Raw genomic sequence first — 72089 nt, forward strand, 5'->3', positions numbered from 1 at the left:
TGGCTGTGAATTATGGGTGACTTACCAATACCAGAAAAGGCAGTTTAATGACTTCAGTTTTCACTGTTTGTGGTACATTATGGATATTGCCTCACAGGATGGAATTATGAATGCAGGAGCTCTCTCAAAGGCAAAGCTCCCAACTGTGCTGGTGCTAATCAAACATAGATGCCCTTGTCAGCTAGGGTATATCAGCAAATTGGAAGACGGTCCCATACCCAAAGATCTTCTCCATTGCTGCAGTCAGATGACAAGAGTAATGCCTAAGGTTCTGCTTCAAGTATGCTGGCAGGCATGATATGAAAGCCCTAAATATTGACTATTGCAATTAGAGTCATTAGTCAGTGAATGAAGGAAATGTTGACACCTCCTGCTAGCTGCTGGAATGTCCTACTGACATGAGCAATGGGGATTGCAGCTTGGCAACTCATGACAATGAAAGTAATGACTTACAACATCACTTGGACAGGCATATTTGAAAAGTATATTTATCATCCTTACATAGCTACATATCATCACAGTTAACACATGTTCTGCCCAGGACACTTGGCTATACTCAGAAACATTGAAATCAGAAAATAAATGATAATTCATACAGATATACTTCTTCCATATGCTTGTGCTAAAAGGAAGTTACTGACAGGATGCAGTAGTAATTATAGAGTTTTGCTAATATTTTACAAATGAAATGAGATTCCATTAGTGCTTCAATGATCACTCATATCATGTTCATTCAACAAGTGGGCTCATTGAAGTTTAGAAGAATAAGAGAATAATTTAGTTGCAATATATAAATTTCTGAAGGGGCTTGACAAGATAAATTATGGAAGGATATTTTGCCTCTTACGGAAACCTAGAAGTAGGGGGCAAAGTTTAAAAATAAGAGACTCTCATTGAAAACACAGTTGAGGAGGAATTTATTCCCTTCAAGGATCATTAATCATTGGAACTCTCCTCAACAGAAAGTAGGAGAATCTGGGCCATTGAGCATCTGTAAGACTGATTTGGATAAAACTGATTTACAAAGTTATGGGAAGCAGGCAAAAATGTGGAGTTAAGGCCACAATCAGATCAGTTATGATGCTATTGAGTGCCAGAATAGGTTCAAGGTCCCAAATGATCTACTCCTACTTCATGATTGTATCTCATTTACCAACAGAAACCAACACAACTCCAAAAATATTGAATTTTCTGCATCAAATCATTACACAAGTAAATAAACTAATTAAGGATGGCCCTAATTAAGGAAGTCCTGTTTTGCTACTAAATCTATGAATCTCAAAAGACCATTCTTCTCTATTCCAAGATGTTTAAATTTTCCTCATTAAAAAAAAATACCCTTCCCCCTAGGAATCAGCCTAGAGAACATTCTCTGAAATGTTTCCAATTTCCAACAGGAATATCCCTCCACCTACATGGAAACCAAACTACAAAATGAGGTGTTGTCTCACCAATATCTACATCTAGCAGTTGTAGCAAGACTTCCCTAAATTTTTATTCTACCTCCCTTGTAAGAAAAACAAAAATTCCATTTGCCTTCCTATTTATCTGCTGTATCCAAATGCTAGGGTTCAGAAAAGATTTACAAGGATGTTGCCAGGGTTGATGGATTTGAGCTATAGGAAGAGGCTGAACAGGCTGGGGCTGTTTTCCCTGGAGCGTTGGAGGCTGAGGGGTGACCTGTTAGAGGTTTACAAAATTATGAGGGACATGGATAGGGTAAATAGGCAAAGTCTTTTCCCTGGGGTTGGGGAGTCCAGAACTTGAGGGCATAGGTTTAGGGTGAGGAAGACATAAAAAAGACCTACGGGGCAACTTTTTCATACAGAGGGTGGTACGTGTATGGAATGAGCTGCCAGAGGAAGTGGTGGAGGCTGGTACAATTGCAACATTTAAGAGGCATTGGGATGGATATATGAATAGGAAGGGTTTGGAGGGATATGGGCCGGGTGCTGGCAGGTGGAACTAGATTGGGTTGGAACATCTGGTCAACATGGACATGTTGGACTGAAGGGTCTGTTTTCATGCTGTCCATCTCTATGACTCTATAACTTTTCATGATTCACATATCAGGACTGCTGGATTCATACAAAGTTGATCAGCTTTTACAATAATAAGTCATACTGGATTTGAAGCTGTTTCTTTGCTGACAGATGCTGCTGGACCTGCTGAGTTTCTTCCACACATTTTGTTTGATTGAGTCTCACTGCACTTCCAATACATGTGGAACATTATCTGACCCAGAGGCAAGAATGACATTTGCTACATTCTACAACAACATCCAAGTCACCCTTTAATCTCCTGTAATAGAAGCAACTGTTCAGTGGTTATGTGTACTTTGTAACCAGGTTTACAACTCTAGTGGTCCCCAAGACTGGAAAGTCAATTGTCTATCTTCTCAAACTAATCAACCTCACTGAATATGATAATTGGAGGACAGTGCCTGTTTTGTCGATATTAGCAAAACTCAACTGCCAAATTATCCTTAACCATATTCAGGGCATAATGAATGGTGAATTTCAAGAAAACCAGACAGACTTCTGATGAAAATCTTCTTGTGTGAGCAGATTTTTACACTATGATGCATCATCTAGAATTATCAAATGCATCACATCCACCTTTATTAATTCAGCAAGATCTTTGATAACCTTACTCTGGAAAATTCTCTCTTTGTACTGTTTACATTGCATCTGATGTTATTACTAGTCAAGCCAGATCACAGACTGAAATCCGGTTTGATTGATCATGTTTTTTAAAATTGTTTTAACAAGGTATTATCTCACAGAAATATAAACACAAATCCTGCAGATTTGAATTTAACAACAAAACAGCATTTATTATGTAGAAAAAATGGAGATAAAATTTTTATAAATTATTTATGACATACATTTAAGTATTTCAAAACACAAGGTACAAATATAATTCCATTAATCCCCAAATCACCCCTTTATAGCACTCATACTAGAAAGAATTCCCCTCCTTATTACTTTTATAGGATTTGATTTAATTCTGGCTTCAAATCCCAGTCTTGCGAATCAGATGGCCTCTTCTTATAGCTTTCAAACAACTGAGCCTAGACATTCTCAGCTTTAAATAACCCTGTTATAGAGTTTTAAATAAACATTTCCAGTCTGGAACCTTTACTAAACTCATACACTATGGTAGTCTACTTTAAACAATTCAAAATTATGTAGTCCTTTTCTAAGAAGCAAAAAAGTTTCATTGCTGCTCAAACTGAAACAAACAAAAGAAAATTCTTCTAATCCAAAAAAAACTGGAGCTTAATGCATAATGTTTAACTTGTTTGCTAGTAGAATTCTAAATAAAAACATATTGTGTGCCAAGAAGTCTCTCTCTCTCACTATTTTTAAAAAGACATTTACCACAGCTACATAAATATTTGAAAGTTAATCATTAGCCCCTTCAGATGTACTGAAAATCCATATACCACTACTTCAAATCTAAACATTCAAACTTAATAATAAATCATATTAAAATATATATAAGTTGCACACCTTATGTCGTAGTATGTCATCTCAGCAAGTATTAGTTCAGTCACTGACCAGGTCTATGAGAATTCTGGATGCTATATCGAACAAAGGATTATCATAACAACTGGTTCTATATACTAAAAAATTTTAGGGAAGGCTGCATCCTTCCTCATCTTCAGGTTGTTATCACAATTGATTGATATTAATGAACTCAACCAAGGACAATCTTAATATGAACTGAATCAGTGATGGACAACATACTGATTTCGACTTACTGATTACTGTCTTAGGCAGGGGTTCTTTACTGCTTTCTATCATACCCTATCTTCACTGCTCAGAAAACACATTGGTCTTACTGGCAACCTTGTAAGTTAGGCCTGCGTCAACAACTTATCATCCAAACTTGACACTGACATAGGATTAAAAATACACAACACCAGGTTAAAATCCAACAGGTTTATTTGGAAACACTAGCTTTCAGAGCACTGCTCCTTCATCAAGTGGTTGTGGAGTAAAAGATCGTAAGACACAGAATCTACAGCAAATGTTTGCAGTGTGATGTGACTATACATTGAAAAAGACCTGGATTGTTTGTTGTCTCTCATCTTTTAGAATGAACAAAAACATTTTTAACATGACATTATAAATCAAATGGGGTGGCACGATGGAACAGTGGTTAGTACTGCTGCCTCAGAGCACCAGGGACCCGGGTTTGATTCCAGCCTTGGGTGAGAGACTTAGCAAACAATCCAGATCTTTTTCAATATATAATTTCAGTTACATCACACTGTAAACTTTTGCCATAAATTCTGTGTCTTACAATCTTATTCTCTACAACCACCTGATAAAGGAGCAGTGCTCCGAAAGCTAGGGCTTCCAAATAACCCTGTTGGTCTATAACGTGGTATTGTGTGATTTTTAACTTTGTACACCCCAGTCCAACACTGGCATCTCCAAATCACTGAAATAGGGGACATCAAAGCAATCCTGTAGTATAATATCAACCCTGATTAGATCAATTCTCACAGTACACCAAACAAACATATGAAAGCCCGTGAGGTGATCAGTTTTTGTCCTAAAAAGTGCTAAGTCTACCTTGAATTAAAAAGGGAAGGATATCTCAAAGATTTGAAACCAGATGATTCAAGCTGCCACTATGCACTGAAAATAGAAATGTTGTTCTCCACTAACAGAATGTTAGTTAACAGACAGATTTGTTACTGTCACGCCAAAAAAAAACATTTTGCCTTTCATACAAATAAGTATTGCAGTATGTGAATTACACTGTCAGTGTCATGCCAATTATATAGGCTGTAAGTTCCAAAGACTGGTGGATTGTGTGAAACAACATGTCCCTTTGTCTGTTCACAATAAACACATTTTATCATACTGCTTTGTGCTTGCAAATCTCGTAACATAGTGTCCAATAATACTTGTGGTTTGCAACTGGAGAACATTTGCTGGGTCATCCTGAATGTGCAAGAAATTGTAGTGATAACCCATTAATGATTGTAAGTCAGGCTCACACTGCATGCAAGCTAGATTTATTAACACATAGGACCCTGTTCTTTACAGACTTAAAGAAATTTTAAACACATTATGTCTGTTTTAACTCAACAAAATAGGTGATTGCTATTCATTGGTTCAACTCTCAGGGTAAAGCCTAAGTAATCAGAGTCAAACTGGTTGATTTACAAATTTAAAAATGTCTGGTTGTAAACAGTCAATTAGAATTAATGGGCGCATTTTGTGTGACTACACCTCTACCAATGTTCACTTATCAACCAAAGAGCAGTCTCACGTCATGCAATATAAATATTGTTTTCTCCTTAAATTGGTACTCTTACAGATTGTCCTGATGAGTACAAGATGAAAAGCTTCAACATAATGTGCCTTTTTTTCTAGTGATATTTACTTCCAGTTGATTGACTGATGATGGCCACTGCTATACAGTTCCCATTAACTAGGCTCCTGAGGTAGCATGAAGTTTCAAAGCTTAAGTTAGTGTCTCCTTGATGATCTAAATTACAGTTAAAGGAAAACTTATCAGAGAGATCCCCACCCACATCAAATTTTCAAGATAGCACTTATATTTCCTTGCATTCATTCTATGCTCTCATACATGCTTGTTGAATAATTCATACTTCAAATGAAAGGGCTACTTTTATTGAGGATTGATTTGATTAATTATCACGTGTACCTCAGCATAGTGAAAAGCTTTGTTTGTGAGCTTTACAGGCAGATCATAGTAATCAAGGACGTACAGATCATAGGGTGAAAAAATCTTGGACAGAGTAAGGCATACAGGTTACACCGCATAGGACATGCTCGAGGCAAGAACAACATTAAAAGATCAACATTATTTGAAGTTAGACAGTCCATTCATCAGTCTAATAATGGCAGGGAAGAAGCTGTTCTTGAATCTGCTGGTGCATACCTGTTCAAAGTATGGCTTGTGTCCTGATTACATAAATCTGGCACTCTGTAGCAACGCAGCCATAATGAAGATGCATAACTGTTCAAAATGGCATCTGGTCTGATCAGGCAATGTTCCTGATATTTGGACGACATCAAAAGACACAGGAATATGACTCATGTTGAACTGCGAGTGTATTGTGGTCTCCTGCACACTGCAAGACAAACACCAAAAGAGGCATATAACTGTCATGTGCAATATGCCAAGGTCTGAGCATTTTGTTATATTGACCTCTTTGCTGCCCTCTCTGTTGGGAAGATGTAAATAGAGTTAGTTCAGTAATGGCTACAAGCTGTGAAACCATATGGTGATTTCTTTTCTCTCTCAGTACACTACACAAGAGAAACAGCAGTCAAACACAGCATAGGAAGATGCTGTAGAAATCGATGACAACTTCTGCAGGAAATTATTAAAACCAAGCACATAACAATTGGCATCCCTACAGTGTGGAAGCAAGCCATTTGGCCCATCAAGGCCACACTGCCCTTCCAGATCCATATTCCGATCCTATCCCCTCTATTTCCCACAGCTAATCCACCTAGCCTGCACTTCCCTGGACACTATAGGCAATTTAACATGGCTAATCCACCTAACCTATGCATCTTTGAACTGAGGGAGGAAACCTGGGCACCCCTGCAGGCACAGCGAGAACATGTAAACTCCACACAGTCACCCAAAGGTGGAATTGAATCTAGGTCCCTGATGCTGTGAGGCAGCAGCGCTAACCACTGAACTAGCATGACACTCAAGATTAAACAAGACTTTAAAAAATAACCATTGCTTACCTGTTAACTGCTTTAATAAATTTGCAAAATGTAGCAGTTTCAGGCTGATTACAAGTGAGCTTAACTCACGACAAAATATGTGCTTGGCTGTGGCCAGTAAGACAACAATGTGACATATGCAGGTACTGTATGAGGCATCCTTGATCTCGTAGAATTCAATCAATTTCCTTATGTAACAATGGAGAAATGTTCCAAACATCTTTCACAATTTACTGTCAGTTTGGTTCCTCAGGTGTTAATCATTAAGAATTTCTTCTGCATTTCACCCAATTGCCTTGCCATTACTTGAGTAGACCTTCACTTACATAGTTAATTCTGTTGATGTTCTACTTACTGTGGTGGCCGTTTGGGAGGATCACAATGAAATTCCTGATGAATACATTCGAGCGGGCTAGTTGTTAGAAATATAGAAATGTCTAAATTAAGACTACTTAAAAATATTAGTTATCTGTTCAAAACATTAAAATATTATGTTTCCTTTATTAGTCATAAGAGGCCTTGACTATCACTGATACTTAGATTGAAACATAATTTGGCAAAAACAAAACAAAACTTTTGGTTGGTCTTGTGGTCCTCAGGTGGTCAAGTGTGTGTAAACAAAGGCATTCTGTACTGGTGGCAAGTCAGTCGATTTGGAAACCTGAGTGCCAGCTCCTTCTGGCTATTGCTGTTGCAGGAGAAATTGACATATATCAATGCCCATAGCAGCCAATCTAGCCATGGCTTGTCTTTTACATTTCTGGTCAGCCAACCGAGACAACCTTGAGATATCTCCTGTGAAGCACTAGAAGCAGCCAGAGGCCAAGAAATTGACAAGAGATGTGGAAAAAGCATGACATGGTCAACTCAGATGAGGAGCAACTCTTTTAAAGGAGGGTTTGTTTCCATTTACAATAAATGCAAGCCTGCAGTAGTAAGAATTAAGACTTTATTGGAAATGGACAAAATTAACTACCGATGGCATACCATTCAATCTTCTCTGTTTAATTTAGGTGTTTACAGAGTCCCAGGTAATCTGCACTGGAGGAGTTTATTTCCAATCCTTGTTAAAATCTTTGGAACATTGAATCATTACCACATGCTAATGACTGGAATGCTTGTGCTCATGGTCAACCTATCTCTGTCAAGCAGATTATTTTCCCATAGGAAACACCCTCCCTCATATATGCTGAATGGGGAAGTGGTTTGTGGTTGAATTGCAATTTCAAGTTTTATTTACCATTGCTCCCCAGCCTATTTTTTTAAGTGAACAGATTACATGCTTCCTCAAAGTAAAGTGAAATTTGTGATGATTGTCCATCTGGTAACCTTCAGTCAGGTATAACAATGTAATTCACCTAATTCTTGGTCAAATGTGGATGATTTGTTCACCAGTCTGTCTTCAGAGCAGATTTTTTTGAAAGTCAGGTCTAATAACTGCCTAAGAGTGACTTGAGGTAAACAATGAGTCTGAGTCACAACTATCAATAACCTAATGCCATTTCTAGTTACATCAGCTGGCCCTGGAATTTTTAATAGAGCAATGATTCCAATTTTACAAAGAATTCAGAGAGTAGGGTATTGACTGATTTATTTGAGCTCCAAACAGGCATACCCACAATGCCCAGCTGAAAAATGTGTTCCAATATTTCATAAAGCATGGAGTTTAGATGAAAGAATACAAGTATGAAATGTTTCAAAGCTCTGTTGAGGAATTGAGTTTCAGGATAGACAAAGATGGGTTATATCTTATTGAGATTAAGCTTCAAGCAATTAAAAATGTACCATACCCTCAGAACAGTACAAAGCTGAAATCTTTTTTAGGTTAAGTCAATTACTATAATAGCAACTATTGCATTCATTGAAGAAGGCTATTCCATGGAATTGGATGGAATGTGACAAAGCATTGAATTGTTATAAAAATCAGCCAATGAAATGAGGCATACAATCCTTGTATTTTTAGGTAGCATGTGTTGTTTATCCCAAAGGAATAGATGCTGTCATCTCTCATGTTGGATAATGGTGATGGTATTTGACCTTTTGCACATTTGTTGCTAATGAGTGAAATTATACTTAGATCAAATGGGAAGCATTGTCCATGACTTTTGGAGCAAGATGATTTTGTTAATATTTGTCTGGTTGTAGTTTCTGAAATGACCCCAAGCCATTGACAATTATTCTAAATCCAAAGTTTTCATAATACTTACTTACTGCAGAGATGAGCTTTGATTTTTGTCAGTTTATAAATTACAGATGATTGAAATGTAATGCATGTGAAATGTTTAGGTTACTACATGCAGAGATAGGGTACAAAAAACAAGAACTGTTTTTCTTTCTAAACATTGATGAGTTGCAGTCTCAACAGATGACATTGGTAAAACAACTCTTAGGGACTCAACAAAGAAATGAAAGAACTGCAAATGCTGGAAATCAGAAACAAAAATAGAATTTGCTGGAGAAACTCAGCAGAGGTCACATTTTGAGTCCACTGACCCTTCTTCAGAACTAATTGGAGCTAGAAAAAGATTGGTATATAAATGCTGAGATGGAATGGGGGAGTAGGGGAAGAGGGGAAAAGGGGAGGAGTAAATGATAGGTGGAGATGGAGCCCATTGACAGAACAATAGTTGGACAGACAAATGACTGGGAGAATGAATAGCTTTAATTAGTGGCTGCTGGAGGTGGTGGACAAGGAGAGAAAAAAACAAATCAAGTTGAGGTAGGTATTTCCAAATATGGGGGCTCCCGCTGCTTCCTCTTCACCATGGAGGTGCCATACCTTTACACAGCCATCCCCCATTAGGATGCTCTCAGGGCTCTCCGATTCTTCCTGGACAAAAGGCCTGAACCAACCCCATTCACCACCACCCTCCGCATGGCCAAGCTTGTCCTCACTTTGAAGAACGTCTCTTTTAACTCCTCTCATTTTCTTCCAGTCAAGCCTGAGGCTATGAATACCCACTTGAGCCCCAGTTATGTCTGTATCTTTGAGAATCACTGGAACTTTGCTTGCTCCTGTCTTACTCCAGTTCCCATTCACAACTCTTTCTCCGGTACATCGGTGACATTATTGGTGCTGCTTCCCCCTGTCATCCAGAACTGGAAAAGTTTATCAATTTTGCTTACAATTTCCACCTCACTCTCACCTTCACTTTGTCCATCTCTGACTCCTCTCTTCTCTTTCTCGACATCTCTGTTTCCATTTCTGGGGATAGGCTGGCCACTGATATCCATTACAAACTCTGACACCCACAGTTTCCTTGACCTCACATCCTCACACCCTGCTTTCTGTTAAGACTCTATTCAATTCTCCCATTCTCTCCTTCTCTGTTGCATTTGTTCCATAGGTGCCAACTTCTACTGAGTGCTGGCCGAAATGTCCACCTTCTCTTCCTCCACACGGTGGAACAGTGGTTAACACTGCTGCCTCACAGTGCTAGGGACCTGAATTCAATTCCACCCTCGGGTTACTGGAATCTGCACGTTCTCCCTGCGTCTACATGGGTTTCCTCCAGGTGCACTGGTTTCCTCACACAGTCCAAAGTTGTGCAAGTTAGGTGGATTGGCCATGCCGAAATTGTCTGTAGTGTTCAATGTAGGCTAGGTGAGTTAGCCATGGTAAATGTGGTGTTAAGGATAAAGTAGGGGATTTGGTCTAGGTGGGATGCTTTTCAAAGAGATGGTACAATCTTGATGGGGATGACTGACTTGCTTCCTCACTGTAGGACATCTTTGGTTGTCTGGAGGATTCCCCAGCACAGTGGTTGGTAGGGCCCTCAATCATGTCTAACTGATTGTTCGCACTTCAGTCCTCACCTCCTCTCTTCCCTCCCACAACAGTGATAGGGTCGTCCACAATTACCACCTCACCGGCACCCACATCCAAAGGATCATTAGCCCCCATTTTCACTATCTCCAAAGGGATGCTACTACCAGACACGGTGGCACAGTGGTTAGCACTGCTGCCTCACAGCGCCAGAGACCCGGGTTCAATTCCCGCCTCAGGCGACTGACTGTGTGGAATTTGCACGTTCTCCCCGTGTCTGCGTGGGTTTCCACCGTATGCTCCGGTTTCCTCCCACAGTCCAAAGATGTGCAGGTCAGGTGAATTGGCCATGCTAAATTGCCTGTAGTGTTAGGTAAAGGGTAAATGTAGGGGGTATGGGTGGGTTGCGCTTCGGCGGGGCGGTGTGGACTTGTTGGGCCGAAGGGCCTGTTTCCACACTGTAAGTAATCTAAACACATAGATCTAATCTAATCTAATATTTCCCTTCTATCCATGGCCAGCCTTCCACAATGACCATTCCCTACACAATACCCTGGTCCACTCCTTCTCCACTCCCAACATCTCCCTCCATCCATACAATATCTTCCCCTGCATCCACAGATGGTGTAACACCTGCCCATTTACTTCCACCCTTAGACACACCTCCAGGTGAAGCAACATTTTACCTGCATTTTACTCAATCTGGTCTACCACATTCACTGTTGACAATGTGCTCTCCTCTTCAATGGGAGATAAACAGCAGACTGGGTGATCGCTTTACAGAACATCTATGTTCTGTCTGCAAAAAAACCTTAAGCTTCCTGTTACCTGCCACTTAAACACATCGCGTTTCCTGGCCAACATTTGTTTCAACCTTCTGCAGTGCTCCAGCGAGATATCAGCACAAGCTGCAAGGATAGCATCTCATTTTCTGATTGGGGACCCTGCAGCCTTCAGCACTCAACATCGAGTTCAATAATTTCAGGGCCGGAGCACTTTCTCCTTCCTCAGACCAGATCCTGTCATCACATGGGTTGCTACCAAAAACAACCCATTGTCAGCCACTACTGGTCCCCATTAGTAGCTATTGATTCTGCCAGGTTGATTTTTTTTCCTTTTCCTTTGTCTGACCTTTGTCTGCTGTTCTCTTTCTCTGGGCTCCATCTCCAACTACCATTTACTCCTTCATCCTCTTAAGGATATATACCAACCTTTTCCTAGCTACAATCAGTTCTGAAGAAGGGTCACTGGGCCCAAAACATTAACTCTTCTTTCTCTCCACAGATGCTGTCAGACTTGCTGAGTTATTCCAGCAATTTCTTTTGTGACAAAAATGTAACTCATTGTGATAGATATCCAAAGTAGGTTGGGGAGTTCCTGATGAATTGAACAACATCTTGTGGTTTGCTACTTATGGCTTCCTAGAGAAAAATGCGTTCAATAATGAATATCAGTTTTGTTCAAAGGAATTTGCACCATTCATGAGAATTAATGGGGTAAAACACACTAGACTGCTGTCTCATTATCCTGGTACCAATGAGTAGCAGAATGCACAGTGCAAACTGTTAAATGTATTTTAGACAGTGCTTAACACAAATGTGAAGAAACATCAGTTATCATTGCACCACAGCGTGACAAATTTGATGTAGATCAGAAAACATCTTGCAAAAATATCAGAACTACAGCTGAATTGTTTCTTAGAAAACAGCCTGGGATGAGGTTTTCATTGCTGAAGCCACATTTAGTCTGGTCAGGAGAGCAACAATCACAACAGAAAAGGATTGTTGATGGGGATAATATGAGAAAAAGAAGTATTAAGTTAAACCAGAAAGATAGAGTGAAGAATAATGAAGGAAGCATCAGGAATATATGTGTTCCTTCACATATTTGGTCAAGCTGTTTGATAATGGAAAACATGGTTTTGGGTATGCTTTTAGAGATTCACAAAATTGAAAGAAATTGGGAAGAATTAAATGAATCAGATAGTTCAGGTACAAGCACAGCATCAAAGTGACCCCAACCAGTTCAGGTCCAAGTCACAGTCAGACAGCACCTTTCATCTGATGAAGTGGAAAGTCAAGATCCATCAATGTTGGAGAAAATAGCTCAGATGCAATTCAAACGTTGGTTCAGGAAAGGAGGTAATCACTTAAAATTAACATTAGTTTCCTTATTTAAACTTGTGAAAGAAAAACAAGTATACCAAAATCATGTGGAACTCAAACATGTAACTTTTTCATTAAGGAGGGAGGTGTGTAATAGAGCCCTCTGGTGGCTATTCATATTTACATATATAATACAAACTGGATAAAACTAATTCTCTGTTACAATGGCATAGTTGTCCACACGAGTGTCATTAGTCTGTAAATATATGAAAATTACCTCACACCAATTTTGAGAGACCTGCTCTAGACTGGCACAGCTGGCATTATAGACCTATTGGCCATATAATTGACCTGCAGATCACTAAGACGGGACTGCGTCCTGAAATAGAGATGGAAGTTGCACCTTAAAGCAATGATGCTGTTCCTAGTGATAAATTGCTGAAGAGCAGGTTTAACAATGAAAGGTGGGCCGACTATCAATCTGTTTGCTAGTCAGAGACTTAACAAAAGAAGCAACAGCCATGCTCTGGTTCATTCCTCAGGTTAATGCCCAGAGTAAACATGCCTGGTTTAAATTTAAGCAAAACTGGGCAAATCTAGTCATCATCTAAGTAGTGAATTCTCCATGGCAATACCTCTAAAAATCAGTCAATTTTCCAAGCAGTCAACATTCTCCCTTCATTCAGTACCGATGTGTTGTTTTGCTGTATGTTTGTATTCTTGTGAGTGCAAGACAAAAATCTTCGATAAAACGTGACTATGATTTCCATGAGTGGAGTGATTGGTCTGTAGTGCTTAATAGTCTAATCCTATTCCTATTCTCTGTCAACCAGGACATTTGGCATAACTACATTCCCACATTCCCAATAGTTGCACAAATCACACAATTTCTTTTTATTAAAATAGGCAAGAATAGAACTTGTTAGAGACCAAGTTCACAATAAGTGCAATTAAATAGCAGAGGGATTAAGAATCAATAAGTTGAACGTTCCCAAATTCGGTACTGCTCATTCAATTTCCATGGTAACACAGGAAAACTATTACAGCTGAATAAAATTAAGGTAAAACATCCTCTTTTAATTCATAACATTAATAATTTATATACAATTACTGACAATTTTAAAACACATTCAAGCTGGTAAGCCTCATATCTTTGGTGGAGATTTCTTTGGAACAATGAAACATTTCTTCAGCATCATTTTGTGTAAATTGTGTCATGAATATTTCATTGGTGCTGAGCCCCCTACTGTGTAGTATGCAAATTGGAATGTTTAAATTAGATTTGATGCTTTTTAACAAACTATAGAAACCAACAGTTTCAGGAACTTTCAGGAAAATGTCAGTCTCAGCCAGGCTGCGTGTTCCACAAGCTTTCTGCCTGCAATATAAGGAGCAGATTGCCATTTCACTCCCAATGGAAATGACAGACAGGTGGTTCAGGTAACAGTGGAGGTGACCTCCCCTGGAGATCCTTCTTCAATAGGTCTGAGCATTGAAACCAGCCTGGCATGCTGAATGTGCAAGTAAATGAGTCTCATGGTGGCACCAGGACCAGGATAGAAGCCTGAACCACCTAAATACATTTTTTAAAAAGATGAACCCACTGAATGTTGATTCCAAAGCACCATGCAAGGGAGCAAGCAGCATGGATGCCATGGTGACTCAATGGTTACCAATGCTGCCTCACAACATCAGGGACCCGGGTTCAATTCCACTCTCAGGAAACTGTCTGTGTGGAGTTTGCACACTCTCCCTGTGGTTACGTGGGTTTCCTCCGGGTGCTCTGGTTTCCTCTCAAAGATGTGCATGTTTGGTGGATTGGCCATGGGAAATGTGGGGTTACGGGGATGGGGTCAGGGACAAGGACTTGATGGGATGCTCTTAGGAGGACTAGTACAGACTTGATGGGCCGAGTGGCCTCTTTTACACTGTAGGGATTCTATGACCCTGTTAGCCCTTCCAAAATATAGGCAGATGATCACCTGCTAGTCCTAGGCTAGAAGACAATCAATTTATCACTTAGAGTAATATCTGTAGCATTAGGTGGAAGTACAACCATTTTTGTTTCACCACTAGATAAACCCAACAGGAAGAGGAGTGGGGTTAAATAAGGCTTAAAATGTTACTTGAATTTTCATTTTTAGTTTCTTTTTACTGGTTTGAATTTGGAGAATGAGTGTTTAGGAACAGTTAGGCTTACTTTTTTGGAGACTTCCCCACCTACACCAACCTGTGATGCTTTACAGTCAAGAGAATGATGGCATACATTTTCAGGAAACTCATTAACATTAGATAGAAATTGGTTCAGACGTAGGAGACACATTCAAGAGCAAATGTATCTGCACCTGAATGAAATGTTCTAATAGATGATGTTCTAGGGTCTTACTTTCTCATGTTAAGACCATAAGAAGCAGGAGCAGGAGTAGGCTGTGAGGTATTTTGAGTCTACTCCACCACCCAATGGGCAAATGGCTGATCCAACATTCCCCACACCCACCTTCCTAGCCTTCCCTCATATTTTACTTCCTGATCACTTAGGTGAAGAAAGAAAGAATTAAACACCTGAGTTCACTGACAACATTAAGCTAGCTTACACATTAAGTGACATGGATGGAATCAATAATTTACATTCAAACTTTGATGGGCTAATGGTATGAAGCTAGAAACTATGGAGGACCAGAAATCTTTAGTCATGCATGTACAGAATTCCCAAAGACTAGTGAACAGTTCAGGAACATACTTATAAAGATTAATAACCATTTACTTTTATTTCCAGGGAACTAGAATACAACAGACTAGAAGATATACCCACAGTCGTCGAAAGCTCTGGTTGTGCCCCACCTTCAGGAATATAATATTTGGTGCACAACCAGACCTAAGCACTGAATAAGAATTTTATAGCCTTTGTGGGAATGCAGTGCAGATTCACCAAAATTATACCAGGGTTAAAAGGATTAAATTTGCCTAGACTTGGCTGTTGTCCAAAAATTATTTAATGTAGTGGATAGAGAGAAACTATTGGGAAAGTGAAAACAAGCACTGCAGCCTTAAAATTTAGATCTTGGGCATTTGTGGATGATTTCAGGGAGCATTTCTTCACAGAAAAGTCTGTGGAAATCTAGAACTCTTCCTCCAAAACGCAACTGAGGTTAGATCATGTGAAAAGTCCAAAGCTAAGATGAATAGATTTTTGTTAGCTATCGACTGAGGATTATGATGTTGCAATGCAGACCATTCATGATGCAAATGAATGATGGAACAGGCTCCAGGGGGAAAAAGGACCTGTTCCTGTTCCTGTGTGCTCACCTTGCTATGATGATTGCAAGACCTTTCCAAACACTTATCCAAGTTACGGGATCATTCCTTTAGTTCCCCAGGGACAGTTGTTTGCTGCTGACAATCAGTTCTGCCCTCTATTCAGATCAAGCAAAGGACTAATGGGAGTTATGCAGTCAACATCCCACATGTTTCACTCTACCAAAGTCATCTTCCTGGGCTCTAACCTTCACAACTCCTGTCCATAATGTGAAAATCCTGATTTGAACTATGTAAATAGAATCATAAAGGTGAGGTGACAGTGACAGCCCATGACATCAAGGCTGCATTTGACTAAGTGTGGTATCAAGGAGCCTGAGCAAAACTTGCATCAAGGGAGATTATGGGAACAACTCTCTCCTGGTGAGTGTCATACCTGGCACATAGGAAGATGGTTGTCATTGTCAAAGATCAGTCTTCTCAGCTTGAGGACATTTCTGCAGGAATTCTTCAGAGTAGTGACCTAAGCCCAACTATCTTCAGTTGCCTTATCAATAATCTTCCCTCCATCATATGGTCACATGGGGATGTTCACTAATGATTGCACAATGTTCAGCACCATTCGTGATTACTCAGATATTGAAGCAGCTCATGTTCAATTGCAAGAAGACCTGGACAATATCCAGGGTTAGGTTGAAAAGTAGCAAGTAACATTCTCGCCAAACAAATATCAGGCAAAAGCCATCTCCAGTAAAAGACAACATAACCACCACTACTTGTCATTCAATGATGTTATTATCACTGAATCCCTGACTATCAACATCCTGTGGTTTATCATTGATTAGAAACTTGACTGGACTTGTTATATAAATGCACTGGTTAGAAGAGCATTCAGAGGCTAGGAATTCTGCAGGAATTAACTCACTTCTGACTCTGCAAAGCCTGTCAACCATTTACAAGGCACAAGTCAGGAGTGTGATGAAATGCTTCCCACTTGCCTGGATGGATAAAGCTCCAACAACATCCAAGCAGCTTGACCCATCCAGGACAAAGTAGAACTCCATCCACTCCCCGTACTACCAACACTCAGTCATCGCAGTGTGTGCAATCTACAAGATGTACTCAGATGTTCACCACAGATCCTTACACAGCATTTTCCAAACCCGTGACCACGTCCATCCAGAAGATCAGCAGATACGTGGGAACACCACTGCCTGCGAGTTCCCATCCATGCCGCTCACCATCTTGACTTGGAAATACATCACCATTCCTTCACTGTTGGTGTTGTCAACATTCTGGAATTCCCTTCCTCAGGGTAATGCATGGGGCTGTAGCTGTTCAAGAATTGTAGCTATTCAAGAAGACAGCTCACCACCACATTCTCAAGGATAACTAGGGATGGGCAATAACATGCTGGCTCTGTCAATGCCACCCACATCCCATGAGTCAATATATTTAAAAATGCATTCACTACATATAATTGAGTAGAAAGTCAAATGTTGACGAATCACTTGGCTAATTGAAACCATTACTTGAGAACTCCAGATAAACAGAAATGGTTGTGAGCAAGTCTACTTTGATTTTATCTTCACTTTAAGTGAAGAGAACTTGTCAATAATAAAAGGACAGTAAAATAATTAGGAAATGCCCCAGTAATTGGATAAAGTAACGTATTTATGAAAGTGCTCTCAATGAGCAGATATGCAGACATGGGAGGCAAACGTGAAAATAAAGATGGCTTGCAATGTAACGAGTAACAAACATTTATAGAAAAGAATGTGACCATTTAACTGTAGAATGCATATGACCATATGCAACCCAACATTCTCATGGCCTTTGATAACCTCGTAATTGTTTTCATATGTCTTTGTCCAAGTTGTAACAAGAATGCTGCCACTCTGCCAAAAATGGTCGTCAGTGCTCAGGTGGCTACTTTGGCTTAATCATGTTATAAGTACAACTGCTGGCTTTGAGCAGGCAGAACTGATCATCTCTTTAATGATTGAAAAAAAGGATCAACTGCAATGTTAAATAGGGCACAGCATGGAATATTATTTGTTGCTGGTTCCAGTTTAGTTTTAATCTCTTAGGAGATTGCATGGTGATGGTGATGGAATAGGGAAATGTCACAATTTGCTTTTACATATCCCAGATTTAGGAAAACAAATACCAGAACTAATTATTCAGCCTTTGTACTGGATTCATTGAAGCAAATCACAGTATCCTGACTAGCTCTGGATAATGCAAAAGCAACAGGCAGTTCATATAGCATCGTAAGGTCCACTATTTGATTGGAATTGAAAATCTGGTGCCTTTAATAATGGATAGCTGATCTGCTCTCACCAAAAGAGAAAATGCAGGAAAATCTCAGCAGGTCTGGCAGCATCTGTAAGGAGAGAAAAGAGTTTTGAGTCTAACTGACCCTTTGTCAGTTAGTTGATCTGCTCTACCTGATTACCATCTATCACATAAATATGAAATTTCCTTTCAAACGTTTCACTGAAGCCCTTCTGGGAAAAGAACTCACCACTCTTACACCCTGCAGATGGAATCTAGTCTCACAGAATATTCCTTGCAGCACAAATGAAGGATCTCACACATCGACACTCAACTGTAAAATAATTGAATAAATCTCATAAAAAACGTTTGTCTAAGCCTCGAGTAACAGATAGACCAGTCCGAGTGGAGATTTTGTTCGCTCAAAGCATTAGTAGTTAGTCCAAATGAAGTTTTATATACATCAAAATGGCATCCAGGAAATCAATGGCATTTGAAAAATACTTGATTGGTGGAGTAGCAAGAAGATTTAGACAGAACGATTGGCAGAGTGTAGTTATTATACCTACAGAGTGTAGATATAAGAGCCCATAGTGATCCAATCATGTTCACTCATGTTTTATTTTCAGGAAGGAAACCTCTGCACTTGCATAATTTGCGCTTTCTGTGTTCTATCCCCACAACAATGTACTTGCCTCTTGAAAAGATCAAATGAGCCATTTAGGAAGGGAACTTGCTAACACCAGAGGGGGAGTAATGAATGGATTATAACTGCTAGCCTTGAAGTGACATTAATCCTTGCTTAAGAATTTCCAAAGCAAAAACATTGTCCAACTTAAAGTGCTTGCAAAGGGATTTCATAACTTAGCTGATTATTACTGTCTTTGGATTTGGCAAGGATGTACAGAGGAACCTCGATTATCCAAAGGACATAGGCGGGAGTATTTCGTTCAGTTAATTGAATTCTGGATAATTGAATGCCGGATAATTGAATGCTGGATAACATAGGTTAGCCGAGCACTGGGACATTGCGATCTGTCTGGATAATCTGATATCTGGATAATCAAACGCCGGATAATCGAGGCTCCTCTGTGCTTGCACCATCTTCTATTCTGATTCCAATCCTGACAAAAAATTAGTTCCATGGCCATTCCCAAGTAGACATGTTGCAGTCTGCAAAGTGGTTGCTAATCAGAAAAGAAGCAGCCAAACACCCACCTGCTGATTCAAACCGGCTGTAACACATTCAGATCAGCAGAAGCACTAATAGTCAGCTCAGTCTAAGAATGGTACCTCCTCAATGGTAGACAGGTGCAAACTCTTCTGCATGGGCCAAGCATGTGCGAGTGAAGCCAGCCGATGTCAATCTAGGAGCTGGCTGAGGTCAATTCCTAAAAGGAAAACAGAAAATGCAAAAATTGCTCAGGAGATTTGGCAGCATCTATGGAGATAGGAAAGTCAATGAAGATGTTAAGGTCACAACCTGAACCATTAGGGTTTTTTTTCTTTTCAGCTGCTGCCAGACCTGCTGAGTATTTTCAGCATGTTCTGGTTTTATATCTGATTTCTAGCACCTGCATTGTTTCACTTTGTTAACTACTAGAATTGTTTTCTGCACAACATAATCAAAAGACTTCTGAGAGAACTGGTTCAAAGTGTAGTTTTGGATTCATACAAAGAAAGTAGTAGGGGGAGGTATGCTATTTTCCCACGACTATAAGCCTTGCATGCTGTGAGCTCATGAGGAAATCACAGGCCTCCCACCCACAAAGTTCTGGTGCACAATTTCAGGGCATGAAGTCTCTCACCACAGGAGAGAGCAAAGAAAATCTGCTCCAACATGCAGTGAAAATCATTAATGAAACCATACTGCACTGTATATGTTCAGGGTGTGATATCCTACCATGAATCACGTGTCATCTTGCTTCAGTGAGGGCATCACAATGCAGTGATAACTAATTCATTCTCATCCATCACACACCATGTGCTACTCTTACCACCTCCTCAGGCAGAGTCTCTGCCAACTTCACCAAAAATGTTATGTAAATGCAGTATTTTGTATAAGTTGTATAAAATAGTTCAGCTTGCATTTCTGTAGCACAATGCAAACTTAAGTTTTAATATCCAGTGTACAAAACAGTTCACAAATTGTCTGCCTTTGTTATTATCTGTGCATAATATATCATGTTCCCTATGTTATTTGGTCAATTCAAACCTATCATTTCATTTAACATTTGACATAGTGGAGGTTTACTTGCAACTGATGACTGTTTTCAAAATTTTATGTAATTACTCCAATTGATCAATTACTGAAAAAAGTTTCATATTGCACATCAAAGCAAAAATATTAACTTACAAAAGAGTTTACTCACATGACAATATTGTGCAAAATAATAATTATTTTCACTGATTGCAATACACATTTAGAATGTTAAAAATCACACATCACCCAGGTTATAGTCCAACAGGTTTAATTGGAAGCACACTAGCTTCCAATTAAACCTGTTGGACTATAACCTGGTGTTGTGTGATTTTTAACTTTGTACACCCCAGTCCAACACCGGCATCTCTAAATCATGTCATTTAGAATGATTGCATGGTTAAGCTAACAATTAGCCCCTATTGCCAGCACTTAAGTACACTTGTTTCCCAATTAAATAAGAACAGAAACCTACTATTTCTATAATTTATTTTAATTTCTTACATGGTTAATCCTTGTGCAGGAAGTATTGAATCATTTGGAGGGTCATAAAATTTGAAGTGAGACTGTTGTTAAAGGATTGTTGTACTTATAATACATTGACTTTTGGAGGGTTTTTTTTTATTCTTTGACTGGGACATGGGCATTGCCAGACAGGTGAGCATTTGTTGCCTAACCTTAATGAGTTTACTCAACTATTTCAGAAGGTAGTCAAACACATTGCTAGAGTCACATAAAGACTACATGAAATAAGGATGGCAGATTTCCTGGAATAAGTGATGTTAGTGAACCAAATGAGTTTTTATAACAATGACAGTTTTCTAGTTGCCATTGCTCAGGCTAGATCTTTATTCTAGAATTAAGAATCAAATTTAAATTGTAACAGCTGCCTTGATGGTTTTTGAACACTTGCCCATGGATATTAGCACGGCTCTCTGTGTGTTTTTGGAGATTTTCTAATTGGCTAGAATGGTCCTCAGAGCTACTACCAGCTTCAGGAGGAGTGCCAGGCAGTTTTATTGCAGGGATTTGTTAGGCCAATGACCCAAGCAACTATATGATTTCTGTTAGACTCTTCCACAGTTTCAGCAGGAAACCTTCAAAGGCTATGTTCTATGAAGGCCATGTTCTCTGCCATATCTGGATACTTTCAAGCTGTTATGTGGGATGGAATCTTTACCTGACACTTATAACGCAAATAACACAGGGACAAGCAGAGTTGAGGATGGCAGTCCATACTCTGGGATTTCCCATTTCTCTGGCTCATTCTGATCTGACTTCTTACTTGACATCAATACAACCAAGAAGAAGAGTTGTACTAACCATAGATGTTATAGTAGCCTCCAAACAAGTGTGTGTGTCTTCCTGAAGTGAATGGCGGGCACACAATCTGGACCCTGAACAAAGAAGTGTTTTTTTATATAAAATTGGGACCTGAAGGAAACATGGCTGATGTGGAAACTGAGTTTCATCATCTACTATCCCCTGGCACTACCTGTGGCCTCTAATCATACTTAAATAAAGTAGATAATGGCGTCCTCTGTGATGTTCTCAACTGCTTATTCCATCTTATTTTAGGCTGAAGGATACTAGTGAGCATAATCCCATGATTGCTAGGATTGTACCTGATGGAACGCAGGGTCCCCATATTTATGTTTACATATTCAGGGCAAGGAAAGCCATTGATTCTGTTTTGCCTTCAACTTCAACTGACATGGATGGCAATTTTTGTAGCAGACAAAAGTCATTCAACTGGAATATATAGCATTACAAGACAGAGATATCGGCAGGGGATCAAAAGCTGGGAGCACGGTAGCACAGTGGTTAGCACTGTTGCCTCACAGCACGGATTCAATTCCTGCCTCAGGCAACTGTCTGTGTGGAGTTTGCACATTCTCCCTGTGTCTGCGTGGGTTTCCTCCGGGTGCTCCGGTTTCCTCCCACAGTCCAAAAATGTGCAGGTCAGGTGAATTGGCCATGCTAAATTGCCCGTAGTGTTAGGTGATGGGGTAAACGTAGGGAATGGGTCTGGGTGGGTTGCTCTTTGGAGGATCAATGTGGACTTGTTGGGCTGAAGGGCCTGTCCCCACATTGTAGGAAATCAAATCTAATCAAAGAAATACTCTCTAACAGTTGGGCATCACAATGTCCTAATAATGCTAATGGAATAGCAAAAATGAGAGGAAACACATTTTAAATGAAGAGGAAAAACAAAGACAGAAGATCAGTAAGAGGGTACAGATTTCATTCAAAGTGAAGTAGGTTATTAAGACACAAAAGTTCTGTAACAGCAGCAGTGCAGTTCAGCGCTCTACAAAACAATGCAGGAAAAAAAGAGACCTGAGTGGCTTAATGTTAGTAAGAGAAAAGCTTCAGAAATGAAAGATGATGAGCTTAAGAAAGTTATCTTAGAAAAATAAGTGAGCTGCATCAGAAGTTTAAGTGTCTCGAGAAGGGACATTAATTAAAGCAATAGTATTGAGTGAATGCAGACATTTGACAAAATGAAAGCGATGATGGTCAGGCCAAATGGACAAGGAACTTGAAAGCGGAGACAGGATCACCCCTTCAATGAAGTTTGAATATATTGTTGAGGGTCAAAGAGTTGAAGACTTATATCAGATATTTGTAGTAAGACTGCTTCATATAATATTTGTATAGTGTAATATTGATAGTCATTTTGCTTTTGTTTGCAATACCTTTGTGTTCTTCTGTTAAAAGTATATTGGTAAGTCTTTGTAAATAATTTCAGTGACTGACTACTACAATAAACAAATTGCAAAATTAAAACGCATGGTATATCAAGACAATTCACACTTTGAATTTTGAATTGACCAGTATTACCGTCAGTTGGGAACACAACAAAGTGGGGACTCATTTAGGATTGAAATTTGGGAATTTCATTGAGATTTGCAAATTCTTACAAATGGAGATGCAAAATGAAAATGAGAGATTTAGTGTGAAGTATGTTACATGGTTAACTTTTTAAAATAGATGTGTCTGTCAATAGCACTTCCCTGGGAGTGAGAAATAGAAAAATAGATGATGTCAAATATTTGAGGGTACAGTAAGAATGTTATTGGGTATATAAAAGGAGGTTCTGGTAAGCATGAGATTCTTAAAGTGATTAGCCAAACTTAGAGATAGATGGAGGGACACCTGAAATTTATGTGACACTATTAGACTTAATAAAGATTCAGGAGAAAGTGAGGACTGCAAATGCTGGAAATCAGAGTTAAAAAGTGTGGCGCTGGAAATGCAAAGCAGATCAGGTAGCATCCAAGGAGCAGGAGAATCGACATTTCGGGCACAAGCACATCATCAGGAATATAGGGAGGGGAAGGAGGCTAGGAGATAAATAGGAGGGTGAAGTTGGAGGAAGGTAGCTGAAAAGGTGATAGGTTGATGCAGCTGGGAGTGATAATGATAGGTTGGAAGGGAGAGTGGAGCAGATGGTGGGGAAGGAAGATGGACATGTAAGACAGTTCAAGAGGGTGGTGCTGAGTTGCCGAGCGCTGGGATGAGGTGGGAGGAGGGAGATTTGGAAACTAATGAAGTCTACATTGATGCCGTGTGATTGGAGAGTCCCAAGGCAGAAGTTGAGGCATTTTTCCTCCAGTTGGCAAGTGGCTTAGATTTGGCAGTGGAGGACGCTCAGGACTTGCATGTCCTTGCAAAGTGGGAGGGGGAATTGAAGTGGTTGGTCAAAGGGCAGTGGAGTTGTTTGGTGCCTGTGTCCCAGAGATGTTCCCTGAAACGTTCCATGAGTTGGTGTCCTGTCTCCCCAGTGTAGAGGAAACCACATCAAGAGCAATGGAAATAGTAGATGAGATGTTTGGATGTGCAAGAATGCCTCATCTTCCACCTTTGGACCCTTCACCCTAACAGCATCAACGTTGACTTCACCAGTTTCCTAATCTCCCCTCCCCCCACCTCATCCCAGATCCAATCGTCCAACCCAGCACCACCCTCTTGAACTGTCCTACCTGTCCATCTTCCTTCCCACCTATCCGCTCCACCTTCCCCTCCAACCTATCACCGTCACTCTCCCCCCCGCCATCATCTCCCATGGCCTCCCTATCTACCTTTACCTCACCCCACCCATACCCTCCTAAGTATCTCTCAGCCCCCTTCCCCCCAACACATTCCTGATGAAGGGCTTGATTCTCCTGCCACTCAGATGCTGCCTGACCTGCTGTGCTTTTCCAGGGCCACACTGAATGAATATTCAATTGAAAGTAGAGAAGTACATGAAGAAGAAGAATGAAAAAAGATAAGTGAAGAGGGAAAAATATAACAACAGAAATGGAGAGTGGTAAAATGAGACAAAATGAGAATTAGAAACAGTAGAAAATGGAACAAAAAAAGAAACATGGAAAGAGCTGTAAATAAAACAGCCTGAAATGGGAAAAGAGGAGAAACTAAAAACAAGGGAAATGGAAATTAAAAAGCTTGAAATGCAAAAAGCAAGAAGACAACCAGACAACATAACTTGTTTATGGAAAAACTTAGAATAAACAAATAAAGAAGATGTAAGAGTTCAGAGAGTAATATTGATTCTAGTGAGGGTTTTGATTTAATTAGAAGTGTGTATTTAGTGACTATGTTGACGTGGATTGAATTGTAAGATATTTCACCTCATTTGAAATGATAGCTGTGATACTGAAGATGTTTTGATAGGCTGTTAGTCAGTGTCCTGACAGGTACAGCTATGAATGTGGACTACAGATTACCGGAAGAACAATCTACAGACTATAAAAGACTGATATTTATGAGTATGTTTCTTTAGTTTATCAATTAAAATTTTGGACTGTAAGAAGAAAAACCTAATCAGACATTTGTAAAATTTGTTAGAGAAAGAGAAAGAATAAAAAATAACATTTTTAAACATCAGGATTGCACAAGAATATGATTTTTTTTCCCCAGGAATATCATACACACCAGATACCCACCAACAATTAAATTTGCACCTCTGATCCTGATAACAGCTTTTTAAACAATCATTTGGCAGGGTCTTAAGAGATTGTGTAGGATCCCTATCTAAAACCAAGAAGGGGAATTTTACTAATTATGGATATTTTGATTGAGGCAGAGCTTTTGGGAAAATGTTACAGCAAAAATTGTACGAGAGGAGTTAGTTCAATTTTCTACAAGATTTGTATTATTCAAGGAAAACAATCAGATAAATGTGTGATGCCACAAATATTTAAAGGCACAATGAATGATTTTGAGATAAAATAATTCATGTTTTCAGCTTATCATCCCAAATCTCATGGAATGTTAGAAAGATGACATTAAAGTTGAAGACTGGTATTAAAACTATTGTAAAAATGGTGGTGTTGAAGGGATTTCCTTATCTCTCTTTGTCATTAGGAATGCTCCTCATGAATCCATAAGAGTCAATCCTCTTGAACTAACACATGTGCATGAGGTGAAATGACCCCTTGAGTCAATTTAAATAAAAAAAGTAAACTGAAGCTCCAAGCTACACTTTTGACCTAAGTCCAAAATTTCAAAGAAAAAATATCCAAGAACGTGAGTTGGTCAGAAAGATTTGAAAAATGCACAACAAAAATTTAAGCAAGAGCAGATCTTTAAAAAACCCAATTCTCTAAACTTTGTAGCTAGACACAAGGTGTTAGAATTGTTACATGTCTCTGGTGAACTATGAAAAGTAAGTATTAAGGGACCTTACTGAATGAAAATGAAATGAAATAATGTAGTGTGTAATCCACATGGGAAAAAGGTCAGCAATATTTGATTAAAACAGTTCTACTGCAGGGATGTTAGGAAGAACACAAGAGATTTCAAGTGGTTAATGAAACAGGGAGTGAAATGGAAAATATCAATGAATCTGAAATTGAAAATTCAAAAGTAGATCCTTCAGTTATCATATATCATTTATTGTGAGTCTAGGGTACTAACTTTTGGGTATTCTGCGTGTCTAGATTTAATAATTAACTTGTAAATAGTTCTGTGGCTATTGTGATTTCTTTTAGAACAGTTTTTGAGGGCTGATTTTAAACAATGTATTTTTTGTGTATCACAAAGATAATTGTGGTGCACAGCAAGGTAAACAATGGGTCCTTAATGTTACCATTTTCAGGAGCTTTTTTTTATACTTAAGTGAGTTGCCCATAGTGTAGAAAGGAAGACATTTGTTTCAATTTTATGTTGAGTTTTGGGCAGATGTTTGGAATGAGATGACAGCGAAGACCAATGCTCCTAAGAAGAGAAGGATATGCTTAACTATGTTGCCTTAGAGTAAAGAGTTAGACTTAGATGAGAATTGTTCATATAAGCTCTGAAGAGTAACTTCAGGGGGTTTAAAAGATCCAGGAAGAAGTCACCTGCAGTTCCTGTCACAAGTTGACATCACAAGTGTGTTAAACCAATTGAGGTGTTGGATATTGGATCTTTGAGTGAGTATTGTACAAGTTGTGTTTGTGCATTGTAACAAGGATGAATTTGTGAACTATATGAAAAGGTATTTCTCTTTTTAATTGATATAGTATTTTGTATCAACAGGATTATATTTTTGCTGCTTATTTAAAACACGTTGAATTTATATTTGAAACAAATGGTGTGATTTATTCTATTTTATCTTCATTTGTTTTGTTAATATACTTCTGTTTTTTTGTTAATATTTAGGTTAGAATGGCAATATTATGTTTATGTTTCAGTAAGAGATCACTTCACCAAAACAAAAAAAGGTTTTAATTAGATTACTTACAGTGTGGAAATAGGCCCTTCAACCCAACAAGTCCACTCCGACCCTCTGAAGAGCAACCCACCCAGACCCATTCCCCTACATTTACCCTTTCACCTAACACTACAGGTAATTTAGCATCGCCAATTCACCTAACCTGCACATTTTTGGACTGTCGGAGGAAACTAGACCACCCGGAGGAAACCCACGCAGACACGGGGAGAATGTGCAAACTCCACACAGACAGTTGCCTGAGGCAGGAATTGAATCCGTGCTGTGAGGCAACAGTGCTAACCACTGTGCCACCGTGCTGCCCACAAAATTAGGATCATAACATAATTAGGCCATACTATGCACAATGTCAATGTGGGGAATTTATTACCTATTAACAACATGCTTAGAGACTCAACCTAGGCAATTTAGCAAAGGTGAGAAAAGGTATCAAGTTCATGATGGACAATGACATGATTGATTAAAAATGTGTTGCTGGAAAAGCACAGCAGGTCAGGCAGCATCCAAGGAGAAGGAGAATCGACATTTCAGGCATAAGGCCTTCTTCAGGAATGAGGAGGGTGTGCCAAGCAGGCAAAGATAAAAGGTAGGGAGGAGGGACTTGGGGGAGTGGCGTTGGGAATGCGATAGGTGGAATGAGGTTAAGGTGAGGGTGATAGGCCGGAGAGGGAGTGGGGGCGGAGAGGTCGGGAAGAAGATTGCTGGTCAAGAAGGCGGTGCTGAGTCTGAGGGCTGGGACTGAGAAAAGGTGGGGGGAGGGGAAATGAGGAAACTGGAGAAATCCGCATTCATTATTGAACTGAGTTATAGTTACTGAAGCACAACAGCTGTGATGATGCCAAAGATTTCACAAAGTTAAAGGCAGATTTGTATCTCAACAATTAACTCAGTGGAGAATTTTGAGAGGATTAAAAAAATCACAGTTCATTATAATAAATGATTTGATGAAAAGGTATTAGCAATTCCAATGATTGACACAATTTTATACATTTGGATGGTCCTTGTCAATGTTAAATTAATGCCATTTAAAATGAAAAATACACTAGTAATGTTTTAGTGAACAACATGGACATTGAACGAATCACAAGTTGGTTGTGCTCAAATCTGGGAGGAACATTTGCAACACTTGAACACATTTTTTAGCACTTACAAAGACCCACATTACCTGACCAAAAATGAGCTTGCCAATATTAAAGTGAAGACTTTGGGTTACACTGGGGAACTAAGCCAAATAACACATAGTGGAGCAAAAATAAGAGTAATCTTCGAGTTTCTATGTCTAAGACAAAATGATGAATGTTGTGGTAAAGCAAAGTGAGTGGATTTTATCATAAGTTCACGCTGAATTCCAACAGAGCAATGTTTTGTTTTAAGTGACAAAACATTTGAATGGACAAAGGAAAACTGAAGCATCTTGGACAATTTGAAAGCTATGTTGATTCCCACAATTGGTTTTAGAATGACTGAATTACCCTAAAGTCATTAAAACTCGATGTTGATGTTGACAATGTCAGCCTTATGCCGTGGGATAACAGAAGGGGAAGATGATGTTTAAACATTTTTTCAGTTATTTTTCATGCAACTAAATGCATGTCGAATGAAATATTTAATTGTTAAAAGAAGAGGTTTTGAAATTAGTATTGGCTGACACCATTAAGAAGTTTACATACCTAATGATTCTGCAGAGATTTTTCTTTATTTGGATCATAATTCACTCACTTTCCTTAAAAGGTTTCATAACCAGAATTTGAGGTTGTTCATTAGAGTTTAAACTCTAAACCATAACTACAATGTGAGGATCATTTCTGTAGACAGAAGGGCCCTCATTGGGGTTGCTTAGGCTTTTTCATCATATTTGTTTTTGACTGTATTATGATTAAAATGGACTACAGTAGAAAATGGTTATGAAGTTGTTTATTATGTCAAGTGCTTGTGTATATAATGTGAAATTGTTATTGTCAAAGTGAAATCTGTATTAAGAGAATATGTATAATGACAAGAAAATTGTACAGATAATAGGAAAATTAAAATTCTGAAAATAACTTAATTACAGTCATATCAACTTGTATAAGGAACATTAAAGTGAAGACAGGGCGACTTGTTTGAGAATCTGTAATGTTATTGGTGAGGGTCAAAGTGTTTAAGCTTTATTTTTGATTTTTGTAATATGACTATGTCATATAGTTTGTGTATAGTCTAATATATATTGTTACCTTTTATTTATAATAAGCATTCATGTTCTCTCATTAAAAGAATATGGACGGTTTCTTGTGAATTTGTTCAATGACTAAACAACTGTGGTAAACCAATAGCAAAAATAAAACTCTTGGTCTTTCAAAACAGGTCTCCAGTTAGGATATGGTTTACCCAGTATTAGCATGAGCTAGGTTTATAATATACTTGCCTGTTTTACACATGAGGACACCCTCATATCGAATTTAAAAAAGAAACTAACTTTTTTGCCAAGATCCTCCATAAGGAAAATACTATAACTGTCTGAATGGTCTGAATATTTCTCCCCCTGATCTACAAACTGTTACCAACAGAATGGAAAGGAATAAGTGGTAAAAATCCTACATCACAACATCGTTCCACTAACTGAACAATGCAGATATGACTCGACATAAAAACCTTATTTACACGAACAAATGCACTCTGCCAGTGGAATAGTAAGCATTAAGCAATATCAGGAATTACTGTTTGAGCATTTCACATTTACTTCTGTAGTCATGCTATGATCTCAACTGACAATATAAATGGATGTTCTCAGATTAAAATTTAGTTCAGTAGATCATAATTTGATTTTTTTTAGTGAAGTGATTTCTTAGTGAACCATAAGCATGCAATGATACAGGTTTTGCTACAACAATAAAACAGAAATTTATTAACAAAACGATTCAAGATAAAATAGAATAAATCCAAATGCCTTTTTTTAAATACAAATTCAGAGATTTTTAAACACACTGCAAAGGTATAATTACATTATTCCCAAACAACTGTTGTTTCAAATTGGGAAGAAAGAAACAAAAGCTGTTGCTTAGTACCTAAAATATGCCCCTAGTACAGTACCAAAAAACAACATACTCAACGCACAAGTCAAAAACATCACACATACAGAACTCACACCAGTGTCCCTCTCTCCCACTCCTCAATAAATATGCATCATTTGAGACTTTAACTGATACACTGGAACTGGAGATAGCTTCTTCCTGGGGCTATTCTAAATCTGAATCTAACCACATTTAGATAAACATAAGCTCTTCAGTGTTTTGTTCCAACAACTCTAGTCAAGGAACATCACTAACTCTTTATTGTTTCACCATATCCTCCCCTTCTCAGAAACAATAGTCTTTACAGCAATCTTCATGCAAGAGATTCATGATACTGCTCAAAACTCAAAGTAAAACAAACATAAAAATATTTCTCTATAAGCTTTAAGTGTTTCCTTTCAGCGTAAGTAGAAACTTTGACCTTCTAAACTGAAGCTTGTTTATCTTCACCAGTTGTAAAATGCACACAAAAACCCAACAAGGTTGGCTATGGTCTGATGAGTGGTAGAATTAAATAAAGTAATCGGTGAGGCCTTTCTCAATGTTGAATCCAGCTTTCCACATCTTGTTCATTTTTCTCAAGCAGCATGATGAGAATCTTGCTAGGCAATGACATTTCAGAATTGATGCTCATCATTGTTTGTGAACAGTCCAACTCACCATTGGGCAAACTCGAAATAGAATCCAGTTCAGATTCTTGTAGTTTCAACTCTTCAAAAGATCCATGTTATTGACCCTGGATAAACAGGAGAGCAGGGCACAATCCAGCAGCACCAGCCACCCGCACTCTTCCGAAAGGGACATTTGCGCCCCATTTTAGGAGGCAACAACACCATTCTGGCATTCTCTAATGTACTGGCATTTACCCTTGAAATGCAGTCAGACCTAGGATGGCACACTGGCAACCAATCATGTACAGCTACATTGGATATAGGTACTGCTCTGGGAAAGGAATCCATTACCTGACGTCTACCAGGACTGCTCCTTTGTTCTCTCAGCATGTGTTCACCTGACCTTACCAATGTCCTGTACAGCTGCAACATGACCTCCCAACTCCTGTACTCAATACTCTGACCAATAAAGGAAAGCATACCAAATGCCTTCTATACTATCCTATCTTCCTGTGAGGGGGCCCCAGCACAGTTTATTAAAGATAGTCTACCATACTAGTCCTGGGCTTTAGCCTTGGTCAGGCATACAGTTGTATTGTACAGGGAGACTGTACCATTGTGTTGTAGGATGCACATCATCAGCCTTTTGTCTCCATAGGGGCTAGTGTTGCAGGGTGGATGAAGTTGGGATATGTATATCTACTTGCAGGGAGCTGGGCAGATGGGAGCTGGCACTGCAGGTCAGATTGCTTGAAGTGACAGGCCATTATCATCTCTATTCACAGAAGCTAAGAAGGAAGGGGCTGGAGAATATGGTGGAGTGGGGAGAATGGAGGAACAGGCATGAAGTTCTATTTGCACATACAGGTGCTAACCTGTGGAAGTACGAACCTTGTAAGATTAACAGAACGGGCACCTAAAATGGAGAATGTGACGTTGGGCGTTGCAATGGCACATTAATTCTGAGGCTAAAGTCACCCGCAGAAGACCACCCGCTGTCACCGCCCATCATGAAGCACATGGACAGCATGCAACATTCAAGCGAATGGCTGTGGAGTGACTCGCAATAGGAGGGTTAAGATTACAAACTTGTAAGGGAGGGAACTGCACCTGCAAATGTCCACTGGGCTTTCACAGTGGAACATATTGTCCTCAAACAGGTGAAATGTTGGCCACATAGGCATGCTGGGTGAGCACTCCAGCCATTCTGCAGCATTGACCACGTCTGTTGCACCTCGCTATCACCATTACCGTTGGGGAACTCCTGTGTTTGCAGCTGGACAGTAGGTAATGATGATGAGGGGGGAGTTGAGGTGTTGGAGTGAGCTGATGCCGTGTACAAACATTGTCAAATAATTGAAATGGAATCAGGGGTAACCATCACAGACCCCTAGCCAGTGTGCATCATTCTGGCTATCAATTGAGTAATGCTACAGGGCACTACAAAGCCTCTACAGGAAAATCAGATACAGCAACAAATTCATGAATGATGAGGCACAAGGGTTTAAGAAATCTACTTCCACCAGATATGTTGTGCACATGTTTGTCAGCTTCCAGCAATCGTGACATTTTTCTCCTGCTGTCCTTCCTGCAATGCTGCACTCAGCTCCTCCACTCTGCAGGTAATGACGAGGGAGCCTATTCTGTAATGGAGCCTGTTGATCCTGGGGTTTTGTTTGGCCAACCCCACGTGTATGGTTCTGGGCAGATCAAACATGTCAAGGGTCTTCTTGAAGATCCACTCCTCAGTCGGAGCTTCCTAGTGTCAGGGGAGAGTAGGCAGAGTGGAGGTGGAAGGCCACCTCTGCAGTGTCCTGTTTGGAGACTGCAAAGGATCCTGTATGTGGTTTTCTCTCCAGCTGGCTCTCTGGTGGTACTGCCCTATATGAGAAAGCATCACATTGATTAGATTAGATTAGATAAAATTCCCTACAGTGCGGAAACAGGCCCTTCAGCCCAACAAGTCCACACCGACCCTCCAAAGAGTAACTCACCTAGACCCATTTCCCTCTGACTAATGCACCTAACACTATGGGCAATTTAGCATGGCCAATTCACCTAACCTGCACATCTTTGGACTGTGGGAGGAACCCGGAGCAAACCCACGCAAACACGGGGAGAATGTGCAAACTCCACACAGACAGGTCACTCGAGGCTGGAATCGAACCTGGGACCCTGGTGCTGTGAAGCAGCAGTGCTAACCACTGAGCCACCATGCCACCTCTCAAGAGCGTTGACTAGCCTCAAGGCTCTTTGTCCCACTTTCGATCTGAGGATCACTGAGTGGGGTGATGGAGGGCAGGGCTTACTGATTTTCCAGCAGCCCCAGCAGGTGCTGGGCCTGGCTTCCCCTGGCAGCTGCCAACCTGCCCTTGAGAACAGGGACTCTGCCACAGGACTGGCTACAGTGCTGAAATGACAGACACAGCCTTGCTTAGCTGAGTGCAGGAGGCCTCAGAAATCACAGAAAAGGAAAATCTGTGGGAATTAGTGTCCCTGGGGTAGTGGGAGTTATGGTTAGAGCATGGGGATTTCCATTCAATTCATATATGTCAAAATGGGTTAAAGTTTTGAGAGTGCGACCTCGTTTATTAAGAGTGGCCAACCTTTGTGGAGAGCAATGTCACAGAGATGGCAGGCAAGAACAGTATTCTGTCAGTCACATGATGTATGACACAAAATCCTAACCAGTCAATATTCTAATGATGCAAGGGTTTCCTGGAAGGATGCTAGTTGTACCAGTCAAGGATTTAGATATACCAAGGAGATGGAGGGTACCATATCTCACAGCTCACAATCATCGGAAACCTTGGAGGACAGACTGCAGGTTGCCTCCTGTTTGATCCATGTATCAGAACTTACAGTTACCCTAGCAAGGTCATGACTTTGACTGGAGTGGACCTGTCTTGGGTTCCCACACAAAAGAACCATCTTTGCAAGAGATGTTCCTTGTCACCTAGAAGCCATCCACTCAGCTTGGATCATAAGATGAAGAGCCATGGTTGTGTAGGCTTCTGGAGATTGAAGGACACATGGCAGCTCAGAGAAAAACGAGCATAGACATGTCGGCAACTCCAACAGTCCTGGTCGCAGACAGGTACACATTATAGGGATGGATGCCTATCCTATTGATGAATCTGAGTGAATAGATATTGACTACCTTGGAGACTTGGAGTCTTAAAGATGTTTTTCACTTGAGGAATACAATAATATTTGATTTGATTTGATTTGGTGTAAGCTTTATTGCCACATCTAGTCAAGTAGAGAATTAGAGGAGCACAGTGAAAAGTGTACAATGTTGACACACAGCATCATGTGAGGTACAAAACTTAGGTTCAAGTAGCAACATAAAGAAACAGTTAAAAGTAAAGTATTAACATTGTTCTAAGTAGAAAACTAAATAAATAAAATTAAAAGTTAACATTATAATCATTCCTAGTATTAAATGGAAAAATAAAGGAATAAAGGTGAAAGAGTGAAACCCACTCCTGCCTGTGCCTTTGAAGCCACATCTTGAATTAACTACACTATCAAGATATCTTATATTAAACACCAGTGATCTACACATTACAGCTGTGTGCAACTGTTTGCAAGATGTCTTGGAAGAAGTTGAAAGGGAATGATGCTAGCTTTGAAGATTTTGGCAACCACAACACACATTTCTGAGTCTATACCTACCCAGAGCTCCCTGTCTCTTGCAGAGGTGGCTACTGGATCTCATTGGCACCAGACGAAAATCTGTGACATGAATCTATTATCAGACGGAGTAGAATAGAGTAGATTTTATTTGTCATTCCTGCCATATAAAACTGATACAATAAAAAAAAGAGTCAGTGTTTCTTCCTTATGCTCACTGCCCCTACCCTCAGTATGTCTGGAAGCTTCGTCCTTTGCTTTCATGTCCCAGGACACCAGGAGGGTGACAAACCCCACGACGTGTGGAAACTCAATGCTACATGCATGAAATGGTCACAACGTTCCCATGCCCTGTTCTCCTAACTCTTTCATGATGCCACTGAATTCCTTGAAACAGCCATAACTGACTTTCCACTGAGTGTCAACCAATTAATTCCTGGCCTGTCCCACACTCAAAGTGCAACTTATCTATAGCTATGTCCCTTGATGAGCATTCATTGAACTATTCAAAAATATTAACTGTCATGATGAACAGATTGGGTAAGTTCTCAGGCCCCTTCCCATTCATTGGTATTTTTTGTCCCTTGACTTCTCCTGAATATTCAGTCCAGTTGAGCTCCCTACTCTTTGGTGAATCAGAATTACTGACTTCAACCTACTTGTATTTTGATTAATAAGATCTGAAGAAGCCACCAATTCATTTTTTAAAACATTTCTATTGCAAGGTCATGGCCAATGAACATGTTACGACATGGGTAAACTCTTATACTAAGTAAACCAAACACACAGAAAAGCTCAAAGCTCACCTCGCCTTGTAATCTGTTACATATAAGTGACAGAGAACTACCCCAAATTCCACTACTTAAAAGAATAAAAATGACCATTTTATTCTTTAACTCCAAAAGTGAACATTAAACAACAACTATTTACAACTCCAAGCCACCCTTGTCTTAAGGTTTGTTATCAATCTACCACTCTATAACAATATACTAATCCAATAAAGCCCCTATTAAATTTACAGCAAATCACTTTTCAAAACTCAGACAGTGGTGTCAATCCTCTGTTTGTAGATCTCCCTGAGTCATTTTTGGTCTTCTGCTGCATGTATTTTTCATATGGAAAGGTACCTTTTAGATAGTTTTCAGGCAGTCTGTCTGACAATGGCAGATGGTGGCCTTTCTTTGGCTAACTGTCCAAAATGCCTGCATTTTATACCCCAAAACATCAGATCAACTCATTGGTTCAATGTTGTCAAAACAGTAAAATTCGATTAGGTTTTAATATCTTGGGACATAATTTGAACTGACTGGTTAAATTTGAACTGTTATGAAAACATTGCAACCAAGCTCGGGTATTTGTTTCACAGCCAAATGCTACATACTTCCAATTTTCCAGGACATGCTGAGACTGCTGTCAGTCACATGACAGGTGCCTGCATTCACTCTCTCTTAAAGGTATAGTACATGCCTTCAACTTCATAACAAACACCATTCCTACTCATATTGGTTCACATGGCTACCCTCAATTCAAGTGGGAAAATCTAATATTACTTGTGAAAGCTAATAAGCTGACAAATGGAAATGCTGACTGTTATCTTAATTCTGACAGTTTGTGAGTTCGCACTGGAGCACCTTTAATTCACATTTTAATTGCAAACAAAAACACTTAGAAACTCATACATTTCTGGCTGAAGCTGGCTTTCTTATTTTTCAAAAACAAAAGACTGATCAAAATTGAAATCAAATGGTCAATGAAGCAAGAAATAAACTTGACTTGGCGTATTTATTCAGTTAAAATAAAAATGCTTAAACTAGAAGTATGCAACTATTTAGATGCCACGTTCCCCAAGAGTAGAATGTGCCCATGAGAGCTGTAATGATCACAGTCAGAATGATAAGTAGCTACTAGAAGACAGCTGATACAATCACTAATAACCACTTCATTATCCTGTAGTCATCCCATCTGCTGCTTCAAGTTTTGAAATCTTGAGCATCCAAATGAAGTCTGAATCACCAATAAAAATGCAATGTAGATTCCAGATTAATTAACCTCTTTTGTAAAGATCCCAAGAGTGTTTCATTCACAATTTAATATTATTATACGCTCTTAAGTGGGGTAGCAAAACACTCTGAATGCTGGAACTTGGGAATAAAATGAAGACGATACTGGAAGTAATCTGCTGGACTGGCAGCATCAGTGGATGGAGACAGTGTTAATGTTTGAGATCCTTTCATCAGAACAGTTCTGGCAAAAGGTCATTGACCGTGAAATTTTACTCTATAGTGCAGCTCATATGTTGCACCAGCCTTGTAAGAACACTGACTTGGCCCTGTCATATGAATGTCAGAGGGGTGCAGTATGAGAAGGTTATTAACTTCATTCAGTGACCCATGCAAATAGAACCCAGCCTACAAATGTGGATATTGCAGGCTCTGCTAATGTCTTTGCCATATTCCCAGTGTACAAGGGACTTTCAATAAGACTTATTTCAAGGAATCATCATGGAACTCGCGGGTGAGGCGGGTTTGATTTTCATTTGGTGCTCTACAGTAAGTGTTGTTGGAAAGGTGTTAGGTTAAGAAAGGAGGGGTGCAGTACTTCTCCAAGGAGTTCAGAGGACATTGACTGCCCATCAGCAGACAGCCTGGTTTCACAAATGAAGGATGTAAATAAATCCCAATTTCTAATTATGCTCCCATTTGAACAGCCCCTGTATAACAGTATTCTGCCTAGTTTACTACACTGCAGCCCCTGCTCTCCTCCACACAAACTGCAAAACCATGAACCTCATCAACAATTGAAATAGCTGGGGCTACTTTGTTTCTCTCCTTTTGGATCCTCATACCTGCCTCACTCACAGTCACACACTCCTGTCCTGATCACCGAATAAATTAGAGGATCCTAGCTTAAGGGAAGCGGCTGCCTTCTGGAACAAAATGTCCAAGTAACTTTGCCACTCCCTTAATACATTGCAGTGTTAAAACCTTAGGCTCAGACTCAGTCATTCTGAGCTGAAGTGCCTCAAGCCTTAGATACCTAACGGTAACACCATTTCTATCATACTGGCATCCAGGAGCTCCCCTCATGCTACTGCTGCAACACACCTCATTTCCTGCCATGCTTATTGTGTTTTACTTTACTAATTTACTAGTAAGTACTTAGTTAAATTTTAATCAATGTCAATAGTCCTGCTCGCGCTTATGTTTCTCTTATATCAAATAATATTCCATTTACTTTGATTGTAATTCCCCAGTTTAAAAAGTAAAAACAATAAAACATTCACCAAGCAATTATTTATCTTCTTTCCTGTAAAGACAGCATTCAATTCCTTTCAGAATGCTCTGGATCCACAATCTCACCTTACATCCATGTCTCACTTGGGTGCAGTCTCCACTTTGCGCATCACTTTGTTCTGTGTAATATTTAAACCCTGTCTGTTGACCACACAAGCACCTGGATAGCCTGTTGAGCAGTGCAGTCAATAAGCATGACATTTTGTTTAGGTGGTAGGTGGCAGGAGGTTTCCTTGTCTATGTTTTCCCTTATGCCATATAACATCAGAGGGTGCAGAGTCAATGGTGAGTACTCTCAGGACTACTGCCACGTTATTATATGCCACAGTGTGTCTGCGTTTGATAGACTAGCCTGGTGTGAATTTGTACCTACCCAGAAATATTAATGGTGATGTCTGAGACATTGGCTGTAAGAAAGGAGTATGATTATGTCAGGGTGTTGCTTGTTGGTCTGTGGGAGAGCTCACCCAAATTTGGCACAAGCCCAGAGGTTAGAAAAGAAGATTTTTCAGAGTCAACTGGGCCTGTTAACTGAGATTTCTGGATATTTCGGAGGGGAAGGTAGAAGTCATTTCTAGTTAGAACTAAACCAGTAGAAGGAGAATCCTTACCATAATCTTGTGATCTACATTTCTGGCTATGGATCCTCAGGTTTATTGGCTTCCAAAAAAACTTTGTTTTCTCTAAAGCCCTTAACTTAGCTGCAAGTTAAAACTAAAGCAGTGAGTAGAAGTAACAAAATGGAAAAAAGAAATCTGCATCTTCATCTGGCAGCATTACTACCATCTCTGTTTTATAATGGTCCAGATTTATAATCAGCATTGAAATTGAGCAAAGATGACTTGGTCCTATTGTAAAAAACCTTGGTTAAACCACACTCAGAGTATTGCAAACAATTTGGACTCCTTAACTATTAAGGAAGTCTCCGAGAAGGAATGCAACAAAGATTCACCAGGCTAATTCCTAGAATAGTGGGATTATCCAATGAAGAGAGATTGAGGAGATTGAGCCTATAATTTCAAGAGTCCACAAAAATCAGAGGTGATCTTATTAAAACAAGTAGACTCAACAGGATAGATGCAGCAAGGATGTTTCTTCTGGCTCTAGAACCAGGGGAAACAATCTCTGATTTAAACTGTAGACTATTTGGGACTGAGATGAGAATGACTTCTTCACTCAGAGGGTGAATCTTTGGAATTTGGAATTTTGAAGGCTCAGTCATTGATCATGTTCAAGACGAGGTAAATAGACTTCTATTAGCAAAGATATCAAAGGATGTGGAATGTTGCGAGAAAATAGCCTTGAGATAGAAGATGAGTGAAAAATTTAAGTGAAAGATTTAAGTGAAAAATGGAGCAGACTCAAGGAATGAAATGATGTACTCCTACTCCTATTTTCTTTGTTCTTATGACAGCATTAGATGTTAAATCTTGCTGAAATCTTCCCACAAAGATTCAGCAGTCTCCATGGTGTAGATTTCTCCATTCCCAAAGTTCAGTTCATTCCAGAATCAGCTTTAGCACATCTTTGACCTTCATTAACAGCGATGTCATCAAGCAAGCTAAGCAACAAATGCACACAGACTGCAAACCAGGAAATACAAAGCAGTGATTATCCTTCACATTATAATCCTTCACATTATAATCCTTTTGCAGACAGCAGAATAAAGGTTGGCACGTACACATTAAGCTCAGCTGGAAGCTGAATATTATAGACAAACTTCAAAAAATGTTTCTCAAAAGTCTATCGGTGGAAAATAATATGCTCCACCACAAGTCTAATGGTAGGGTAAATTTAATCATATCAGACATTAATTGTTCAAGACCAATGCAATGGCCTCAAGCTGTTGCTGTTGATATTCACCCAGCAATAAGCAGAAGACTCAACAAGTGGACAAGCTGAAAAGCAAACTCTGACATGTGGCATTCACATCCCAAGAGTGAATAGAAAGGAAGGGATAAGTAAAGAAACAAAAGAAAATCACGTTTAGAGGAGGTGCGAATGTCAGAATAATGAAAAGCAACTGTATAAAATCAAAAACAAGAGAAAAACGAGGATAAAACCAAAACCTGCAAAGATAAAGGAAGCAAAATGAGGAAAGAGGTTATGGTCTGAAATTGCTAAACGTATTGTTGAGTTCAGAGGGCAGGAAATTGCCTAACTGAGAGATGTGATGCTGTTCTTCAAGCTCGGAGGTAATCATAGAGTGGAGAAGAGAAACTTTTATTCAGAATATCTTTATCCATGTTTTCAGTAACATTTGAAAGGAAGACATGTACATTTGCTTACACTGTGCATTTTTACATGTCTGGAATAGTTTGTATGAGGTCTAGCAATCAAAAAAAGCCATTTCATTTTTCTGATGAGTACATATTCACACATGATGGTAATTCTATTCAGAAAGGCCATAGGGATGATTTACTTGAGAAATGTAAGTGCCAAGCTGTTGTAACAATGATGTTAAATTAAGGTTGAAGAACAATGATGAATAATGTAGAAAGAATTTTACTTTCCAACTTCACCGCCTCATATCTGATTATTGAATTTTTGAAGGTGGCATTGGGTGCAAAATAAATGGGAAATCCTTTCCCTGTATTCAGGTTCATTTACTTGATAAGTACAGACTATAACCTGTGATTCTGAAAACATCTGTCCATAGCTAATTCATTCCTATTTAAATTTACAACTCCTCATTTGACCTTAAATTACTTTTGCACATGTAGTCAATGAATATATAGACAAATCAACATAATTATTTTCATTTTCCATAAATATGAACTGGATTGACAGTCTCAGAAAAATGCAAAATTAATGCAAGATTTGATTAGAGCACAAATTGAAATGGAAACATAAATTTAAAGTAGGAAATTACTGGTAATCTGGTTTAATCTAAAAATATGAAACTCCACATCTGTTGAAAAAACTGGTGACATTTGAGATGGCTATCTTTCAGCAGTACATGTTGGACAATCTTACTGAAACAAAGAAAGCAATGAGCATCTCTGTCTCAAGTCTGGCCTATAATTCTGAGGCCTTCTGCTCCAGAAATAGTTTCACACCAGCTACAACAATGGTGTCCACCTGCAACTGCCCAAAACTTTGGAAAATTATTCAACCATCTTTAGCTGCAGCGTCAATGACCTTCACTCCATCATATGGGCAACAGTCGGAATTTTTATGATGTTTACACAATGTTCAATACCATTCATACTCCTCAGATACTGAAACAGTTTATGACCATATGTATCAATAAGACCATAAGACATAGGGACAGAAGTAGACCATTCAGCCTGATTTACCTTTCAATGAAATCATTTCTGATCAGCTAATCCTCAACTCCACTTTCCTGCCTTTTCTCCATAACACTTTGTTCCCTTTGTTGAGGAAATGACTTAGTGTGAGACTGAGAGTCTTGTTTCAATAAGCTTTATTTTTTGTGAATTCACAATGAGGCTGCCACAGTCTTCACTCTCCTGAGCTGAACAATCAGCCTATATTTATACAATGATACAAACAATTTTGCTTGTTTTACTTAGAGCACATTCAGCATTTAAGTAATGTTGAATACAATAATTTGAGATAAAGAAAAGTACAGTGCAGCTACTCCCTTTGTTCCCAATGTTGCTCGAGGACAGAGGGACTACCGAACTTAAGATACACTCTCTATATTTTGTCCAACTAGAATTACACATCCTCAGGCTTTATCTCCAGCAGTACTTTTGCACTATAGCTGTGAGCCTGAGAGCCAGGTCACCTTTTACCTTGGTCAAATATCCTATCATGCAGCAACATGCCAAGTTCTTACTACTTCCACGTCCTTATTGATTAAAAATCTATCTCAGTCTTGAATATACTTATTGCACCAACCTCAATAGTCCTCTGTGATAACAAAGTCAATAGATTCACAACCCTGTAAGAGAAGGTGCGTCTCCTCATTTCTGTCTTGAATGACTGACACCTTATTTTGAGATTATATCCTTCAGTCTTAGACTATCTCACAAGGAGAAAAAGCCTTTCCACATCTATCCCATCAAGTTATGTAAGAATCTTATATGTTTCAATAAAGTCACCTCTCATTCTTCTATGTTCCAATGAGTACAGACCCAACCTACTTAATATCTCCTCATGAAAAAGTCCTTCCATACCTGGTATCAGCCAAGTAAACCTTCTGTGGACTGTCTGTAATGCTAGTATATCTTTCCTGAGCTAAAGGGCCCAAATATGTTCACAATGTTCCAGTTGCAGTTTGATTAGTGCCTTGTATGGTTTTAACAAAGTCTCCCTTCTTACACAATTCATTCTCTTAGAAATAAGGACCATCATTCTATTTATCTTCCCTATGACCTACTGTCCTTGGATTCCAACTTTTTGTGATTCATAGATGAGGACTTCCAAATTCCTCTCTTCAGTTGCCTTCTGTAATCTTTCCCCATTTTAATAATATTCAATTTCTCTATACCTCACATTTCCCCAAATTATATCCCACCTGATAAGTTTTTCTACTCACTTAACCTCTTACTATCCCACTGCAGACTCCTAGTATCATCCTCATCATTTGTCTTCCCACCAATTTGTGAATTCCACAAACCTATTGTACATTCACTTTCCTTATCCAAGTCACCAGTTAGAGGTTGCCATCCTGAAGATCCTCCCCCGCCCCCCCCCCCGATCTCTGTCTTCTGTTAGTTACCCAGTCCTCTATCCATGATCATATGCTATCTCCAACATTTATCTTATTACGTAGCCTAATATGTGACATCTCATCAAAGACCGCCTGAAACTCAAAGTGTACTATATCCACTGCTTCCTCTTTATTCATTCTGCATGTTACTTCTTCAAAGTATGACAAACAATGAGGATGACATTTGATAAGGTTCCCCATTCTAGGCTTATGCGGAAAGTCAGGAGGCATGGGATAGAGGGAAATTTGGCCAATTGGATAGAAAACTGGCTAACCGGTCGAAGTCAGAGAGTGGTGGTAGATGGTAAATATTCAGCCTGGAGCCCAGTTACAAGTGGAGTTCCGCAGGGATCAGTTTTGGGTCCTCTGCTGTTCGTAATTTTTTTTCTGACTTGGATGAGGGAGTCGAAGGGTGGGTCAGTAAATTTGCAGATGATACGAAGATTGGTGGAGTTGTGGATAGTGAGGAGGGCTGTTGTCGGCTGCAAAGGGACTTGGATATGATGCAGAGCTGGGCTGAGGAGTGGCAGATGGAGTTCAACCCTGCCAAGTGTGAGGTTGTCTATTTTGGAAAGACAAATAAGAATACGGAATACAGGGTTAACGGTAGGTGGAGGAACAGAGGGATCTTGGGGTCTATGTTCATAGGTCTTTGAAAGTTGCCACTCAGGTGGATAGAGCTTGTAAGAAGGCCTATGGTGTATTAGCGTTCATTAGCAGAGGGATTGAATTCAAGAGTTGTGAAGTGATGTTGCAACTGTACAGGACTTCGGTTAGGCCACATTTGGAGTACTGTGTGCAGTTCTGGTCGCCTCACTTTAGGAAAGATGTGGAAGCTTTGGAGAGGGTGCAGAGAAGATTTACCAGGATGTTGCCTGGAATGGAGAACAGGTCGTACGAGGATAGGTTGAGAGTGCTAGGCCTTTTCTCAATGGAACGGCGAACCTTTAAGCGGCAATTGGATAGGTACATGGATGGGTGCTTAAGCTAGGACAAATGTTCGGCACAACATCGTGGGCCGAAGGGCCTGTTCTGTGCTGTATTGTTCTATGTTCTATGTTCTATGACTCAAAGATTCTGCTGTGGGATAGCAACAGCTTAAATGAGTAGAAACCTGACACAATTGAAGTCATGAGTGTTTAATATCCAATATCTAACCAGAAGGGAAAGTTTCCTCTATTCAAAATGGCTCCGGATCATGGAGACAGTGGAAGCTTTTCACTGTACTTTTCAATCTAAATCAGTAAAATGACAATAAAATTATCCACTCATTCAAAGTAACTAATTCAGCTGTATGTGAGCACATAGTCAGCCAGAGGAGTATATGATTTTTTTCTATGTCTTTCAATTCTTTCTAAGTGCATTCCTTTCATTTGATTACAAGTAAATATTTTTACACACATTTTAATGTTTAACTTTCCACAATGTCCTCAGTCTTTTGTAATTCAAATGTTATTGGAATAGCAGCAGCCTTCCAAATTAAAGGAACAACTGCGAACAAAATTCTTCAGCTAATTCTAAAACAATCAGAGGAAATTTTCTTCTCAAGAAACGTCTAACCTTTCACTTTAAGCTATGAATTAGCTGTCAAAGTTATCAAATGCACACTGAATAAAAATGTCATTTCCTTTGGCTGTAATGTATTCTATTACGAATCAGATGAATGAAGTGCCAAAGTAGCCACAAAACATATTCATTACATCTTTTATTCAATGAATAATATGAAAATATGCCTTGACTTTTAATGGCTATTTGTAGTGTCAAGTAGAAGGATTCAATATATTTTAAGGAAGTTGCACAATATTTTTATAACCCTCTTTTATTCTCTGTCTCTATTAACTACATGACAGAACTGAGGGCACAATATTAAGACTACCACTTTTTGATCTTGTGTTGTCAGTAGCCTCATCAATTCAGATGACACTGCCAATCAGGATTCTTGTTTGGGTTATCAGAGTGAAAACAGTAAGAAGTTAAGGAGCTTGAGAGGCAGAAAATAGAAACAGCTTTGTCACTAGTTTAAAACTCCTCCTGGCAAGCTGCAGCTTAGTGTTTCCCTGGAGAGGTTAGTACAAAACCCCCAATCTGGATAATTGCTGGACTGACCAAATGCAGATCTCTTAATCTGTCTGTGAAAATAAAACAGAAACAAAAGACAATAACAAATTGGGAGGAAACCAGCTTTAGAAGGGAGTACTGAGATATGATTATGGAAAAAAAGAGACTGGAAATTAAGTATAAAATCAGAAATTACTGGAAAAACTCTGCAGGTCTGGCAGCATCTGTGGCACCCCTCTACCATTTTAGTCCAAGAGATTTTTATTTTAATTGGCAGATCTTTTTGAATATCTGTTGATTGCTTTGATTTTATTTTGCTGAAATGGTTTGCTCAAATCAATTTAATTTTCTGTGGCAAGGTGGCATCAACCAAACTATTGAATAACCCTTTATATGAATGATTTTCATTTCCTATTAATAGCTTCTTTTGTTGAAAGATAATACCTGAATTGATTAGCTTTCTATAAACTAAATTAAAACTTACTAATAGCAGAATTTTAGCTGCTGAAACCACTGCATCACTAATTTAATAAATACAAGTTGTTCTAACAAAACTAATTATTAAGAATCTTCTTTGTACATGGTCATTTTTGTATATAAATTAGATTTTTCATAATAAATGAAGTATAATTCGACTGATTGAGCAGATTTTTCATAGGTTCCCAAATGCAATGTACTGGGCATCGTGTCATAAAACAAGAAACAATACAATACAGCAGAGAAAAAGGTTCATTAGACCACAAAGTCTGTGCCAATTATTATGACACGGGGTTAAACCCCCGCCACTTTAAGTCAGCAACACAGGAATGATCTACCCCATGCGGGTAAATTGACTGATAAAGGTACTTTTAAGAGAGTTGTGTTTTGGGCAGTCTGTACATGCTGGTGGCTTTGCAGTTCCCCCTCAACTGTTCACTTTTTCCCACTCTTATACCCCCAAAGCATCAGATTGTGTCATTGGATTTAATATTGTCAATAAACTAAATTCAAACTTGATTGGAGCTTGGTATTTTGGGAGTATAATTTAAACTGATTGGCCTAATTCAAATTTGTTTTTGTCTCCAGACAACCAGCTACACTAACTGCAGAACCAAAAGGTTACATTATGTCTTGTTCAGAACAGTTGGTGCCTTTAACTTTTGTAAAGGTACAGTACACTTCTACACCTTCATAACACCTTCCTCTTAAGAAACAAATGAACCATCATAATGAAAAGATGGCTTCATTTTTTTCTGTTCTTTAAATGCATTACCCTAACATACAGATAATTTTAATCTAAGTTCACCTTAACTTATTCCCATATACATATACACATATATATAGGTTATAAATATATAAAACATTATATAAATACAAATCTCATCAAAACTTTATCAGTTAAATCCGCGAGAAGCACATCTGCGATTACATTCTTACGACCCGCAACATGTATGAGTTTTAAATTAAAAGTCTGTAACATAAGACTCCAATGAAATAGTCTCATATTCTTGTTTTAAAGCATCTCAGAATGTCAGAGGATTGTGGTCTGCATACACCACCGCCTCCGACACATTGTTCGTGACCTACACATTAAAATGTTGTAAGGCTATGACCAAACTCAATAGGTTCTTTTTCGATCATGGAGTACTTCCTCTGATGGATGTTGATCTTCTTTGAAAAGTAACCAACTGGCAGTTCAATCCCATCCTCATCTTCCTGTAGAAGTACAGCTCCAACTCCAGTGTCACTAGCATCGATGGCAACTTTAAAAGGTTTTGAAAAGCTTGGTGTAGCTAAAACTGGAACGGTGGTTGATATTGATTTGAAATGGCCAAATGTCTCCTGGCATTGTACTGTCTACTGAAATCTTGTGTTCTTCTTCAGCAAATCGGTTAATGGTGCCACTACACTGCTGAAGTTTGGAACAAACCTCCGATAGAATCCGCTGAGTCCTAAGAGTCAAAGCACCTCTTTCTTTGAGGTTGGTCATGGAAATTCCTTGATGGCCTTCGTCTGTGAGTTCCGTGAGGTCAACCTTCCATGACCGATGTTATGGCCCAAGAACGTCACCTCTGCTTTTGCGAATTATGTTTTACTTAGGTTTATCACTAGTTTTGCTTCTCGTAGCCATTCAAAGAACTCTGCCAACTGTACCATGTGATGTTTCCAGGACTTACGAAAGATCCCTACATCATCCAAGCAGACTGCACTGTTTGGTAACCCAGCCACAACTCTGTTCAGGAGTCTTTGGAATGTGGCGGGTGTGTTCTTCATTCCAAAGGGGATCACTTTAAACTGATATAGCCCATTTGGGGTTACAAATGCAGAAATATCTTTCACCGTCTCGGATAAGGTACCTGCCAGTAACCACACATTAAGTCCAACTTGTAGGTGTAATTGACTTGTCCAACTTTCTTGATTCAGTCCTTCAATCTAATAAGTGGGTTTGAGTCTGATTTTGTAACGGCGTTGACCTTCCGATAATCCATGCAGAATCATTGAGTCCTGTCCAGTTTGGGAACTAAGATGGTTGGTGAACCCCACTCGCTCTGGCTTGGTTCGATGATGCCCTCGTTGAACATAGCCTCCATCTCCTTCTGGATCTGTCTGGCTTTGAAAGGATTAAACCAATAGGGGTGTTGTTTTATTGGAGCAATATTCCCAACGTCTACTTCATGTACAGTAGCATTAGTCCTCTCCATCTGATTCTTATAGATGTCTTTTTACTGCAGTAACAAATCTTTCAACTGTGTTCTATGCTCATGAGACAGATAGCTTACTAACCTATCCCACTCCACCTTCATATTTTAATCTATTTTGAGGCACATCAAAATCCACATCCAATCTACGAGGCAGTAACTAATTCTTTCTCTCTAGTATAATACAGTTTCAGCATATTCACGTAACGTGCCCAAATGCCTCTCTTTTCCATCTTTACTAGATCATTCACCTGACTCATCTTTTTCTCAATTTAATAGGGACCACTAAACCTGGCTTTGAAGGGATCTTCTATCACTGGTAACATTACTAACATGTTATCCCCTCAGAAAACATCTGTCTCAGAGTTTTTATATGCCACCTGCTTCATTCTACACTGTGCCCTGATTAGGTCCTGTTTACCTAACCCACCTACTCTATTTAGTTTCTCCTTCACTTCCAATACATAATCTAAATGCGAGCTCTCCGACTTTGGTCCTGTCAATCTTTCTTTGATTAATTTCAAAGGACATCTCACTTCATGCCTGAATATAAACTTAAAGGGAGTGAACTGAGTAGATTCATTTGGGGCATCTGTAACGGGAAACAATACGAATGGGATACCTTTATCCCAATCATTCGGGTATTCCTGACAATCTGCTCTCAACATGGTCTTCAAGGTCTGATGCCACCTTTCTAAAGTTCCCTGGAATTCAATATGATACGCATTGAATTTAAAATGCTGTTTACCTAAGCAATCCATAACCTCCTTAAACAGCTTCACAGTAAAATTTGACCTTTGGTCCACATGACTCTGTCTGAGTAGCCCATACCATGTGAAGAAAGCTACTAGCTCCTCTACCACTTTTTTTGCTTCAATACTCCGTATTGGAATTGCCTCCGGAAATCTGGTAGACATATCCATTATGATTAACAAGGACTGGTTCCCACTTTTAGTTCTCAGGAGAGGACCCACACAATTAATTATAGGCCGCATGAAAGGTTCTTCAGATGCAGGAATTGGAAACAAAGGTGCTGGTTTTAGTACCGCCTATGGCTTGCCTACCATTTGGCATGAATGACACATACGGCAAAAGTTAACCACATCCTTGTGCATTATGTTTTTGTACCTTAGCCTGAGTCTTTTGTACCCCTGGGTGACCTCCTTATAGGTAGTTCATGCGCCAGCTGTAACACCTTCTGTCTGTATGCTACCAGCAACACAATCTGGTGTTGATAGAGTTCTGGTTGGAATGTCATGCTTCTAGGAGTTCTCGTGCATGTCTTTGTTTGGTTTGACCTCGGATACATGAACACCAACGAGCCACAAAAAGACATGACCCTCTCTCACTAGTATCTTTACATATGGATGAGGAAGGACACCACTTTGATTGGGACAACACATCCATCCTAAGACAAGACAAACAAAGACATGCACAAGAATTCCTAGAAACATGGCATTCCAACCGGAACTCTATCAACAAACACATTGAGATAGACCCCATCTACCACACCCTGAGAAAAGGAACAGGAAGTTACTTCACCACAGGAAATAACATCACCACAGGAAATGACATCACCAACTCAAAGAAACCCAAACATATAAATAGAAAACAGGAGTTTTCAGCAGTGCTTCGCCTGAGGCTCACCGAAGATGTTACCTAGTAGGATGACGAAATGGCTGGAAATGAACCTTCCAGCTCAGCGAGCAAACCTACATCCAGAACTGAGACACACTTACCGTGTAGTGCAGTGAGATGCCCTCACCTGTAACTAATGAACAGCTTAATACAAACTACCAGGTGACCAGCACCGGCCAATCCGAAACTGTCATCCCTTTTCTATCTGTGATATCAGCAAGATGTTTCCCCAGATGGTTGACTGCTGGCTTCTCCTGAAAGGGATCTGCCTGACCTGAAACTAGGCCAGAGAATGCCCCCCACCCTGGATTTTAAACCTTCCCCAGTACAGGCTCTTCCCTCCGGCTCCTGCTGCTGGCTCCTCCTAAAAAGAGTGTGCTTGAATCAAACTTTTATGTTGACCTGGCTTTGCTCTTTTAGTCACATACTTTGAAAACTATGATAACATATTTCCTTTTGAAGTATTTAGAGGCTTGAAATGCACCTGTCTAAAATGAACTGGGAGTATTGCCCTTTGTCAATTTACTTTTAACAGCTACTTTTTTAAAGTCACATTTAACATATATTTCCATTTGGAAGATTCATGTTCAAATTAAAAGGTTAAGGCTATTTCTTTCTCCCCAACTGCTGAGCATTTCCACATTTTCTGCTTTTCTCCCTGAGCTGTATGGCTTTGTTTGTTATTGCGCATTAAAATCAAACCCATAATGAGGGATTTGAATTAAATGTAGGCCAGGCTTGGCAGATTCACCTTCCTGTAGGACATTAAGAAACCAAACACTCAGACTTTCTAATCCATTTCCATAGAAGGCCGGACTCCCATCACCAAGTCACCCTTTATTTAAAGGTCCAAGTACATAACATTGAAATAACTTGCTCAGAGCCAGCTCTTTGAGAGAACAGAAACTCTGACTCTCCTGTTTCTTTTTTTTATTTTATTAAACAATACATTTTATAAACAATTAACATTAACAGCTGTATACAGAGAAACAGCAATTTACAAGGGAAAAGAGCAGCAAAGCCAAACCCCAAACCCCACTATTCAACCAGTTTTCAGGGAAATAAGGACAAACCTCAAATCCCACTTTCAATCATCACAAAACAGTAACAGTAACAAATACATTTAAGTCAGTCCAATTAGATGAAAACAATTCTTAGAATACAGATCCCCCTCTCCCACCAACCCCCCCCCCACCCCCACCCGCAGCAAACCACTAAGTCACTTGACCCTGACACTCCTGTTTCTTTTTTTTCTGCCCTTCACATAAAAGGACAATGCTCTATAAGTGTCTGGTTTATTTTTTTTTGTTTTTATTTATTTTTTCCTTTTTTCTTACCCCCACACTACCACCTAAGTGTGGTAGTGCTTATTTTTTTCTCCAGCACCCATGGTGTGTGTGTGTGCAGGTGTGAGACACAGTGAAAGACACAAAGTGCACAAATCTTTATTCAAATTCCACCACCAGGAAGATAGGAAAACACCCGGGTGGCCAGTGACAAGCACTGCCCTTCACATCAAAGGGAAGTGCTGTGTGATCAAAACAGTGAAGGGGAGGGTAGGGACTAAATCAAAATAGAGTTGGAGACACTCCTGTTTCTCTTTATTTTTTAAACAGTGAGACCCTCCTGTTTTTTGTTTTTTATTTTAACCCCCACACTACCACCTAAGTGCGGTAGTGCTTATTTTTTTCCCCCAGCACCCATGGTGTGTGTGTGCAGGGGTGAGACACAGTGAAAGACACAAAGTGCACGAATCTTTATTCAAATTCCACCACCAGGAAGATAGGAAAACACCCGGGTGGCCAGTGACAAGCACTGCCCTTCACATCAAAGGGCAGTGCTGTGTGATCAAAACAGTGAAGGGGAGGGTAGGGACTAAATCAAAATAGAGTTGGAGACACTCCTGTTTCTTTTTTTTTATCTTTTTTTTTTCTTACCTCTAATGTCTCATTTATTTTCTTTTTTTTAACCCCCACACTACCACCTAAGTACGGTAGTGCTTATTTTATCACCAGCACCCATGGTGTGTGTGTACGCAGGTGTGAGACACAGTGAAAGACACAAAGTGCACGAATCGTTATTCAATTTCCACCACCAGGAAGATAGGAAAACACCTGGGTGGCCAGTGACAAATACTGCCCTTCACATCAAAGGGCAGTGCTGTGTGATCAAAACAGTGAAGGGGAGGGACTAAATCAAAATAGAGTTGGAGACACTCCTGTTTCTATCTGTCAGCCAGGACTCCCTGATTGGACCAGATTAACCACCCTAATCAGGAATACATTCTATGAACTCCACCTAGCTGACTTCATTCCAACCACTACCATAACCTTTCTACAACACTACCTGCTTCCCTTCTTGGGCTACTGTTCTTTGAGAGTATTTTTAAAGTAGTTGTTTCTTTGCTGAGAGGATTCTTTAGAATTTGTTACCCCAGAGAGAGGTGGAAGATCAATCACTGAGTATGTTCAAGTTAAAATTCTACAGATTTCTGGAGACTAATGACAACAAGGGATTAAGAATTGTTGCAGATGAGTGATGTTGGGATAAATAATCAATCATGATGTAATCGAATATCAGTGCAGGCTCAACAGGCAGAATGGCCATCTCCTATTCTTATTGCCTTTGAAAATGGATTTAGACAACATGGACAAAAGTACTACAGATGGAATTTATTGGGTTGAATCTTACCTGAAATCAGCTAGGCATCATTTTTGTCAAGATTCATGTAGGATTTTTCATCACAGGGCCTAGAGTAGAGAAGTTCAAAGCCTATCAGGTTGACAGGGGATATTAAAAGAAAGGAGCTTGTACAGCTGAGAGTTCAACAAGTGTAAGAGGCTGAGCCTGAGACTGTCTGGCTGAGGACCAACCACCGTTCTGTGAAAAACAAGTGCACTCTGGAGCTCTATGTGGCTGTGACCACACCCAGAGTGGTTGGGGTAAATGTTGTTCCATTCTGTGAGAGAGGGTGCAGTGTGAGGCCATTTAAAGGACAATGACATTACAGATACCCAAGCACTAAACTGAAACATACCCATGAGCACTACATTCTGTATGTGAATTTTAAATTTTACCCACCCGTGTGCAGTCCAAACCTTTGCCCCAACACATTTTACCACATCATGCAGCATCAGAAATCAATCCCACTAATGGATGTGATGGACAAGCAATGTTCTGTGACTTTGAAAGAATGACCCTAGTTACCAAAGTAGCCATCCCCTTCCAAGTTCCCATCGCCTACAGGAGCAGGTACAGGAGCAGCTCATTTCACACCTTGGACGAGGAGTATCAGAGAATGATCAGGATTGCTTGGCTCTCTCTACCTTCAATGTTATAGTTGGAGATACACAAACAGTTGCTCACACAAATGATGAAAATAAATGAACACATATTTATGATGTGAGAACATATTTATAATGAAGTGTCACCCATGTCATCTCTGGGTCTTATTCCTTTCTCTGCCGCGGCAGCTCCATGCAATTCTGGATTCTGCAGCTGGTGTGGAGGGAGCTTGTCCAATAGTGGAGCTTGTTCACCTTGGAAGTTTGGTTTGCTCGAAAGCCCAAACCTACTGAGCATGTCCTGATGACACGCAGCTCATCTACCTCAGCTTGAACACCCACAGAAGCTGAGGTAGACAGGTAGGGTTGTGCTGAAAGGAGTGTCCTCACAGGAGTCTTCGGGGGGAACTGGAACGTAGCTCCTCTTCTGGGAAGGTGCCCAAAAGCATGTCCATATATCCTTTTAAGGAAAGTCCCACACGGACAGATGCCAAGGTCCCTCGTATCCCTGTCACCTTGCTGTTTGTGCTGAGCACTAATGGCAAGATGATTGCCTCATTCCTGCCACCTTTGTACTTGTTTTCCCAAAGCCCCCTGACAGACAGATCTGTCTGCTGGTTTGTGTCTGTTCGTGCATGCCAACCAAGTCCTCAATTGCCAACATCAGAGGATTCTCTTCTGCCATGGATTGGAGCAGATGTTTGGTCCCTAGCAGTCTTCCATGTGTCAGCAGTCTGGGTTGTTTCTCCCTCAGCCATTTGTGGAGATGTGGTAGTGATGTGCTGATCAACAGTCATTCCTGAATAATCCAGATAGAATTCACAACAAGATATCAGTGTCTGAGCTGGTGGAGGGCGCATGAGGCAACTTTGCCAGTGCTCTCTGAGGTTTCTGTTCTCTCATCCTCAAACTTGGAGGAGGGAATGTCTTAAAGAATTGCCCTCTTGACAATGGAGACAAAAGAGAGAATGCGTCAAAGGGTAGAAGTTGCTGCATAAATGTCATGGGACAAGAGCACAGTAATGACAATGCTTCTTACCTGATTGCCAAACCATTCTGCCCCTCTATTTTTCAGCGTGCTGCTCCCTGGCGCCATAATTAATTTTTCCCATCTTCTGTCCCTCAGCACTGGCTTCTGATGCACTTTCATCCCCTATGGATTCTTTGTGAATGGCCTTCAAGACTGATTATTCCCACCCTCTGAATAAATTGGATATACAGCCCCAAATACAGCGACCAGACCCTTGACTAGCAAAACATGAGTGTCTGGACTGGTCACATGGGACATGGAGGGTTTACCATGGCCCAATCCCCTCTGAAGAGGATGAACGTTTTTACCCTGACCACATGAACAGTTGACTGACTGTACTCAAGCCCTTGGATCAATTTTCTAGGACATAGTCCATAGCCTTGTATTCCTTGGCAGCGTAAATGCACATCTAAATCTCTCTTAAATATCATGAATCTCTGTCCCTCTAACACCCTTACAGGCAGAGTTTCAGATTCCCACCATCTACTGGATTAAAAAGCTTTCCTCACATCTTCTCTAAATCTTCTTCCCTGACATTAAACCTATGCCTCCTGGTCTTAGATCCCTCCATAAAAGGGAACAGTCTCTTACCATATCCATGCCCTTCAACATCTTATAAGTCTCAATCATATCCCTTTCCAATTTCCTCTGCTCTTTGGAAAACAATTCCAGTCTGTACAAACCCTTTGCATAACTGAAATTCTCCAGCCCAGACAACATCGTGGTAAATCTCCTTTGCATCCTGCCCGGTGCAATCACATCCCTCTTATAATGTGGATTCCAGAACTGCATATAACACTCTAGTTGTGGCTAACCAGCATCACCTCCCAGTTTTTAAACTCTAGTCTCAGTAAATAATGGCAAGTATCCCATATGCCTTCTTAACCACTTTATTCACCTGCCCTGATACATTAAGGGACCAGCATACATACAAAATTAATGATCCAGTCTCCTATATTCCAGTCGAAGTCACTTATATAAACAACAAACATCAAGGATCTCACTGGACACAGACATCCATTTGGAAAAACACCTATGTATTCCATCACCGTCCGCTTCCTGCCATTCAACTAATTGTTAATCTAATTTGCCAAATTTCCTTGGATCCCATGGCCTCTTACCTTTGCTATCTGTTTCCTTTTTGGGACCTTATCAAAAGCTTTGCTGATGTCAAAATAGATTACACCAGAATCATTGCCCTATCTGTGCTGGGACCCCCAACTGGAGGCTGTCTCCCTTGACTTGACCGAAGACTAATCCATTAGATTTTCAGCTATGGTCACTAAATTGAAGCACACAAAGTGGGTTTGTTGCATATGCAGCTGGCACATAGTACAGGTATGAGACTGATGTAGCACAGTACCACACAGCAACATGTCTACCCACTTGTCTGATCACTGCTGACAAACATAAACAATTGCCTGGTTCTGTGTCTCTACTAAACAGCAAGTCAAGTAAACTTGAAAGGGTGCAGAAAAGATTTACATTGATATTGCCAAAGTTGCAGGGTTTGAGTGATGGAGAGAGGTTGAATAGGCAGGGGTTATTTTTGCTGGCGTTTCAGAGACTGAGGGATGACCTTACAGAGATTTATAAAATCATGAGGAGCAGGGTTAGGGTGAATAGCCAAGGTCTTTTTCCAAGGGTATGGGAGTCCCAAAATAGAAAGCATAGGTTTAAAATGAGGGGAAAGATATAAAAGGATCCTAAGGGGCTACTTTTTAGCACAGAGGATGGTACGTGTATGGAATGAGCTGCCAGAGGAATTGGTGGATGCTGGTACAGTGATAGCATTTAAAAGGCACCTGGATGGGTATATGAATAGAAAGGGTTTAAACAGATAATGGCCAAAAGCTGGCAAATGGGACGAGAGTAATTTAGGGTATTCAGTCAGTATGGACGAGTTGGATCAAAGTGTGTGCTTCTGTCCTATAAAACACAGACTGTCAGACAAAAGTACAATGAGCCTTTAAACTCTGGCTGAGGGAGTAAGGAAAGTCAAGGCAGAAATAATGTTGTGAACACTGAAGTAGACACAAAGTGAGTAAGCCCTAAGAGACTAGGTGACCAGCCCAGCATTACACCCTGCTCTAATCCATGGAAACTGTGTCTGTTCCTGTATGCATAATTTCCTTGCAGCAACATTAAAATAAGAGGGTGACAGTGCAACCCAAACTGCTGCATTGCGATGTAGAAATGAACGGTAAGTGGATCACAAATGTGTCATGATGATGAGGTAAGGTTGGTATATGTCGGGTGCCAATGTCTGCAGATATTGGAATTGTGTGGCTGCTGTCCACGAAATTTGCCCTGGGATGTTTGTACCAGATGTCAAAGATTGTGGTAAGGAGGAGCAAGTGGTGAGTTGGAGTCACCAGGTATCTGCTCTGGCATTCATATTGGGCATTCTCAGCATCCAGTTCCTACCTGACAGATGGGAGAATGGGAAACTGCATTTTAATGTGATGACATGGTGAAGGATCGATTTGTTAAAGAGCCATAACCCATTCAAATAAGCCCATTGTTGCTCACCAACAAGGAACTAGTCTCACAGTCTAACACTAAGCTGAAATGTTGGAATTTTTGGTCCCAACATCAACAAAGTCCTCGCTGGACATCTCAACCGATTTTACTAATTTTCTTCCCATGACCCATATCATCCAAGGGCTGGGAAGATTTCACCCAACGTAGAGAAATGTGAAGTTATTCATTTTGCGAGGAAAACTTGAAATTCAGCATATTTTTAAGAGCTGAAATATTAATGCTAAGAAGTTAAACCAAGGCACTTCTTTCCACTTAGATGGACATGACAGGTCCAGGCACAATTTTGAGGAGAGGCATGAAAGTTCTTTCCCTTATTTCATACTTATCCATTGACTAAAATGATTATAAATGCTTTGTCTAGTCATTGTCACATTGCTGTTGGTAACACTTTGCTGTGCAACTTAGTTTTAGTTTTTTTTGATATTCCAAAGGTGGAAAACCCCTGAAAAGGATTCACCGGCAGCAGTGGACTTTGATGTATGCTAAGGAGAAAAATGCTGTGCAGAATTTCCCAGTATCTGAACAATATGGACAATGTGGAGAAAATTGGGAGAGTACTGTAAAAATTAAATAATGAGATGCTCGTGCTGAGAAAAATAAAGTCTGATATTCCCCTCAAGGTTTCAACTGTCAGGTAGGAATCTCACTAGTAAGCAACGAGGGACCTATTTGCATATAGCAACCTCATTATTCATTATTCACCTTCATCTCATTATAACCTAATCTCACTTCATTTAAACACAGGTTGATATCCTGCCAATTACAATTGAGAAACTAGACAGCTCTATTTCACAACTTGAATATCAAACAAGAACCTGTGGCTACAGCTCACTGGCATCTTCACTGATACCCATTTTGGCCAGCATTTTCCAACACTTCAGGGCATGATTCATGGGCAGCAACCATCTCCAACCATAAAAGTTGGCACCTGTAAAATTTCAACCTCACCCCATTGTCAGGACATATCTCAGATACTCCTAAAATAAAGTTCATCATTTCAATCCGGTTATTTGGAGCTTACCAAAACCTTACAGTGCAATGCTGCTACTCGGCCACTTTGTGTCTTGGGAGAGGGGACAGTCTGCACTTTTTCCTAGTTGATTTCAACCATCCTGCAAAGCTTCTCCCAAGAATGCCTCCCCTGAAAAAGTTCTCCATCTCTCTCTACGAGGATCTCAGTGAGTCTTTCTCTCTCTCTCTGTATCCCCCCCCACCCAGGCACCCATTGCATTCTCAGCTACCACACTATCACTGACAGGAACAGGAACCCAGCTTGTGCATTAGAATAGGATCCATCTCATGGCTCTCAGTTTGCTTTGCACCTCACTTTGCACCTTCTTGGATGTTCACAGCACCTTTGACTTGCCTTGCCTTTTAATGCAGACATAAAGCCAGATTGTTTATAATGCTTGCTCGCACTGAAACATCTAGAGCGTGGACATGTTACTTTACAGCACCATGCTACATCAAAGACACATGTGCCAGCAGTTTAAATGGCAAACTCATTGAATGCACGTTAACCAATTAGTCACATCTGAAAATCTAAGGAAAGTCACCCTTAATCTAGTAAAACAGGACTATGGTTCTTTGGGGATGCTGTTCGATACATTCAAGAGCATCATGCAATCTCAAACAGTCATGGGGAAACATGACATCTCTCTTCTCCATCTTGTCTAAAAGGATCTCCAGGTGCCTGTTTGCGAAGCAGAACCTCAACGTGCCTCTGTTCCTTGTCATTTGGAATTACATCGCAACAAAATAAGGATTTTTTTTTTGGTTTGCAGCCTTTGATGTTGTGTGAAACTGGGGTATAAAAGCAAAGACTGCTGCAATTTTTTTTTAAGATTAGATTACTTACAGTGTGGAAACAGGCCCTTCGACCCAACAAGTCCACACCGACCCTCCGAAGAGCAACCCACCCAGACCCATCCCCCTACATTTATCCCTTCATCTAACACTACAGGCAACTTAGCATGGCAATTCACCTAACCTGCACATTTTTGGACTGTGGGAGGAAACCAGAGCACCCGGAGGAAACCCATGCAGACACGGGGAGAATGTGCAAACTCCACACAGACAGTTGACTGAGGCAGGAATTGAACCTGGGTCTCTGGCGCTGTGAGGCAGCAGTGCTAACCACTGTGCCGCAAGGTCCCCATTCTGGTGAGCCCATCCACTTCTGCTAAGCACAAGACTGCATGAGAAATGTGTCTTGGAGACTGGGTGCATTACTTAGTGACTGACAGAAAGTGAGGACTGCAGATGCTGGAGATCAGAGTCAAGATGGATGGCGCCAGAAAAGCACAGCAGGTCAGGCTGCATCCAAAAAGCAGGAGAGATGATGTTTCGGGCACGAAGATAGACAGGTAGGACAGGTCAAGAGGGCAGTGTCAAGTCCAAGGGTTGGATCTGGTATGAGGTGAGGGAAGGGGAGATTTGGAAACTCGTGAAGTCAATGTTGATGCTGTGAGGTTGAAGGGTCTCAAGGCAGAAGATGAGGTGTTCTTCCTCCAGTCATCGGGTGGTTTGGATTTGGCGGTGGAGGATGCCCAGGACTTGCATGTCCTTGGGGGAGAGGGAGGGAGAATTGAAGTGGTTGGCCACGCAGTGGTGCGGTTGTTGGGTGCGTGTGTCCCAGAGCTCTTCCCTGAAGTGCTCCACTGCAAGAGGTATAAAATTTGCACCCACACCTGTCCCCTCACCTCTGTCCAAGGCCCCAAAGGACCTGTTCACATCTGGCAGAGATTTTCTTGCATATCCACCCACCTGATTACTGTGTCTGTTGCTCTCGAAGTAGCCTCCTCTACATCAGGAAGGCAGGATGCCAACTTACAGAACATTTCAGGGAACATCCCTGGGACACATGCACCCAACAATTCCACCGCCATGTGGCCGACCACTTCAAATCCCCCTCCAACTCTGCCAAGACTATGCAAGTCCTAGGCCTCCTCTACCACCAAATTCAAGCCACCCAACAACTGGGGAAGAACGGCTCATCTTTTGCCTTGGGACCTTTCAACCACATGACATCAACATCGCTAGTTTCCAAATCTCCCCTCACTCCACCTCATCCCGATCCAACCCTCCAACTCAGCACCACCCACTTGACCAGTCTTATCTGTCCATCTTCCTTCCCAGCTTACCACTCCACTCTCCCCTCAGACCTATCACAATCACCCTCCACCTGCATCTACTTACCACCTTCTCAGCTACCCTCTCCCCACCTCACACCCCTATTTATCTCTCAACCCCCTTCCCCCCTTCCCACATTTCTGATGAAGGGCTTATGATCGAAATGTCGACTCTCCTGCTTCTCAGATGCTGCCTGGCCTGCTATGCTTTTCCAGTGCAACACTTTTTGACTCTGCACTGCTTAGTGAGGCAAACAGTGGAAAACTAACAGTGATGAAAGTCAACAGGATTCACAGAGGGAAGCTCTCCATAGAAATCACCAAAGTTTAGACAACCAAAATTGTATATATACAGAGGGCTGAATTTTCCCAATTTTATGTATTTCTAAATGTTATTCTGCTCTCCAATTTCAAAAATTCACATAGATTCCTTTCTGAAGCTTTCAATAAATCTACACACTGCATTTGCTGAAAGTTATTACACAGGTCTGAAAGAGTAAATAAATCAGGCATCACAGTCAAGTTTAAGATATCTTAGTTGTCTTAGCAAAGTTATACCATTAATTAAAGAAACTAATTTGGTGCATTGCGCTATTACGATAATGCTCAGTTCACAAGCTCTCATGATCCAGTGCTGCCAATAGCTGACTAGTTATTATCCACAACTAAAATGTTATAAATTCATTGATTGTCATCAATCCACTTGTTGAGAAATGTAGAACTAAAAATTGAGGATGTTTCAATTTTCTCTTATTCTGTAAATTGGTTTAATTCACTGAGTTGCTGAGCTTCTGAGACACATTGGGATAAAGGAATGTGCTGTGTTTACATTTAAAATGAAAAATAGTTGTAATTTATCTGGTTGAAGTATAGTCAATTCCCAATATTTACTCACACACTGTAGTTCTCCTCAGTGATCTAATACAGTTACTAAGGGAGATCTACAGCACACATGAAATGAATAGGAATTCTCAATCTAGTAGAAGCTATTAACTCATCATGGATGTTCTTTCAACTGATATGAAAGTCCTCATAATGGGCTTACACTTGCAGTGGGTGATAGATCATTCAAAATCATTAATAATGCAATGTTTTAAATAGCTTAAGTCATTGTATGTATGAAAAAGTGGAATTAATATTAATATTACCATTGTTGGTGCAGCAAAACACAAAGCAGTGGATTAAGACAAGGACAGTGCAAACAAAGACTGAGGAGTTTTAACTTCTAATGGGGAGCTTTATCCAATGAATAAAAGGGATATTTAGTAATGGAGACAAGTAAAGTTTGGATAATGGATGTTCCACAATATGTGAGCGGTTCATGTTCTCACATGGGAGAATCTAGCAGAAGCTATCTTGTAATAGTTCGTGATGACTTTATTAAATTTATCTTGATACTGTCTCCACTGTAGCTTTATTAGATAGAAGCCTTATGGAATGATACATCCCTGATGTCAATTTCTTAGTTTTAAAAACTAAGCTTTGATAGTCACTCCTGTCAGTAGGTGAAGAAAACTGAAGCTGGCTTTGCACAAAATGTTTAAACTCATCTGTCAAATTTTGAGCTTTAGCAAAGATTAAAATTTTTCTTCCTTGATGGTATTACCTGAAACAAAAATCATCTAAGTATATAGTGGGCTGGATATTATGATTGCAATTTGGGGGCACATTTAGTTAATACTGGCTGGCTGTGTAAGGCAGTAGTGATTTTTTTTTTAAATTGTTACTTTTATGTTTTAGGACCAAGCGACTTATCTGGACTGAATATCTCTTCCCATCATGGAACCCACTTCAGTGCATCTAAAGGTCAAAGACCATATCTTCCTACTGACTGTTATGTGTAAATGAGGAGGAGTGATTTGGTATCCCTCTTTTAAGCCCTTCTTGACTGATCACAATAAATATTTATTTAATGTCTAGCTTGCAACTATCACACCTCAATTAAAACAAAGTTGACTAGATCAAAATGAAGGAGAAAATGATCAAGTTTCCTTGAGTGAAAGAAAGAGAAATGTTATTACGTACTAATTCTAATAAAAAACGTATTAAAAACATGATATCAGAAACATACATGAAATTATTAAAAGTAGGAAAGAAAGATCCAATACTTGAGCCCACAGCTGAACCCCATATGTTTGTCGACAGCACTCACGAACAAAGGATTCTCAATGGTCTCGACAGTACCAAAGGCGTAAAATTAACATTCGTGTGCCTGAGCCCTGTGATCCATTTTGCTTTCTCCAATCCTCAGATTGTGGGAGGAGGGGAGCAGCAGGCCATGAAAACTATAATCCTGCTGCTGTAGAATACAATAGGGGACACTTCATGGAGGGATGAAGTAAGTATAGGCAGTTTCTTTGGTAACGTGCATCGGTTTACAGTGACAGCATGAAGCAGGCAAACTGGACCTGAACTGTTGTTTCACATACCGCTGAGGCAACCAGGAAAACTGTGAAAAGTTTGATCCCACAGGCAACACCCACACACAACAATGGGTGATAGGAGGATGGCCAGGGCTTGGGAGGAAAAAAAAATCATGAATAGAAGCATCTCAAAACAGGCAAAGGAAAAACACACCCATTAAATCCTCAAGCCCCAGTGCCATATGGAGGAATGAAGGCGGTGACTGAAACAAGGGGAGATATTATCAGATCCATTCCCCCTCCACACACCCATTTCACAGTAAGAGACAGGGATCAGCAGCAGGGAGGTCCGAGGCAGGAGAAACTACTGCAAGGGAATTGTTCCAATTGTGGGCATAAAGGCTACCTCACACAGGACTACAGGGTACCTGGGCAGTTAGCACTGCCACACAGTCCATGCTGCTGGAGGGACAGCAGACACAAACTGCAGTTCATTTGGTAAGGGTGATCACACAGCCAAATTTAGTAGAGGAAATCACACTGTCTAACTCCTTGTAATCCCAGCTGGATACACTACCCAAAGAATATGGAGCTGCTCCTCTCCTCAGTGGGTAGGTAGTGTCAGATGGGACAGTGTGTGACACCCCTAGTAGACAGCAAGGTGGAAGCTTGCCAACTTAAGGTCTTATAAGACATAGGGTAGAGTCATGGACTACATACAGATGCCACCTTAAGATCCTTGAGAAGAAACATCAACATCCTTTGAGGTGGAATCTCCACATCAGTTGGGGGGACAGCCATACTAACATCAATATCTTGGAAGCAGTTTGCAGGTCCCCCCTGGATCAAGATGACTGCATTAAAGGATGGTTGTGGAAACATTGGAAAGGGTGCAGAGGATATTTAACATGTTGTTGCCTGGTAGGGAGGGAAGGCTGAGGGACTTGAGGCTGTTTTTGTTAGAGAGAAGAAGGTTAAGAGGTGACTTAATAGAGGCATACAAGATGATCAGAGGATTAGATAGGGTGGACAGTGAGAGCCTTCTTCCTTTGATGGTGATGGTGAGCATGAGGGGACATAACTTTAAATTGAGGAGTAATAGATATAGGACAGATATCAGAGGTAGGTTCTTTTCTCAGAAGATAGTAAGGGTGTGTAATGCCCTGCCTGCCACAGCAGTGGACTCGTCAACATTAAGGACATTTAAATGGTCATTGGATAAACATATGAATGATAATTGAATAGTATAGGTTAGATGGGCTTTAGATTAGTTTCACTGGATGCCGCAACATCAAGGGCCGAAGGGCGTGTACTGTGCAGTAATGTTCTATGTTCTATGAGGTCACAATCATCTGAGACCAACTCCGCTGGACTGGCCATGAGTGAGGATGCCAGAGTTTCAACTGCCCAAGCAAATCTTATTCACCCAGCTCAAGAAAGGCATTAAATCAAGAGGAGAACAAATTAAGCATTTCAAAGACTGCCTGAAGGCTTCCTTCAAGAAATGCAAGATAGATTTCAATGCATAGGAGACCCTTGTTCAAAAGAAATCAGCTTGGAGGAAACTCCTGTTTGAAGGGACAAAATTCTTTCAGAGCACTCGGTGGCGAGGAAGTATGGGAAAGAAACCAAAGAAAAGAACGTCAATGATCTCAAGGTCAAGAACCAATTTGACCTGCCGGAAAGACCTGTTAAATGTGTGGTTGGAGATGTGGCTCTAGGATTGGACTCATCAGCTACACAAGAACCCACAGAAACCACAACCAATGACATGAGACTTTCTAGGTGAGCAATCATACTCATTAGTACTTGATTGCCAATGACAATCTAAAGGTGAGCTATGTGTATGATTAAACCATTCACAGGGAATGGGATTTTCTGCCTGATCTCATTAATATTACATTTGCACTAAATCACTCACTAAAATGAGCTACTCCACTTTTCTTGAACTTATCAAGTCAGGCATAAATTTGCCTGATTTGCAAGGCAAGGAGAGAATTGACAAAATGCATTCTCATTTAATTATTCAACCTCCACACAACTATTCCAACCAGCTATATCAGAAACTCTTTCATATCCAAAGCACTTCCAAGAAACCAGGTATTGCCCTGCATTATTCTGTTCAATTGTTAACTTATATAGTATAGTATGAAGCATTGTGCACCAAGTCTGAATTTATGATGTGAACCACTGTTAGTGTCAATGCTGTAGAATTTTACCATACTGATTCTGCAGTAGAGCAGTGACAAACTGATGAAGTTGTTGGACTGCTGAAGACATCATTGACATAATAATTGACCCAGAAATTCCAATAAAGATCAGAAATACTATTTCCAACACAGATCTGACTGAAAAACACACACTTTTTGATTAGTTCTGCCCTGCAATTTCTTGGGGAGGAGCTTCCCGTTGCATAAAAATGGAGACCAACTCAGAAAACGTGTCAATCAGTTGCAGCATGGATTAGCCTGAAAGCCATGCCCCCTTTATTAACAATAATTATGCCACACTCTGTGGTTTAAATGTCTTTGGGGCTGCCATTTGATGGTATCTAAAAAGGAAAGTGTGTCAGATAATTGAGGTATTAGAGTGCCAATGAGTGCGGAATATGGAGGACTAAGGTGGGTGAAGGGTTGGGATGGAAGGTAGCTAAGGGGTTATGGTAACCAATAGGCCAGTTAAGTAAATAAATGCTTAAGGTAAGTTGATGCAACTCAAATCCAATATGCAGAAGTGACTATCTGGCCATCAGAATGAATGGGCTCTTGCTTCTTTGAGACATTTGTAAACAGCAAGTTGGCTAACTCTGTAAAGGTCTTCAGTGATCTTCTGGAAAGGGAGCTCACTTCAAAATTCAGTTCCAAGGTATATGAGAGACACTGAGACCATAAAACCTGAGGTTCAGATCCTAATGAAAGCAATATTTCCCACGGTCTCACAACTAAACCTCAGCCACAATAGACATACATTCATATACATTCATTTCCAGGTATTTGTGAAGTGGATTTGCAGAATTTAATGGCATTAGAGAATCAGGCATGGGGTTGAGGGTATTAAGTCAGATGGATGGAATTTAAGAATTGATGCTCCGTGGAGCTCAGTGCTGCGACCCCTGCTGTTTGTTGCTTATGTCAATGATTTGGATTTGGGGATTTAGCATAATTTCATAATTTGTGCTTGAGGAACTGAGGAAGCCTAATGTAAGTAAAGCTGTAGAAAAGCAGGTCCAAAGTTGGAAATTATCTATTGAGCAATTCAGCTCCCAAGAATCCATAGTGCTTTCACATCTTGAAGGCTCAAGTGAGGAAATAATCTCCAAATGTCACGATGTGTGCAACTCCAATGACACTCAAAAAGCTCAACACCATCCAAAACATAAATTAACACTTGATGAGCACCCCATCCATCATCAAAATCTTTGGCTCCTCCATCAATGACAAACCATGGCCAAGGTGAGGCTGCTATGTTGCACTGCAGCAACTCATCAATGTTTCTTTGACAGCAAGAATTCACAAGTTCTCTTACCTTGAAAATCATTCTTAGCAAGGTCTTAACAAAAAGCACAGGATGTACATTTCTAGTGGAAGGGAATTGAAAGCAGGGAAGTTATCTTAAATTTGTGAACAACTTATAACAGAGAGCTCTGAACTCAATATTACAAAACAAAAGGCACTGGAGAAGGTGCATTTGTAGAGCACTTTTATTTGAGTGCAGCCAATTAAGACATTTCACAGGAGTATTATCAAGTATAATTTGATACTAGGCTGCATAGGGTGATAGTGGGACTGATAAATAATTAACTTAAAGAAATAGGTTTTAAAAGATATCAGAGTTAAGAAGGAAGAAAAAATTCAACAAATTGGATTTCTGGTCCCTAAAAAGAAGAAGGATTTGAGATGAATTGAGAAGTATCTTTACAATTATGGGGGGGTTTAATAACTTATAAACAGATAAGATGTAGGAGAGTCCAAATACTAAGGACTGTGAATGTATGATCATGACTAATAAGTCCTGTTCCAGTTAAACCTCAGCCAAGAGAAAAGAAACAGTATGTAATATTTTTACAACAGTATCACTACAAGGCTGTGTGTTCTATTGATAACATATAGGCATTTATTTAGTGTTACTCGTGTGGGATACTGACTCATCAAACTGAAGTTTTTGATTCGTTCACAGGGTGTGAGCTAGCCTAGCTTTCATTGCCATCCCTAATTGTTAAGAGTTAACCACATTACTGTGAGTCTGGAGTCAGAAGTAGATCAGACATGGATGACAGTTTTCTTCCCTGAAGGACATTAGCAAGCCAGATAGACTTTTCCCGATGATTGACAATGGTTTCATGGAGAAAGTGAGGACTGCAGATGCTGGAGATCAGAGCTGAAAATGTGTTGCTGGAAAAGTGCAGCAGGTCAGGCAGCATCCAAGGAGCAGGAGAATCGACGTTTCAGGCATGAGCCCTTCTTCATGGTTTCATGGTCATCATTAGACTTTTAATTCCATGTTTTCTTTTATTAAATAAGCATTCCACCATCTGCCAAACCAGGATTCAAACCTAGGTCCTCAAAACATTATCTGGGTCCCTGGATTAATAGCCTAGTGACAATACCATCACCTCCCCATAAAGTTTGCAATCTAATTTGTGAATTGTAAAATTTAAGAAAGTGATGACATTGTCAATTTGCTTCTTTGAGAAATCTCTGGAACTATCTCACTTAATATTCTGAAAAGAATATGATGTCTCAATTAACTCAGCTAAAGTCTAAATTTCTAGCTCATTTAATACTATGGCATTGTAAATACAAATTCATTATAAAAGTGGCAGATCATATGTAGGTGTAGCAGAATTTATATTGTTATCAAAGGTTAATCTTGGAGCTGTTTATTGCAATTATTTTCATTCATTATAAGGTTTTGGGGAGGTAATAATGATAGTGAAGTTATACATTTTGAACATAAATTATGCAGCTGGTGACCATTTTTCACATGTAAGGTTAGATTGTAATTGGATTTTAATCCATGTTTCGGGAGCCTGATGTTGGGACACCTGCTGGCCCTGAGACTATACTTGCGAGCAGCACATCCATTGGTTCAATCTTCCCAGAAGCTGATTCCTAATTGGCTACTTTTGCCACCAATGGTGGAAGGGCTCATATGCTACTGCTCCAATCAGCTTTGGAGCCAAGGCAGGTCAGGAACCATGAGGCTGCATTGGTACATGGAGATAACTTCCAAGGATTCAGGTAGATCAAAAGTGGTGCACATTGAAGGCAATAGTTTCATTGGAAGTAAAGTGAAATCCTTTCAGATAAGTCATTTGGATCTAGCGGCACAAGTCCAAGACCCCATCTTCATATTATGGAGCCTCCGATCATGATACATTTCCCCCATTCACCTCAATTGCTGCAGGTAGTCTGCGTCTATTGACCTGTCATTCCTTACAAGTGCACAAGATAATCCTTAATTAGGATTTCAATCTTTTCATTTTTCCTGTCAAGCCCCCAAAGAATCTTGCATGCTTCAATAATGTCTCCTTTCATTCTTCTAAACTCTAACGAGTACAAGTCCAACCAACTGAACCTTTCCTCATAAGACAGTCTATCTGCAGCTGAGATCGACCTAGTAAATCTTCTTTGGTCTGCCTTCAACACCAATGTATTTGTTCTTAGATAATGGGCCCAAGCTGTTCATTATTCCAGGCGTGGCCTGATTAATGCTCTGTATAGTTTTAAGAACACCTCACTATTTTTAGATTTCATTCACCTTGAAATAAAAATCAACATTCCATTTGCTTTCAGTATTACCCACTGGAGGCAGATGCTAGCTTTTGTGATTTATGCACCAGGACTCCCAAATCACACTGCTGCAGTTTTCTGCAGTCTTCCCTCATTTTACATGGTATTTAGTATTTTTTATTCTTTCATCTAAATTGCATGAGGTTTTCCTACATTATATTCTAACAGCCAAAGTTGTTGCCCAATCACTTAACCTGTCTATATCCCTCAGTAGAATCACTACTTGCTTTCCCCCCTACTTTTGTACTTGGCAATGATAGATTCATTGATGATATATAAATCAATAACATATTTAACCAGGCTTTCTTGAATTAACAAAGAAATAAGTTTATTAATTGCCAAATATGAGAAGAAATACGAACACAACATACAGAAACACAGAGCCGAAATGAGAGGTCAGTCTAAAAAGATAAAGTTTAAAAAAGGTAGATGGATCAGTCTCTGAAATGTTGCAAGAGCGCATAATTGAATTTTGCAGCCGTTATGGTGGATGCTACCAAGAGCATTAATACTGGTAGGTGAGTTTTTTGAGATTCTTGGTTTTATATTTTGATTAAAGTTCTAATAGTTTTGACTGTTATTGAATTCCAGCATTCAGGGTCAGAGAGAGTCCTTTGTTATCCTGTTTCTTTTCAAACTAGTTTTCAGCACTTGGAGTTAGAGGGTTCTTTATCTGAGGTAACTAGGGGGTAGTTCTTCAATCGTGAAAATCACAGTGTGCTAACATTCAAACACATGCTGTCACACACAGCAGCATTCAGTCTCACTAGTCCACTCCTTTAGAGATAAAACTCGTTTTTTTAACCTCTGTCCTTTGTGTATTTTTGAAAAGGGAAAGATTGAAAATGTATCTGCAGTTTGGGTCATTACCAGCAGTGGATGGCATCTTCTTGAACAGAATTGGTCAGTCATCATTATCTTTGTAGTCAGAAGAGGTCACACTTCAGTCTGTTTCAGGTATTGCATCCCATTTGCCCTTTACAGAAACAAGTTACATCTGCAATGCTCTGTAGCAGCCCTCATTTTTTTCTTTAAAACATTTTTTAATTTAAAAAAAAATTAATATTTTTGGTCTCTGATCTATTGTCATAACAATTTGCAGAAATTAAAGGGAATTATACCTGTGCAAACTAAAATTCCAAATCAGATTTGTTCAGGTGTTTTCACTATGTTAAACAAATGACCCATGGCTTTGAAAAGACCTGAAATTAGGCTCCAGCTTGACCCCCATTTTCTTTCTTGTTCCATCTTCCCCTCAATTCACCCTCTACTTCTCGGTTACATGTCAATAGGTAAGAGAAGCTTTTCAGCATGTTAGAGAAGTGACTACTATCCTTCATGTGAGTTTATATTTTATAAACAAGTTGGATTATTGAAGTGTAAAAGTTGTTATATTTGAGATTACTCCTGTACATCTGAACACTTAACGTGGATTACTGAAAAGAAATCAGTCAGACAATCTGATTATTATTCTCCTCTCATGAGACCAGAGACACTTGTAGCTGTTCACCCATCAAGTACTATTTAAGGCTCTCCAGATTCTGTTCCTTACATTTTTATGGAGTTATTTGAAGCCTCTTTCATATTAAAAATTGTCAAATAACTTATTATATTGCAAGAAAAAAATACATTTTTCTAAAGCATATATTTTATCATCTATAAGTGCTACCTGTGGAGAAAGTCAGTTCAAAAAAGGTTGATCTGATTTAACTCCATCTGTTTTCTGCAATCTGTGGCTCTGAGTGTAACCTATGTGTCTGGTTAAGAACATGTTTACCATCTGTCAACCGGTATCATACTGTGAGATCTATTTGTCTGCTTTACTTCTTCTTTCAATAATTGGGAGAACACAGTAGCCTAGTAAAAGTGATGGGTTTAATGTAATAAAGGTCATTTACAAGAGCCATAAAGCTGTGTTCCCCACATTTTACACTCTCCTCTAATGCAGACAACAATAATTACAACGTGCTCAATGATGTGAAATTATTGCTTAATGAACAGAAAACACAACTTCTGTTAATTATGAATTATGGCTTTGTTTCAAACCATTCAACTATTTCTTAAGTGTTTCAGCCAATACAGTGACAACTGGCCCCTGGATCACACAGAATTTAATGATAAAATTAAGTCTAATTTACGGTATGTTTATCACAGAAGAAAGTGCAAGAGGAACAATATCTAAAATGCCACTGTGGAGGACATAAGTCAAATTTAGTCAGAATCTCTTAAGCTATTTGTTTCAGTAATCCTCTCAGGTTCCTTCCTGTGGTTTTAAAATTTGGAAGATTTCAAGATCCATAATACTTTCATAAGAATACAAGGAATAGGACCAAGAATATACCACACAGCCCTTTGAACCTGCTCAGCCACTCAACTTCACTTCCCCGCTCTATCTCATACACTTCAGTTTTCTGAGTGACCCAAAATAATTCCTGTCAATCTTGATGATGTATCAACTGAGCATCTCAAACTTTAAAGTATTCACAACACTGAATAAAGAAAATTATTTTTGTCTACCCATTATCCTGAGTCATAAGACTATAAGAAATAGGATCAGGAGTAGGCCATTCTGCCTATCAAGCTTACTCCATACTCCATACTTAGTGGGCGGCACGGTGGCACAGTGGTTAGCACTGCTGCCTCGCAGCGCCAGAGATCCGGGTTCAATTCCCGCCTCAGGCGACTGACTGTGTGGAGTTTGCACATTCTCCCCGTGTCTGTGTGGGTTTCCTCCGGGTGCTCTGGTTTCCTCCCACAGGCCAAAGATGTGCAGGTCAGGTGAATTGGCCATGCTAAATTGCCCATAGTGTTAGGTAAGGGGTAAATGTAGGGGTATGGGTGGTTTGCGCTTCGGCGGGGCGGTGTGGACTTGTTGGGCCGAAGGGCCTGTTTCCACACTGTAAAGTAATCTAATCTAATCTAATCTAAGATTATGGCTAATCCAACATTACTCAGATCTACCTTCCTCCGGTCTCATTATAATGCCGATTCCCCTACTGATCAAGAATCTACCTTTCTCAGCCTTAAATATACACAATGACTCTGCCTGCAGAGCTCTCTGTGGCAAAGAGTTCTAAAGACTCTACTCTCTGAAAAAGAAATTCCTCCTCATCTCAGTCTTAAATTGGTGCTCCTTTATTCTGAGACTATGCCTTCTGGTCCCAGAGTCTCCCATGGGGATGTTTCGAATAGAGTCCAAACCTGTTTAGCCTTTGCTCATAAGACAATCCATCCATATCAGGGATCACCCTAGACAACCGTCTCTGAACTGTACCGAATGAAATGATATATTTTCTGAAATAAGGAATCCAAAACTGCTCACAGTACTCCAGATGGTAGTTTCACCAGCACCTTATACATTTACAGCAAGATTTTCCTACTCTTCTACTACAATTCCCATGAAATAAGGACCAACATTTTAATATACTTCTTGATTACACGCTGTTCCTGTGTGCTAACTTTCTGTGTTTTGTCTAAAAGTACTCCAAAGTTCCCTGTTACAGTTGTCTGCAATTTTCTCCCTTTAAATAATACACTAATAACCCACCATAGAATCCCTACAGTGTGGAAACAGACTATTTGGCCCAACAAGTCCATACTGACTCTCCAAAGAGTAAAACCCAGATTCATCCGCCCCCCCCCCCCCCCCCCAACCCTATAACTCTGCATTTCCCATGGCAATTCCAGCTAACCTACACTATCCTGAACACTACAGCATGGCCAATCCAGCTAACCTGCATATCTTTGGACTGTGGGAAGAAACCAGAGCACCCAGAGGAAAACCTACACAGACATGGGGAGAATGTGCAAACTCCACACAGATAGTTGGCCGAGGCTGGAATTGAATCCGGGTCCCTGGTGCTACAAGGCAGCAGTGCTAACCACTGAGCCACCGTGCAGCCCCCAGGCCAGAAATAATAGTCTCCTCTCATAAAGTTTCAATGCAGGATGAACTGCAAGTTGCTATCCCTGTCAGAATGATGTCCTTTAAAATGTTCAATATGAAGAAAGATTCAATATTGTCATAGGATCTGGAGCCACAGTCACTCTGTATTGTAGATAAAGGATGTGCCCTGAGAACACTATGTACTTATTGTGATAGGTTAGCTGTGAATAAACCCACTACAGATCTTTAAGCAAACACAATCAACGTACCTCATTTGAGTTACATAGAGATAGAATAAGAACATACCACATCATGTGCAGGTGTGATTGTTCTTATTAAAATGAAAAAGTAGAACAAAAAGGGCAGCTAAACAATCTTGAAGATCACAACAATAAGTAGCTGGTGAGGTTCAAAAGCAGCGAAGAAGAGAAAAGCTCCTATATTACAAAGAATCAACAAAGTTTTGGCTAACTAGCAAAATGTTTGTAGACAAGAAAAGCAGACTACAAGATCAAGGTGCTTATGTATATCCTCAGCTCATTGATATATGATAGGAAAACCTGGAAACATTATACCAACTGAGAAAAAGCAGACTCAATAAATTCCATCTCTGGTGTTTATAATGCATTTTCAATAACACATGAAATGACAATGTCAGCTGCAAAACAGTTCCAATGAGAGAAAATCTGCCAAGCATGCCGTGCTAATTAAGGAAAACAAACTTCGCTGGCATGCACTTGTGCATAGGATGGAAGATGACTGCATATCCTAAGATATGCAATACAGATAGATAAACCGTAGCCAAGGGACCAGGAAGGGATTCAACATGATTCAAGAATGCTATCCAAAGAGAAATTGAAATCATCAACATCAATTACTACAAGTAAGAATTTGTATTTCATGACATAACTCAAATGATGACCACTTTGGGGAAAGGTTTGCCACTACCATGACATGCGATTTCAGAAGCTCCAAGGTTAACACTGACCCTACAAACAAGGTATCAACAGAGGACAACCTGCACCAGTGGAAAGGAGGAATGTTGTTTGTGGCTTGCCCAGCCATCAAAGGAAGTGTAGAAGAAGATCTTTGGACATAGGATTTCTCACTGAGCTGGGAGGTTCATTTCTAGACATTTCATCATCCTACTAGGTAACATCATCAGTGGGCCTCAGGCGAAGCAGTATACATGGTACCTGCTTTCTATTTATATGTTTGGGTTTCTTTGGGTTGGTGATGTCATTTCCTGTGATGATGTTATTTCTTGTGGTGATGTCATTTCCTGTTCTTTTTCTCAGGGGTTGGTAGATGGGGTTGACCTCAATGTGCCTGTTGATAGAGTTCCAGTTGGAATGCCAT

General features: G+C 39.9%; 1 long non-coding RNA gene across 1 annotated transcript; it reads right to left on the minus strand.

The window, feature by feature from the left end:
* Window positions 1-31099: 31099 nt before the first annotated feature.
* LOC122550293 lies at window positions 31100-35520 on the minus strand. Its single transcript, XR_006311798.1, has 3 exons — window positions 35480-35520; window positions 34395-34467; window positions 31100-32597 (listed from the first exon to the last, which is right to left on the minus strand). It is a non-coding gene; the product is annotated as an uncharacterized LOC122550293 (long non-coding RNA).
* Window positions 35521-72089: the final 36569 nt, after the last annotated feature.

Source organism: Chiloscyllium plagiosum, chromosome 5 (genome assembly GCF_004010195.1).
Source record: "Chiloscyllium plagiosum isolate BGI_BamShark_2017 chromosome 5, ASM401019v2, whole genome shotgun sequence".
NCBI classification, from domain to species: Eukaryota; Metazoa; Chordata; class Chondrichthyes; order Orectolobiformes; family Hemiscylliidae; genus Chiloscyllium; species Chiloscyllium plagiosum.